This window comes from Cucurbita pepo, chromosome 6 (assembly GCF_057944985.1).
Source record: "Cucurbita pepo subsp. pepo isolate OVF chromosome 6, ASM5794498v1, whole genome shotgun sequence".
Lineage (NCBI taxonomy): Eukaryota > Viridiplantae > Streptophyta > Magnoliopsida > Cucurbitales > Cucurbitaceae > Cucurbita > Cucurbita pepo.
The window spans coordinates 15,716,829-15,779,141 of NC_141803.1; the positions used below are offsets into that span (position 1 = coordinate 15,716,829).

The following is a 62,313-nucleotide window of genomic DNA, read 5'->3' on the forward strand; positions in this document are numbered from 1 at the left end:
AGAAAACCCTTGATTTTGGAAGCGTATCAAATACGCTTTGGCCGAGCTTAAAGAAAGTATGAGATAACTTATTCTCGTATCCCAATGTGTATTAAACTAAATATTTGATTTCTCTTTTTCGTTCTTATCTTCATTGTGATCTTCGTTCCCTTGGTCAAAACGTCTTATTAGGTGAAAAAATTAAAGTTGCAGTTAGTCAAAATGTCTTCATAATTAAAGAAACGTAAGATTAACTTATTTTCATGACCATGTTTGACACGTGTTGAACATGGGTGTATTAGACACTTATGGTACAAAGTGAATATAAATCCAACATTTGTTAGACACGTATCAAACACTTGACTTCTAATAAAATATTTTAATTAATATGTTATTGTCAGATTCGTGTCTTGAGTTTTTAGAAAATTGATATGTTAATATAATTTTCAAGACTCGAAATCTAGATTTGGCACTTACGAACCCAAGTCTTTTTAACATGCTTTGTAGTTTGTTCTCACTTAAAAAAATTTCAAAAGGTCGTCCAGTATAGAATTGGTTCAAGCAAAAATACGCTTAATTTTGAAGTTCATATGATTGAGCCATGGAAAAGAAATGTACACCTTCTACTTTCAGTTCTTTTAAATCTTTCTTTGTCATATTATCCTCAGATTCGATTTTATTCAAATATTGTTTCGGTTCATTCATGTACTACTCTTTTACTCGAGTGTCATGTCTTTCGTAACTAACAAAGTGTTTGTATAATAAATGTTTCGTACTTATGCTCATAATAGCTTAAGCAATGGTTTGAACGAGAGTTCCAAAGCTCGATGATCTTAACATTTAATAACTTAATAAAAATTAGTATAAGTAAATTAACCATCGGAGATGAAACAAAAGTTCAAAATTTCTTAGAAATATTATTTTGGAAAGGAGTGCTCTCTCGAGTGTCATTAATTACAAAGCTTTTAGAATCTTAATAAATATGTTTAATGCCCATATTAACGTGAATAATTCATCTTGTTGAGAGTGATGATCGAACATTATTTTGTGCTATCGAGTTAATAGATTATATTAAAATTTTGGAAGATAATAAATGAGATATCCCACATTGGTTAGGGAGGAGAACGAACCACTCTTTATAAGGGTGTAGAAACCTTTCACTAGCAGACGCGTTTTAAGGCCTTGAGGAGAAGCCCGAAAAGGAAAGCCCAAAAAGGACAATATTTGTTAGTTGTGGGCTTGGGTCGTTAGCCAGCGATAAGGCTGTTCCCCGAAGGGGGGTAGACACAAGGTGGTGTGCCAGCGAGGAGGCTGTTCCCCGAAGGGGGGTAGACACGAGGTGGTGTGCCAGCGAGGAGGCTATTCCCCGAAGGGGGGTAGATACGAGGTGGTGTGCCAGCGAGGAGGCTGTTCCCCGAAGGGGGGTAGACACGAGGTGGTGTGCCAGCGAGGAGGCTATTCCCCGAAGGGGGGTAGATACGAGGTGGTGTGCCAGCGAGGAGGCTATTCCCCGAAGGGGGGTAGATACGAGGTGGTGTGCCAGTAAGGACGCTCGGCCCCAAAGGGAGGTGAATTTGGTGGGGTCCCTATTAATTGGAGAAAAGAACGAATGCCAGCGAGGACACTGGGCCCTGAATGGGGGTTGATTGTGATATCCCATATTGGTTGGGGAGGAGAACGAAACACCCTTTATAAGGGTGTGAAAATCTTTTCCTAATAGACATGTTTTAAAACCTTGAGCAAAAACCCGAAAGGAAAAAATCCAAAGATGACAATATCTACTACTCGTGTGATTGGACCGTTACAATAAACATATCCAATTAAAGAATTTATATAACGTTTACTTATAATCGACAAAATTTGAGGGAAAAAAATAAAAAGAGATAAATATATATATATATATATATATAGATAACTATGTGATTATTTTATTGTGGTCTATGCCATTTTCATAGTTTAGAGACAGTAACGCCCCCACATATATAGAGAGAGGGCTTAGTGTAAGGAGGGAGAGCAGTCTAAGACTTGTTGTAATCCTTGAGGACATCTTCAAAGGATATGAGAGTGGACCATTTCCGGTGACCCAAAAATTTGACCTTTGCAATATATGACCAAGGAATACCATTATCATCTATAGCTTCTATCACAATAATAAATAATTTTGGGCCACCGTCTATATTGGAATCGAGCAGAGCATACAGACCATTCACCACACGCTTGTAAATTAACCAACTTGGACGATTCTCGTCGATCGCTTTCATCACAAACCTTGCAACTCTTTGCACTTCTTCATTGACATCCTTAATCGGAACAAAATTTAAATTCAACATTTCTCCACAACTCATTTTGGAACACCTTTGATAGTTAATTTCCACAAACTTACTTTGCTTACGAATACTTTGGAGTTTGATATTTATAGTTGTTGTTGAACGCTATTCAAATTGATATAGCTGAATCTTACAACAAAGATTAATTGAACATTTCTCTATTAGGAGATAGCTTGGAATCAAATTCTTTAGTTTGGATAATGGTTGCATTGTTTTAGTCAAACTACCGAGACTAGTGTATTACTGGAACAAACTTTTTGTAGGTATATTTTCAGTTTTAGTAATAAATTACATATTAGCCTAGTAGATATCCACATGTTTTACTCTAGATTCTAAAACGTTCGGGCCTAGCCTCTACTGTTACCTAAGTATCTACGATGCTTTGAAGTTCCTAACCGCTCATAGTCACTCTGTGTTTAAAGATGGTTCACAATTTTCTTGAGTCTCGTTCACTTTAAAAGAAAAAATAATGTTTATAGACTAATTTTTAATTTACTAATATTATTTTTATTTATCCAAAATTGATTTATTTTCAATTTTTAAAATATATTTAATAATATTCTAAAGTAAGTTTGGAGTGAAATGCATAGGCTATACATATTTATTGTTGAAATTAATAGACTCAAATAAATGGTTGGGATAATAAATATTTACTGAATTTAAATAAATTAAATATTTTTTTATATGATGAAAAATAAATACACAAAATTATTGTAGTGGACCATTTTTAAAACTTTGAATGCAAACAAATTTATTAATTATTTTGTACCATTAGGTTTACAATTTTTTTAAATATTATTTCTGACTTATAATTATTCAAATTATCTAAATCCTAGAGTCAGGTCGAGTCAGGTCGAGTCAAGTTCGGTTAGATAGTTAAAAAAAAAATTTAATGGGAGAGACAAAAATACTATCAAACTCAAATCTTCGAGTTACGATGTTGAGAATGAAAAACGCGTGTAAGGATTGAAAAACAAACTTATTCACAAGTCATTGGGAAAACGTGAGATTTCTGATGAACCATCAGAAATCTCGCGTTTCCATCTGACTCCATGAGGCCACACTCCCCTTAACGCCCCTCAATGCTCCAAAACGACTCCGTACTCCTACCATTCGAGAGAAACCTGATCACAAAAGAGAAAACACCCGATCAAAACAATATTGTAAACATAATGGTATTAACGATTAAAAGTCAGGTTTTTATTTATTAAGCTATTAACGAGAAAATAATATGACGAAAATAATTACATTTTAAAGTATACGGACAAAATAAATGATTTAGTAAGTTGAAGATTGAACCACGACCTTACCCTTACCTTAAAACCATAAGTAAGAAACTCCTATATCGGGTTAGAGGTCACCCATCGTGACTTGCCTCGGATCACCTCTTTTGATGACCATGGTGATTAATTACCCGAGTGTAATTTTTTTAAAAGAAATCTTTTTGAATCACCACCTTCGTGGTTCATAAATTCTTATACAAAACTAGAACTCAATTCGCGATGGGTATTCCCATGACTTGTAGACTGTCTAGTCAACGATGGAATCAACTTGGAGGTTCGTCCAAAACGGCCATTGTTCAATTTTTGATCGTCGGTCGGAAGGAGAAGGAGAGAACGTGTGGTCGCCAAAGGCCAGTTGTTGTTGTGGAGTCGACAGAAGCATGGTCGTCGATTGTCGTTTCGTGCTGCTGACAAAAGTGTCACCATCGTCACAAGCTTGCTGAAGCAGCCGTCACATCCTACCATTGTTTGTTGTTCGATAGATCAACAGAGACGAAACAAGATGCATGGATTTTTTTTTCTATAGTTATTGAATTTTGACGTAGTTGATTCGTTCCTCAATAATTTTTTAATTTAATTATGAAATTTGAGACCTACCCGCTAGCCAACTACGCCACCATCCTAGTTTATTTTATGATTTTTATTTAATAAAATAATTTAAATATACCATAACAACCGAGTAATATAAACTTTATTAGATTATAATATGATGGTATTGTATTATACATATAAACAATAGAATTATTGGTTATTGGATATAGTAGTGACACAAATATTCATCAAAAGCTACCTATCCATGCCTTCAATTTCAAAAGCTATTCATTGTACCTTGAGATTGAGGCTAAGATATACCTACATGACACCAATTGCACTCATCCTTGTTCCTACATGTTTAGAGGAAGATTGCCCATAATTTTCTAGAAGGACTCGAGGTCTGAAAGTGGTTGGAACTCGAGTTTCCTTAAACTGTTGGGATGAGAGTTTAAATTTTAATTCAAGCATGGGAGGAAAAATTGTCTACTAAGACTTGCTCCGTTGTTTTTCTAGAAACTTAAGGACGATACTGGTGAAGGACGTGAAAGTTAACAAGCTCGAGGTTGGGAGAGTTTTGAGAAATACGATTACATCTAAGAATTTAGTACTTTTCTATAAATAAATTTTTTTTCCCTCCGTAGATAATCTCTTTGGATGAGACAAATTGCTTGAGTTTTACGAAGATAATTGAAACAGAACTAGTGAAGGAAGTTAATGGTGAGGAGATTAGAATTGACCCACCAATAAATTGATTTTTCTAGTTAAAAGAACCAGAAAACACGTGAATTTTAACTAAAAGTTGGTGTGTCACCGGAATAGTCATCCCTCGAGGCCTATACCTACCGTGTTAGGGTGAAGCGAGGAATAAGTTTGAAGAAGAGCTCGAGGGGGTGAAAAGCGCTTCAAGAGGAGAAGGGGAAGATCAAACGTCATTGAATTCCAAGTTTGTGAGCACGTCTTCTTCCCTAAGCGATATCATCGTGTACGGTTGAAAGTAGGGTTAATAGGTCTAAAGAAGGAACCATCATGAGATATATCCTATATCAAGCTAACCGATCGAGATTTCAGAATTTCTTATCAAAGTTACATATGCAAATATACATATAACAATACCAAGCGAAATCAAGGGACCAATTTCATTTCAAATAGTGGGCTTACTTACTTGTAATCAACTATCCTATGCATGTGTCATGATCTCGAGTTGTGCGTGTCATCCTTGCGCAGGGGCCATCCTAATCTTCTCTGTATCGTTTCAATTTTATTGGATGTTCCCAACCATGTCAATAGAATCCTCAAATATCGAACAAAGAATTGTGAGTCTCGAAGGTGTAATCAAAAGTGACTAAAGTGTCGAACAAAGGGTGTACTTTGTTCGAGAGCTCCAGAGAAAGGAGTCGAGCCTCGATTAAGGGGAGACTATTCGAGAGCTCCATAAGCCTCAGGGGAGGCTTATAGTATATTTTGTTCGAGAGGAGGATTGTTGAGAATTATTGGGAGTGAGTCCCACATTGGTTAATTTAGTGGAAGATCATGAGTTTATAAATGAGGAGTACTATCTCCATTGGTATAAGGCCGTTTGGGGAAGCCCAAAGCAAAGTCATCACACCATTGTGGAGAGTCGTGAATCCTAACATGGTATTAGAGAAGATTAGCATGGCCCCTGTGCAAGAATGACATGCACAACTCGAGACCATGACACAGACACATGCATAGGATAGTGGTATTGGTATCTTTTGTTGTGTCGTTTTAAAAATGTTTTCAAAATACGTAAGCCCTAAGCCCATGGCTGTGTTTTAAGATAAATGTTATGTTTTATAGAATTTAAATGAAGTTTTCCGCATTCAATATTTATGGTACGTATTAAGTAGCTACAAATGGTATCAGAGCCAGACACCAGACTATGTGCCAACAAGGAAGCTATTCCCCAAAAGGGGTAGACATGAGACGGTGTGTCAGTAAGGACACTGGGCCCCAAATCAGAGCCAGACACCAGATTATGTGCCAACAAGGAAGCTATTCTCCAAAGGGGGGTAGACATGAGACGGTGTGTCAGTAAGGACACTGGGCCCCAAATGGGGGATTTGGCAGGCGGGGTTCCACATCAATTGGAGAAAGGAAAAAGTGTCAGCGAAGACACTAGACCCCGGATTGTGATGTCCCACATTGGTTGGGGAGGAGAACAAAACACCCTTTATAAGGGTGTGGGAACCTTCCCCTAGCAGACGCGTTTTAAGACCTTGAGGGGAAGCCCGAAAGGAAAAGCCAAAGAGAACAATATTTGCTAGGGGTGGGCCTCGGTCGTTACAGGGTATCCCCTCATGCATGAACACACAATAATGAATGAGGTCCCAACATTTTTCCATTTTCATTATCAAACATTTAAATTAAAGATAATCATTATGGGAACTTATATGAAAATATCATGATATGCTGAAACCACTGTCATGATTGTATTAATGATAATTAAATGGAAATGGAAAAATATTGGGATCTCATGCATTATTGTGTGCTAATGCACCGCGAGATACCTCTATTCCTTCATGATAGTACGAACGCGTATGCTACTAGGCAGGAGAACGATCATTATGTTTGACATAGTGTTGCCGTGACGGTTGCTACCCCTAACAGGTGTCCGACATCAATAGCTCCTAGAGAATGCTCCCCCAACCAAAAAGGGGCCCAAGAGGTGTGCGAACCGATTAGTGGGTCCATACTCACACGTGTAGGCCGTGTCTAGAAAAATTAATTACACATCCAAATTGCCTGTTAGGATAGCCGCCATAGGTAAATAGACTATTATAATAGGTCTCATGCATGCAACTATGTGTCTTTGCATTTTAACCCCGATAGGGGGTCGCTTACTGAGTATTTCTTAAAATACTCAAGCCACATTCTACTATATTTTTTAGGTAAAGGCAAGGTGCCCTGTAAAGCTAATGGTGGCATCGCAATCACGAGACTGTAGCACATGCTTATGATAGATTCGTATTTAATTTATAGTAGACTATAGGTTAAAATAGGTTAATTGCATTTCTATTTAGTAGCATGTAAGTTAGTAGAGGGCATTTCATTTTGTATTGTCTTTAGTTTTATTTATCTTTGTATTAGTTTATTCAGGATATGTGTACGGTAGCGACCTTAGGTCAAGTAGAAAAATTAGGATCGTTATAGTAGAAGTTGGGGGAGCGTGTGTCCGAGTGAGGTGCGAGAATTATTCTCGTGCATTTTTCGACTATTAAGTTTCTTTTTTTGTGGCGGTTACACGATATCCATTCACGAAAACCCAATTTGTAAGAACTCAAAGAATATCAATGCCATTTCTTAAAAAAAACTTACACATAAATACGATAAAACACACTTATTTTCTTTTTCTTTTATTTTTCCTTCTTAATTTATTCATTCTCACGAACTTTTTTTTTAAAAAAAAAAAAAAAAAAAAATAAACGTCGAAAGGGAGAAAGGAAAAAGAAGGGGAAGAAGGAGAAAGGAGACCCTTAATTTATCGAATACTCTTTGACCGATGTAAAAAAAGCATGAAAATAACTTATTCTCACGTCACATCTTCAAAACCATGTACTAAAGTTTAAAGCTTTTATCTCCCTTTCTCATTTCTGTGTCCATTCCCATATTTGTTCCTTCGGTCTAACCGACCCCTTAAATGACAAAATTAAAGTTGTAGTTAGTCAATATTTCATGTGCTAGTTTTCAAACTACTTTAAATAAATGTAAAGAAAGTATCAGAATAACTTATTCTCGTGTCCGTATTCGACACATATAGAATATATATTGAATACACTTGTTAGTACAGTAGATATGTTAAACATTTCTAATTCAACGTTTCGTATCGGACACTTTACTTTGAATATATTTTGAAAGTGAAACATACATTAAACTATTTTGCATACAAATACATAAACTCGTTTATTTTGAATTTCTTTCTAATATAAAATTAATAGTTTTTTTTAATATATAATCTTTTTAATAAATGTGTCATTGTTGTATTGGTATCATATTTACTTATGGTATCCATTTCTCGGCTCTTAGATATTTGGCTTCTATAAATAAATATCTTCACAAAAAGAAGTTTATTTCATGTCGAGATGGAGAATAAAAATTGACACTTATCCACATTGATTCTTGGGGCTTCGATTCTTCTTAATGTGAAGCTTACCGCTTGGAATTACTTAGATAGAGAAGGTATTCACTTAAAATTCACTCAAGAGAGAATAATCAATACCGTACCATACTCGAGACAGAATAATTTTTTTCTTATCTTTGAAAAATAAGAAATAATAAAAATTAAAACATGGCACGAACAACATTTTCTTGACTCTTTGTTTTGCTCGTGTGAATGTATAAAAAATAAAATCTTATATATTTTTAGATATAATTTATGACTACGTGTTCAACGAGCTCAGTCCAAACTTTTACTCACAAATTCAAATAACCTTAATTGTATCAAACTATTGGTAATACACTAGTCCCAAATGTTTGACTAAAACAATGCAACCATTATCCAAACCAAAAAAAATTTGATTCGAAGCTATCTCCAAATAGAGGAATGCTCAATTAGTCTTTATGGTAAGAACCGACTATATTAATTTTAATAGCGTTCAACAACAACTATAAATATCGAGCTCCAAGGTATTCATGAGCAATGTAAGTCTGTTGAAACTATCTATCAAAGGTGTTCCAAAATGAGTTGCGGAGAAGTGTTGCTTATCTAGTTCCAATTAAGGATGTCAATGAATACGATGTGGAAGGTGCCGGAAGGTTCACAGTTTTAGAGAATAACAAGAATGGTGGACATCGTTTCATTTACAAGCGTGTGGTGAACGGTCTGTCTGGTCTGATCAATGAAGGTAGAAACAAACTTTTTATTCTTGTGATAGAAGCTATAGATGACGATGGTATTTCTTGGTTATATATTGCAAAGGTGAAGAGCTCTGTGGTATCTTTTTTTTACCCATTTTGATATCGTTTGATGATGTTCTCAAAGGATTTCAACCAGCATTAGACTCCTCTCTCTCTCTACACGGAAGCTTTATTGTCTCTTGACTATGAACATGGCATAGACCATAATAAAATAATCACATAGTTATCTATATATATAATTATAGCGGAGTGAATACGGGACTAATTTATTATAAAAATTCTCTCATTTTATTTTTTATATGCTTATTGTCTTACACCATTCACTTTCTCATGTTTTAGTATAAATATTAAAATGATTAATTATTAAATATTGTTTAAATTAAAATACCTATAATTTCAATCATCTTCGGAACTTAATTCATAAAAAGTAATTAAAATAATTAAACTGCATGTATTTACTAGATCAAAATAAGATGTATCAAAAGAACTTGTAATTATTTCATCGAGTGTCCTTTAATCTTAAAAATAACTTAAAAGATCACAATATTGTGATTTAATCCTCTATTATGAAATTAGGCCAAAACTAAAAAATAATTTTAAAAAAATGGATAAAAATCTTAATTCTCGGGTTCTCTTCTCCAAGAATGCTTCATTCTCCTCCATAATCAATGTGAGATCTCACAATCCACTGTCCCCCCCTTGAGGCCAAGCATCCTTGCTAGCACACCGTCTTGTGTCCACCTACATTTGGGGCTCAGTCTCCTCGCTGACACATCGCCTAGTGTTGACTCTGATACTATTTGAAATGACCCAAGTCCACTATTATCAGATATTGTCCTCTTTCGTCTTTTCCTTTTTTTGGCTTCCCCTAAAGAGTTTTAATACACATCTGCTAGGGAGAGGTTTCCGCACTGTTATAAAGTGAACGAGTGTCAGTGAGGATGTTGAGCCTCGAAGGAGATGGATTGTGAGATCCTACATTGGTTGGGGAGGAGAACGAATCATTCTTTGTAAGGGTGTGGAAACCTCTCCCTAACAAATGCGTGTTAAAACCATTAAAAAAAAATCCGAACTAGAAAGCTCAAAAAGAACAATATCGGTTAGCAGTGGACTTGAGCTGTTACAAGACCTGGACAGTTATATTCTAATGTTCTTTTGGAATAAATTTGTTTGCACTCAATCTTTTCTTGCCACTACTCTCACTAACAAACGCACCTCAGAGTGATCATCTTCACTAGGGGTTGCAAATTAAGATGCCATAACGACCCTAGATTTCTATTAACCTAAAGGTTCTACCGGCATCATACTCTATGTTCTTACGGGGAAATAAACCTTTCAAACTTCATCTTAAAAACATAACTACGATTTAAAACATTTTCATGGTCTCACGTATTTGAGAACATATTCAAAGTAAGATAAGAACAATAATAAACAAATAAAGTAAAACATAAAATACAAGACACCCTATACTAACCTAAGTCTAAGATATTAAAATGCTACTAGCCTATGCACTAACATGGTCTTTGATTACGATGTCGTCGTCAGTCATATATGGGTGTCTTGCCTTTACTTTTAATAGAAGTAGCTCACGTGTGACACCCTAGAAATAAAGGAAATTAGCTCCAATAAGAATAAGCCGTCCATGTATGACCCTAAGGATCCAAGAAAAGAAATTAAGAGTATAAAGCGAGGACAAGGGTCTTAAGAAAGTCATTCGTATACCGTAAGAAGTAATTTTAAGGAGTTAAGACCTTCGGAAAAGGATTGGAAAGGAAAAAGTGAGTGAAAAAAAAAATTATTTTTCCAATTATCAATAATCTTTCTCGATTGTTAGTTCGTTATCTAGAAAGAATTTCAAGATACTTGAGAAGTGAAAAATGACCACCATGTAACCAAAGACCGTTTAAAAAAGTGACAAATTACCAAAAAACCCTGAATATATGGATGGTTGCGGATATGTCATTCTGCTCAAAATCAAAACCTCCACAATGACCTCCTACGAAAAAAAAAAACCTTCAAATCTTGAATTTGAGCAGAATTCAATTGCGAGGATTCAAATTGGAAGTCGGTAGCTCGCTGATCGGAGAGGATATTTCCGACGAATTATTCAGAAAATTCAATATCCAAATCATGAAGATTTTGAAAGTTTCAAGTTCGGTGGAAGCTTTCTCTATAAAGTTTGAAGTTGGAGCAATAGTTTGGAACAAGAATCGAACAAGGTCGAAATCTCAATTGTAGGCTATAAACATTTAGATTTCCGGTTTCCTACACTCACATTTCTTCCAAATTCGAGTTAAATTTTCCACCATTTCTTTTCAAACTTGTTCCTACATTTTCTAAACAAGATTACCCACAAGTTCTACGAAGAAATCAAATGATGAAAGTGCCTAGAAATAATTCGCCAAATTCAATCTGCCATTAAAGAGCTTCAAGGAAAACTTGAAAATCCAATCCGAAGATACACGATAATTCATCGAGTAAGGATGATCCAATCAGTTTCTGCACCTCCAATGAATGTTTCCATAAAAGACCACGAAGAGAAATAACCCCGGGAGTGTACCCAATTGAAGGAAATCAATTTCAGGCTTAAATTGGGGGTAAGTTTCGAATTCCTATCTACTATTGTCTTTTCCCTTCAAATTGAGGATTCCTTTAGCTTCAGAGGAAGAAATTGTATCAAACAACGTGTAATTTTTGACGAAGGCTCAACCTGTAAGATGAACTTGGTGGTTAATTACTCGAGAAAACGTGTAATCTATCACAAAATCATATTTATCACATAATCATATTGTTGAATATCATGGATTTATAATACTCTCTTAATTGGTACGAGTCATTTTCAGAAAGCCCAAAACAAATCAATCATAACTTATAAATTTAAGCAGCAGAAAAAATCAACTAAAATTGGTTTTCATAACGCAACCAAAATTAAGTTCTAATTTCATTTGGAGACTCTCTTGTCAAAAGATGGCATAAACTTGGAGGTTCATCGGAGATGCTCACTGTTCGACGGTCCGATCTCCAATCAGAAGGATGAGGAGAGAACGAGCAGTCGCATAACGTGGCCTGCCTGCTGTAGCAGGGTCGACAGTCCGATCGCCAATCGGAAGTTGAAGGAGAGAACGAGCAGTCGCCAAACATGGCCAGCTGCTGCCTGCTGTAGCGGGGTCGACGGTCCGATGCTTGCTGGATGGGCAGTCGAATGTCGCTTGGAGCTGTTGTCGAAACGTGTCGCTGTCGTCACATGCTTGCTGAAGCAGTCGTCGCATCCCACCATCGTTCCATGGTTCCACTGATCGTTGGAGAGAAGGAATAAGGGAGATGAAACAAGATGGCCAGAGAGATTGATAGAAAAAGGAAGAGAATCTAAAATATTTAAAAAGAAAAAGACAAAAATAAATAAAAAAAGAAATGGGGTGAGAGAGGCTCGAACTCTCGACCTCAGGATAACTCTTTAGCTATGAGACCTACGCGCTAGCCAACTGCGCCACCACCCCTTTTTGTTTCTAACAACCCGAATATAAATAATATATTCTATTAAAATATTACTGATTTTGAAATTATATAAAAATTAATTATTGGTTGTATATTCATTTGTAAAAAATATATATTGTTTAAATTCAAATTTAAATTTAAAACTGATCTAAAATCAAATTATCTTAATATTGTTATTTGAATTTGAAATTTTATTAGATTACGATCAAATATGAGTTTTAATTTATTTGGGTCTAAACATGGTCCTATGATATATATAGATATAAATTCATAGTTTTCAAACATAGGATAATTAGGGTGGTGCAACAAGTCGATCCGATGGTCCTATTTCTTTGAAGATGCCTGAGTTAGTAGATTATCAAGCTCCAAAAATGTGTCATTCTAATCGATTTTGAGAGAACAGTTCGTGAAGATTGTAGATGGCTTGAAGTAGGTGGAGGGTCTTAAAATACCACCGCACAGAACGTGGCTGGAAGTTAGAGGATCCATACTACCTGCCTAATCCCTCGCTCTACCTACTAAGACTTACTCCATTGTATTTCTAGAAGCTTAAGGAACAATATTGGTGGACACAAAAGTAACAAGCTCAAGGTACTTTTCTATCAAATGAAAAATTCTCCGACCCCGTTAGGTTGACTTTTATGGTTAAAGGAACCTAGAAACGTCTATAATTTGTCTAAAAGTTTGGAGCTACATATGAATAGTCATCCATTGTGGCCTACATCAACAACTTTAGGGTGAAGAGAGGAACATCTTGAACTCAAGGTGATAAAAAAACTCTTGAACATCTTGAACAGAGGAGGAAAATCAAACGTTTTAGAATTTCAAGTTGGTGAGTTCCCCTTCTTCCCCAAGTGATATCTCGAGCGAAACTAAATTTTGGAAATTCTTTGATAACAGGGCTAAAGGTTTAAAGGAGGAATCAAGTTTCAAAGCTTTAAAGTAACGGTCATATGCATCTTCTTCCTTCCAGAGGTAGGAGATGATGATATGACCAGTTTAACTGAACCGACTATCCCTTTAGTTCTAATTGGATTAGCCACAATTCTAAAAAAAATTGAGGAATTTTGAGTTTCTGACGAACACAAATCGAGCTTTCATACACGATCGAACATGTAAGTAGCCATCTAGACTTTTCTCAAAGTATACTTACAGGAATCACTTAGCTCGACTCTATAATAGTAAATATGAATGAATTATGACTTAAACCACCAAGAAAGAGCCTAAAATGAACGTTTTACTCAATAAGACCTAATACGAACAATAAATTCAATAATTGATTAAATTGATCTACAAAAGTGATTGGTTGACCATGAAATTTTAGAGTATGGTTTTAGACTCTGATTTTATGATGTATGTTGAATTTGAAAGGAATAGGAAGATGTTTCGGGCTTGAACTATTGTAAAGAGTAAAAATGACGAAAATGTCCATGTCAAGTATTTTATAATGATTTATTACCTAAATGAATTCTGAATGACATGAAATTTAACGTATGGTCTTATTGTGTTAATTTGACTAATTTAATTAGGATTTTTGCACATTTAAGTATGAGATTGATATGCATTCTTTCAATAGAGTAATTACGAATAAGTTAAACGTTGTATGACAAACTTATGCATTCAGCTCTTATGATGAACTCCTTAGAGATTGAACCATGAACGTAAGGTCGATCATTTTCAATATGTCATGAGCTTACAACTCCTCACCTCAGTTGGAGTGATGTCTTGCCTCGATTAGCAGGATTTCTTATCTCCATTGATAGGATGACACATATGCTAGACTAATCAAGGATTCATGACTTAGGTTTTTGGGAATGAACCTTTATGAATGAACAAGCCTAATTATCACGTTGAGAGTGTGGTTCCGTAGCTGCATTCATAGACACGATCAAGAGCTTATAATTAAGCTATCTATTGAGTATTTTATACTCACCCTAGTTGAAATGGATGAAACTACTAATCTCATGCTCCCCACAGTTGGTAGTTATCAATGAATAAGTTGCTCAAGTGCATTAGAAGGAGAATTATCGTCCTCAACATGCCATGTGTCACTCGCAAATGAGTCGATTTGTCACCTGTGTGGCAAGATTGAGCTTTATGCTCCTTTGATTTTTTTCGAATTACTAGGTGACACACATGGCGCATTCTCTATCACACGTGTTTCTCCTTTGTTACTCGATATGTGTCCCAATTGGTGCTAGACACATTCCTCCACCCGATAGTTGATCAGCACATGTTGTCTGTGTTTTCGAATTCCATGAACTCGATTCAACTTAGTTTTTTCACCAAAGTTGAAGAGTTTTAATCCAACTTTCCAACCAAAGTAATTTCATTCTATTCCATAAACTATGGAGGTAAATAAATTCGTTTAAATTTGGTTCAAAACTAGAAAACTAACAGTTCATGATGATTGTTGAAACTCGTATTTCTGTCTAATTTGTATCTCTAGTTTTTTTTTTTTAACAAATTTGTATGAAATTACTTCTTAAACTATTTTGATATAATTTTAGAACATAAAACATCAAGAAACTTTATGTCTAAAAGAAAACATAGTAAAAAATCTTGGAATCTTTACCTCTTAATCTTCTTCGTTTCTCGACGGATTTAAACAATTATTCTCAAACTTCTAAGAGAGTTTTGTGAAAGAAATACTTCTAAATGGTCAGGAGTAAGGGTGCCTAGCAATTTGAGAATTTAGAAGTAAGGAACAACGGAGGATTCCAATACTCGAAGTCACCAGTAGTTGTGACCTTGTCTTCTAAGGTCTCGACCCAAACCATTAATTCACGAGGAGACATTGCCTTAAGGGGGCCTATCATTTCGTCAATCATCTTGGATTTAGCGACAATCTCATTTATATGAGACTCTAAAAGCTAAATTCCATCAAGAACTTCACTTATATACAACATCTGATCTTTTATCCCAACCAATCGGTAAGCCTGGGACATGTTCAATTGTTTTGCAGTGAGTATGTTTGATTACTGTGATTAAAGGAGCCGACTCGGCTCTGACACCACTTATCACAATCACACTCTTGAGGCAGTTGAACAATAATTGTGTTACACTTGTTCTAATCTAGCAAACAAATTAGCCATATAGAAATCATTAGTCACGTAAAGTTCTAATGTATGATCGAGCATTGATTACATTTGAGAGAAAGTGTTTTTCTAAGTGTTTAAGAAAATGTAAATGAGGAAATGTGTTGGAAACATTTTGTAAGAAAGCATTGCTATATGCTAAAAGAAAATAAGCAAGAACATCATCTTTGATAACATATAACCCACCTATGATGAATTGGCAAGTATTCACATCCCTCTATAATTTATTTTTGGGCATTTTAGCCTTGGCGGGTGTAGACATGATTGTAGTTAACAATCATACACCCCATATTAACACGATGGGAATAGTAGATATCTAACTAAAGGGGTTCGAAACAAGCATGCGGTCATGGACAACATGTCCAGGACAAGCATGGCCAGGACATCCAACACGTGATCATATGCAACATGCCTTGTACAAGCATGACCGTGACACTAAGCACTATCAAGAAGTACTCAAAAGTTATAGGCTAACTCCTGGCCATGCTTGTCCAAGACATGTTGCCTTTAATATTGTCGAAGTACTCCAAAACCTGCCGTTAATATTTTAATTGAGAAAGTAAACATTGAACTCAATACAAATCCTAAAATTATACAAATATATTACTTTAATAAACTTACATCGTACGAAAATAATGAATACAACCCATACATAAAAAAAAATATATAGACAAATTATTTACAGATCAAGTTTTGTTCCACAGGTAAAGTAACAGTTTGTAGCTCAGATTCAAAAGCACGGTTTCGATAGATCCTGTCAATGTAATTTTTAGATTTTCTATCAATGCCAGGTTCAGCAACCCAACGATGCATTTTGTCCTCATCGCTCGGCCATACCTTGTTCGATCTTAGCATCTCGTCCCAACAACCACTATGGTTGCAGTGATCTTCCTTTCTACCTCTTCTGAATTTGAAAAAGTTAAAGATCGAGAAAGATGAGTGAGCTTTCTTCGATCGATTGTTGCCTCCCATCGGTAGAGAATGTGATTAAATGGACAAATGAATTGGGAAATGAGTGTTGGTTTAAAGAGGGAGGGATGAAGATGATGCTTTTATAGTGAATTAAAAGGGCATCATTCGTTAAAGAACAAAGAATCTTAGGATTCAAAGCTATGAGAAACATAAAAGTTAGTCTGCAGGCAAATTATTCAAACACTTTTTATTTCCTCCATTGCTTTAAGAAATTTGTTGACTAAAAGAATCCTTTCCAAAGACTTCGAATAATTCCCCAACTTTTTCTCCCTTCGTATACATGTTCATGTTGTTGGTAATTCAACTATCTTATGAACAATAAAAAAATATAAAAAACAAAATTAAAAGCATTATAATGTTAGTTTTTGATCTAGTAACATGTTTAAATTTATAAATATAAAATTGTTACGGATCATGACCTCTTTATAATAACTATCTCGTACACACATTCTAAATAAGATTACTCACAACTTCAGTGAAAAAAAACAAGAGTTGAAAATATCCCAAATTGAAATAATTTCAGAGGTTTTTCTTGACGTTCTCCCTATTCATCAGCTGTTAACTATTTGAAATTTATGTCTACATGCATATTCATTGTGTCTAACCTATCTCAATCAATTTTTGAGAGTCCAATGAACATTTATTGTGAAGACCTCGAAGACCAACGAGCTTAGGAACATCACGAGTTTGAAGAAATCATTTTGGGTATGCTATGGAGGTAAAGTTGAATTTTCTAATTACGGTTCTAGAGTTTTTAATTGATCATTCTATTAGCTTTAGAAGGCTAAGATGAAAATTTTTCATTTGAGAATCATGACCTGAGAAAGTCAAGATCGAGTTACCCAAAAGAAGAAACATTTTACTTTTAGTTGACTTGAAAATTAAGGTCACAGGCAAATTCATCCCTCCCAAACAAATTTTTTTGCATTAGGAGGGAGGAAAGAAGAACTTTGCTCAAGAAATTTGGGGTTGAAAAGGTCTAGAATGAGATAACCAATAAGGAGTGGTTCTATGTAAGCTCCGACCAAGGAAAAGAGTTTCAACCAACTTTGAAAATTTATAACTCAAGCTACACTTCACTAAAAGGTATGAAATTGGTCCATACTCTTTCTTTGCAACCTGATCTTTAATTTTCATGGAGAAACCGAAGTAAAAAAACCACTATAGAAAGTTGGGGAAGATGAATTTCATGCGGAGCAGCAAAGGGTTTTGCATCTTCTTCCTTTGTCTTGAGGAAGAAGATGCTAACGTGGTAGGTTCAATTGAACAATGTTTGATTTTCTTTAAATTAAGATCATTCTAGATCGGTTCTTATAAAATTCTTTTGGTTCATGAAACTAGATTCTTTGATGGATCAACCAAAGAAAAGTTGGAGAAATTCATATATTGAAAACTCCAAAATCGAGACCCGAAACATTACCTAAGAGGTAAATAGTCCATTTGAAATTTTATTAGAAAATACTGGTAGGAATCACTCGGATTTAAAAATGAACTTTTAAGTTTTAAATATAAACTTAGTAAGATTTAAATAATCATGGATGAATTAGGAAGAAGGGTGAGATAAGGACCTAAACTAGATATTTTCCTAAGTAATGTTAAAATAACTTAATAAATGGACTCTACTACTCATAAAAATTTAATATAAAGCTTAATATGAAACATAAACACTATATATGTATTTTTGTGATCATAAGGACAATGTAAATTGACCCTAATGAACATATGGTAGCTTACCTTCGGTCCATGACTAAAATGAGTATAATGCGCATATGGTAGCTTACCTTCGGTTCATGACTAAAATGACCTCCAAATATTATAAAACTTTATAAAAGCTGTTATGGATATTTAGTACTAAATTATAGTTTACCATATATATCATATTTGATATTTTATTATGAGGATATTTGCCTCCTTATCCTAGTTATATTTCCATATCTTGTTCTTTTTATTTATTACTATTTTCATATTTTTGTAATTTATTTGAGTATAAATAGAGAAGTTTCACACACCATTTAGTGGTTTAGTGGGGTGAATTAAGCAAACATTTTCATGGTATTAGAGCCCTTTTAGTTTAGCAACCCCGATCCTTTATTTTCAATGGCTTATGAATCGCCGACTCATCTTCTTCTCCACCACCCTTGGCTGACTTTGACGCTGCAGGGGCAGTCTCCATGGCTGCCACATGTGGAGCTGATTAATTACTCTTCGGTTCCACCCTATTGACCTCTAAATCACCCTTCACCATACTCTGTACATACAACCTCATCTTTTCCAACACAATCAATTTTCCCTCAACCAACATAGTCTCTTTCATTTTCTTCCCAATCTTCCCTTCATCCTCACAAAAACCTTAACCTAAATCTATCGACCTTTTGCAGAGATTTACCTTTGGAATCTGGGCGCCACACTGGCCTCTTCGCCAACCAAGTCGTCGCCGCCCTTCTCGCCAAAATTTGCTCCTTCGCCCAACGTGGTGACTCTTCCGATTGCCCTTCTCGCCAAAATTGGCTTCTTCGCCCACCGTGGCGACTCTACCGGCTTCAACATTGTCTTTGTCCCTTGCTCTAGGTTTCCCCCTTTTACTTCTTGGGTTAGAAATATTATCACTAGAGCCAAGGTAGCATCGTCACGAGCGGCGATCCCTCTTCATGGGATAGACATATTCTCGCTGAAGCCAAGGCAGCATCGCCGCTGAGCGGCGAACCCTTTGTAGTTTTCGATGGCAAGAAAGTGTTTCTCTACGCTTCCTCCGTACCAGGTTGTCAACATCTTCACGGAAAGTGTTTCTCGACCTCTTTTTGAATTTTTCAGATCCAAGTTTCACGTTCGTTCAAATCCGACACTCAGCTTGCGATGGGGTGTTACGGATATTTAGTATTAAATTGTAGTTTACCATATATATCATATTTGATATTTTAGTATAAGGAAAATATCTCTTACCATAGTTATATTTCCAAATCTTGTTCTTTCCATTTATTACTATTTCCATATCCTTGTAATTTATTTGATTATAAATAGAGAACTTTCTAATCCGTTATATTTCCATATCCTTGTAATTTCTTACCATAGTTATATTTCCAAGTCTGTGTAGGTTGATACTTCTCTTGCAGGTTCCACTTTGCCACCTTCGACTTCTAATTCGACCTCTATTGAACCTCCTATTGATTTCTCTTCTTTGGGCACTCATCCTATGATCACACGAGCCAAAGCTGGTATATTCAAGACTCGTCATCCAGCAAATCTTGGTATTTTGGGCTCATCTGGACTTCTTTCTGCTCTTCTTGCATCCACTGAGCCAAAAGGATTCAAATCTGGAGCTAAGAATCCTGCTTGGGTGGCTGCCATGGATGAAGAAATTCGAGCGTTACAACAAAATGATACTTGGACTTTGGTTCCTCGCCCTGCCAACACCAACATTGTGGGCTCTAAATGGGTGTTTCGTATTAAATATTTGTCTGATGGATCCGTCGAGCGTTTCAAGGCTCGTCTTGTTGTCAAAGGTTATACTCAGGTTCCTGGTCTTGACTACACTGACACTTTCAGTCCGGTTGTCAAAGCTACCACTGTCCGTGTTGTGCTTTCTATTGCAGTCACAAATAAATGGCCTCTTCGACAACTTGATGTCAAGAATGCTTTTCTCAATGGAACTCTTATTGAACGTGTTCGTATGGAACAACCTCCTGGGTACATTGATCCTCGATTTCCCACTCATGTTTGTCTATTAAAGAAAGCTCTCTATGGCTTAAAGAAAGCTCCTCGTGCTTGGTTTCAGCGTTTTAGCTCATTTCTTCTCACACTTGGGTTTTCTTGCAGTCGCGCTGACACGTCCCTTTTTGTCTTTCATCAGCAATTTAACCTTATCTATTTGCTTCTTTATGTTGATGACATTATTGTTACCGGCAACAACTCATCTCTTATTGAAAGCTTTACTCGCAAGCTTCATTCTGAGTTTGCTACCAAAGATTTGGGTTCTCTCAGTTACTTTCTTAGTCTTGAAGCTTCACCCACTCCTGATGGTCTCTTTATTGGTCAATTAAAATATGCTCGAGATATTCTTACTCGTGCTCAGTTGCTCGATAGCAAACCAGTTCACACTCCCATGGTTGTTTCTCAACACCTAACTGTTGATGGTTCTCCTTTCTCTGATCCTACTCTCTACAGATCTCTTGTTGGCGCCCTTCAGTACTTGACTATTACCCGTCCAGATATTGCCTATGCTGTCAATTCTGTCAGTCAATTCTTGCATGCCCCTACTGCAGATCGCTTTCTTGCTGTCAAACGTATTCTTCGCTATGTCAAAGGAACACTCCACTTTGGTCTTACCTTTCGTCCATCCACTGTTCCTAGTACGCTAGTCGCTTATTCGGATGCTGACTGGGCTGGTTGTCCCGATACTCGTCGTTCTACATCCGGCTATTCTATTTACCTTGGTAACAATCTCGTTTCTTGGAGTGCCAAAAAGCAACCTACTGTCTCACGCTCCAGCTGTGAATCTGAGTATCGTGCTCTTGCCACAACTGCTGCTGAACTTCTTTGGGTTACGCATCTTTTGCATGACCTCAAGGTCCCTATTTCACAGCAGCCCTTACTCTTATGTGACAACAAAAGTGCTATTTTTTTTAGCTCTAATCCCGTTTCTCACAAGCGGGCCAAACATGTTGAACTAGATTATCATTTCCTTCGAGAACTCGTTATCGCTGGCAAACTTCGGACACAATATGTACCCTCTCATCTCCAAGTTGCTGACATCTTCACAAAGAGTATTTCTCGACCTCTCTTTGAATTTTTCAGATCCAAGCTTCACGTTCGTTCAAATCTGACGCTCAGCTTGCGGGGGGGTGTTAAGGATAGTTAACCGTTCATTATAAGGCAAATAGTTAACCGTTCACTAGATATTTGTCTTACATTACGGGTTACCATATTTGTCATTTTATTAAAGGCAAATATATTGTATTCATTTATTATTATTTCTTTTTATCGCTATTTCCATATTATTTGTATTTTACCCTATTTTTGTATTCTGTAAATGATTATAAATAAGAGAACTCACACCACTATTTAGGTGTGGTGGATTCAGCAAACATACACAGGAGTGGAGGTAACGATTGACCAACCCACTTTAAAATCAAGTCGAAAGAGTTGCGAGTGAAAATTGCAAATCCTTAAAAACTATTTTTTTTTCCTTTTTTTATTTTTTTTTATTTTTTTTATTTTGGAGTGTACAAAGAGGAAGGAGAAATGGAAAGAAATTAGAGGGAACTGGTTCATGAAACTACCTTTTTTATTTTTTATTATTAATATATATAGATATATAGATATATATTTTTATACAATTTTAAAAAATGTATCACATTGGTGTCTTGAATTTTTAAAAAATTGACAGGATAAGAAATCTGGATTTTACACTTGATTTCTCCGACATTTTTTTACGACATTGTCATGTTACGTCTCGTTTCTAAGAGTGAAAACTATCCATACAGACGAACATAAGACATTTCAATATGTTTTGTTATCACTCACATATTTATTTTAAAAAAGAATGAAGAGGTCACCCAATATAGAATTGGTCCAAGCAAGTCACGCTTAACTTTAAAGTTTTTAGGATTCAGCACTCAAAAGAAAGGTGCACTTGTACTTTCAATTATCTAAGTATTTCTTTATCATTTTATTCTCAAAATCCATTCTATTCAGACGTTGTTATGGTTCATTCATATGATCCTCTTTACTCAAGTATCGTATTCAGATGTTATTAGCGGTTCGAGATGGAACAAAAATCCAGAGTTTGTTAAAAATAATATTATTTTCTTAAACTGCAATTAACTACAAAGTTTATATAATCTTAATAGATACTTTTAACGCTCATATTAATGTGAATATACTCTTGCCTTGTTAAGGAAGGTTGGTATTACGTGCATAATTAAGAACCGATTTTGATAAAATTTGAGAAAAAAAAAAGAAAGAAAAAGAGTTATATATATATAAACTATGTTATTATTTTATTGAGGCCTATGCCATTTTCATAGTTTAGAGACAGTAACGTCCACATATATAGAGAGGGAGGGCTTAATGGAAGGAGGGAGAGCTAAGGCTTGTTGTAATCCTTGAGGACATCTTCAAAGGATAAGAGATCGAGCATTTTAAGGTTAAACCCACAACTCTCCACCTTAGCAATATAGGACCAAGAAATGACATCTTCATTTAAAACTTTTAAAACTTCTATCACAAAAATAAAAATTATGTTCCTACCTGCATTGATAACCCGACCATTCACCACATGCTTGTAAATTAACTGACGTCCACTAATTTTGTTAAACTCGTCCACTGCAAACCTTCCAACTATTCGCCATTCTTCTTCATTGACATCCATAATTTGAACTAAATTTGAAGGCAATTCTCCGCCGCTCAATCAGGAATTTCTTTGATAGATAGTTTCAACAGACTTACTTGTTCATGAATACTTTGAAGTTCGATAATTATAGTTGTGGCTTAACGCTATTTAAATTGATATAGTCGAATCTTACAACAATGACTAATTGAGCATTCCTTCATGATAGCGTCGAATCAAATTCTTTAGTTTGAATAATGTTTACATTGTTTTAGTCAAACAAACGAGAGTAGTGTACAGCCAATAGTACAAACAATTTATACGTGTATTTTTTCTTACATATCAAAATATATGTCCAATGGGAAATGTTGGATTACAAATGTTTAACATATATTCCATTGTACTAACAAGTTTTTAATACATATCCAATGCGTGTCGAATACGGACACAAGAATAAGATATTTTGATGCTTTTACCACCATTCAAAGTAGTTTGAAAGCTAGCACGTCAAATTTTACGATTGACTAACTACAACTTTAATATTCTCTTTAAAGGGGTCGTTTAGACCAAAGGAACGAAGATGAGAATGAAAATAGAAATTAAAAAAGGAAATAAAAGTATTTTCATGCTTTCTTTAAATCGGTCAAAAAGTATTTTATTCGCTTCCAGAATTAAGGGTTTTCTTTCTCCTTCTCACTTTTCACGTTTAACTTTTTTTTTTAAGTTGTTCGTATGAAGAAATTAGGAAAGAGAAAGAAAAGAAGAAAAAAAATTGTGTTTGGCCATACTTATGTCTTAGATTTTTTTTAAAAATGGCATGAAATCTTGTTCATGTGGCGTCATAATTTTGTCTCATGTCTATATATCATTATCTTGGAGCTCATATATCAATAACAATATACGCAATAAACAACATTTCATTTTCTTATCTTACGCATGACATACCTGACGGTGACGGGCATCAACAATTGGATCGTGGAATATGTCAACATTAGATTTTCCTATTTAATCTCAGGCCATTACTATACTTTTAACCGTACATTTAATGCGGAATTACTTTAAATGAGCTCTTATTATTCACTCGTTGATTGTCATTTTCAATTAGAATGTCCATCTTGTTTCCTTAATAACTCAAATTACATAATTCAATTTAACTTAAATCGAGAATTTAGACCGATCTTATACTGACCTTAATTGCCATAAACAAGGTCAATTAAAGCTTTAGGATGGTCAGAACGCGGTGGAATTTGGGCAAAATACCCTTTACTAAGCTGAATTTGGGCTGAGGCTTGATTTTTGGTCGTGGATTGAGAGGTTGTGCATAGGATAAGCAGTTGGGTGAGATAAGGGTATGAAGCATGAAAGACTCACCTCCTGTATACACGCAGTTGTCGGTTGTCGTTTTAGAGCATGGGTTGTTCGTTTTAACGTTGTATCTCTTCAATTTGTCTCACCGGTAACCCTCAGACTCTCTCTCTTTCTCGTTCTCTCTTTGTATTATGTCCTATTTCCTTCTAGGTGGTGTTTTGGAGGATGGTTGAGAGTCGTGAAGCTGTTTGGCATGTCGTGGGGGTCATGGGAGAGCGTGTGTGAGAGGGGAGCGAGAATTCCGGCGCCTCACCGAAATTCTCGAGCCTTTTTCAACGATTGAGTTATTACTATTTTTTTGTAGTCGTTACATTATATACCCCTAAAAAGAACTTTTGTCCTCAAAAGTCTCGAACTCAAGTATTAACTCGGGGTATTTTTCTCTTATCTCATCCTCCCACTCCCACGTGGCTACCTCTGTTTGGTAGTTTCGTTAAAGTATTTTGACAAAGACATATTCCTATTGTGTAAGGACTTCACTTCCCAAACCAGAATTCTTTCCAGTTTTCTTCGTAATTCAAGTCTTCTTCAATCCAAAGAGGTTTGTAGTTTATCAAGTGAGTGTGGTCCGTTAAGTATTTTCTAAGTATGGACACATGGAATACATCATGTACGCTTGAGAGGGGGAGTGGTAGGGCCAACTTATATGCTACCAGATCGATTCGCTTTAAGATTTCAAAAGGCCCGATGAAGCAAGGACGTTAGCTTGCCTTTACGCCGAAACCTCAGGACACCCTTCATAGGAGCCACTTTCAAATTCTAGGTTCCTACACCTTACATCTGCGTAGCTTATTTGTTTGCTTTGCGCGGTGCGCATCCTTGCTTTAATTTTCTGTATAGTCTCGTTGGTAATATGGACCAACTCGAGTCCAACTAATTCTCGTTCGCCTACTTCATCCCAGCATAACGGGGATCTACACCATTATCCATACAACGCTTTGTACGATGTCATCTCGATAGTTGCTTAGAAACTATTATAGTAGAGAATTCCATTAGATTTAGCTTGGTGCCCTAACTTCCAGTGAAGTCGATTACACATTTTCGTAGCATGCCTTTCTAAAATATGGTTCAAACACTCCGTCTGACCATCCGTATGAGGGTGGAAGGCAGTGCTAAAGTCGAGACGAGTACCCAACGCTTTTTGGAGTCTACGCCAAAATACCGACGTGAAGCGTGGGTCCCAATCCAATACTATCGATACTGGAACTCCATACAACCTCAAAATTTCCTTCACAAGCGTTCTATGGAACTCCATGCAACCCCACTAGCGTTTTGCTTCATATCATAACATTTTTATTATAGCTTTCTATGCATATATCGGGGTTGTACATTATACCAATTTTTCATTTGCATGTCAATCATATCACATATCGTTCATGTTGCACATATGTCATATGATAAACTTATCATGCCTTTTTACGTATCAATTCACATCATGCACATACCATAACAATCACATAATATAACCCAAACATGTCTTCAAACATATCATATCTTAACATATCAATTCATCACATACAACATAATATTCACGTATCATCTCATACACATCATTTCATAATAATTTCATATACGAGTATATGACACATGTGAACCACGAGCACGTGTCATCATTTAGCATACAATTATAACCAAACTGATGGTAGAATCACTTACTTGGTTGGCTTAGGCCGAAGCTACTACGACCCCTTGATACTAACTTAACATTGGTCTCTGAAATTTAATTTTAAGGAGTTCCACAATTATAAAATAGCATTCTACGAAATTGACTTACCTAATTTGGCATAAAATAATTTAAACTTACTCTTAATAAATTAATATAAGGATCGGGTTGACTCGATGACTCCAAAAAGACAAGCAAATTTTTCGCGGAATAAAACAAAGAGAATTTAAAACATAATATACATTATATGTCAAAACAATGTTCATACATAAGTAGTTAAAACACAACATAATAGTTAAAACACAAAATAAGAAACGGACACAAAACATTTTTAAACAAAAGACGATGGGTGAGGCTTATGTATGATACATACTCTAGAGTCCGCTCCTGACCTCGACTAGCTCCTTATTACCTAAAAAAATATGGAAAATATGGAATGAGTACAAAGGCTAGTAGCCTACTTGTAGGCTCTTAATCGTGTCCTTGATATGGTTGGGTACCACACCCTTTCTTTTATTGTTCTGGTTGTTGTTGTAAGTATTTAGACCCTCTTGTTCTTGTTCTTGACTTTGTGGATTCTTATCAAGATCTATCCTCAGGATTTTGTGTTAAAATATCATCACCCAATAGTGTTAAGAAAATAATTTATAACTTTAGGAATAAATTTAGGAAAATTATTGAGGGATTTTAAGAATAAATTTAGGAAAATGATTTAGGTATTTTAGAAAAAAAACTTTTAGAAATTTTAGGAATAGATTGACTCGATAGTATAAATATCCCTCCACCCTACCTAGTTATCGTCCCAAGAAATCCTGAGCAATACAAAATATTCTACAAAGTGTCTTGTATTCTCTTCTCGATTGGTCTTAATAAAGTGTGTGAGTGTTTCCCACAAAGAGTCGTGTTCAACAATCTAGTATTAGAGCGAGGTTAGTGTAGGTTATCTGATCTCTCGGAATTCTTAGTATGCTTTGTGGTTGCAGCTTTGTCTGATCTTCCACATCAGAAATGATTTCCTGAGATTAGTAGTGAGTGAGTTTCTTTTGTGTCGTGAGTAGTCTGTGACTCTGCAATTCTTCTTTTGTGTAATAATGATTTGGCCTATTTGGAAGGATCTTGGACTAAAACTGTTAGCTCTACGTGGTACTTTACTTATAGTTATTGTTTAAGTTTAAGCGGTAAGCTACTGTATTGCTTTATATATTTTTATTCTTTTTGCATAGATAACATTGTCCATGCCTTTATATGAAACAAGTATCTTTTCAAAATTTTGGATATAAATTTCTCTACTTGTCTCAAACAAATCATCAGATGTCTTTGGTGCAGTACAAAGATGAAATCTCGCTTTTCACCTTAACATTTTTAGTTGATTTCATATAATTTAATTGTTTCATAATTCTTTGTGGTTCATGGTGTAACTCCACCTCCGTTTCAACGAAATATAATTTTCTTAGACAATTATATGATTCTATCTCTTAAGTTCTCTAGACATTTAGCATTGATTATACTATAACATGTTAAAATTGAAAGTTTTCTTTTTCTTAACCTAAAAGTAATAGGTTACCTTCAATTTGGTTCTCTTACCAAAAAAAAAAATATATTATGCATTATCAATTTGTTTTCGTACTCTTTAAAATAATAGTGTTGTTAGTTTTTAACTTTCTACTTATTCATGTGAAACTATGTACCTTACCAACACTTCCACGACACAGAAAACCAGCCTCTACTTATTCAGGTGAAAACATACATTCTAGCAGACTTAGTTATTTACTCTTAGATATAACTTTGATTTGCAGATCGAATACGAAGGGTTTAAAATTTAATTTGGAAGGGTTTAAATGTATCCTGGAGGGACTTCAACGGGAAAATGTCAAAATAAGGAGACTTTAAATTAAAGTAATTTTGAAGTAGTTATCACAGTGAAGATACTTGAACTCTTATGGTTGTTGTTTGTTGTTTGTTGTTGATAACCTCTTCCCGTGAAAATGAATCGAACTTGAAGATTGATCACAACTAAGTCTGAGCCCAGCACTTCTTTAATTTACTAAGATATCCAGTCGCAAATTACAAGGTGTGGACCAGGAAATGCTCCCTCAATCAAAAAAGAAGTTTGGGATCAATGCAGTGAATGGTGATGAGTCTGGTTGTTCCGGGGACAGCTTTCACTTTTTCTTTTCGATGCATCTTAGAAAGAGTTAGGAAGGGGTAGAAAGAAGTAGACTGTTTTGGTTCGTGGATTGTTGATCTCATTTATGAATTTTTTTATATTTTCAACTATGTGTATTGGAAATATATTTTAGATTTATTTCATTATCTAGTTATCCCGGTAATATTGATTTTTTCCTTAGTTATTCAACTAATAATGTACGTTTGATGTAGGTGTGTGACTAAAGATGAGGTCATGACCTACCCATATTGGTACAAATGCTATACTTATATATATATATTTGTGTATAAAGCTAAGATGGTTGGTTATTTATAGGAAATTAAAGATGATAGATGACTTGCACTACCTTTCTTTTGATTTGACTGACCGAGTGTTTAAAGGTTCAGGTTGAGTCTTTCTTACAGTGAAAGAAAAGAGAAGAGACCGTAAGTCAAGGCCAGGACAGGACGGAAGGGAAGATGCTAAGACCTATTTACCTAGAGAAAGAAGGAAAAGGTTTGTTTGAGCTTTCTTCTTTGACAGTTCAATCCGGAAGAGAGAGTCAATTCATTAGCGGCTTTCCTTGATCTTTGTCTTTTACCGAGCGAGTGAAAGAGTGAAAGAAAGAAGGTGGTTCCCTCAGTAGTTCAGGAATCTTGAGTTTCGGCTTTCCATTACTGTGAAAGACGAGAGTAGTCAGGAGTGAAGGATAATTCTACAAAGGAGTAGAGATTGATCTTTTACAGTGAATAAATAAATAGGGACAGACAAGTGATTGAGTGATTGAGCCGGAGTGAAGGAGCGAAAGCAACTCGACCAAGAGGGAGAGGCAATGGAATTGTGAGACCGAGTTTACGAGGCGAATAAGCTCAGCAGCTTGACCGACAGGGAAAGGAGTTCAACAGCTCGACCAAAGGGAGAGGAGCGAAAGCGGTGAGCCCGAGGTGTAGAGGCTCACTCGTTCAACAGCGAGACCAAGAGGGAGAGGAGCGATGCAATGAAACCGACAGGGGATAGGACAGAAGATGTTACAAAGTCTGGATGGGATAGCTGCTCGTTTAAGAACATTGCAAATAGTAGATAATAATTTATCTTGTGTGGTTTGAATAGCTTCTTTATTTCAAGAAATGATTGAATACTACTATTGTAATGAAATTTCAATTATGAATGGAAGTCAACTAGTATTTCCTCTGTGTTTATTTAGTTAAAATAATATCATTCTTAAAATAAATTAAAAATAAATGCTATTAAAAGGTTATTATTATAATTAGAAACAACTTTATTATAGCATTAAAAATGTTATTATAAGTTAATGATAACACAATATTTTAGTTATATTAAATATATTATAGCTTTAATAAAACGCTATAATATGTTTTCGTAGCAATGTATGTAAGCTATAATTTAAATTCTATTATAGCCTCTATTATAGTTATACAAAAACGTTATAAAAAGTCCCAGACTTTTAATGACATGGGTTGTCACGACGTACGAAAAACGCTATAAAAAGTCTATGATAGCATTTTTCGTAAGATATCGTATCAATTATTCTTGTAGTGGGAGCAGGCAATGGAGGAAGAAATTGTAGCATTGGAGCAAAATCAAACTTGGGAATTAGTGTCAAGACCAAGAGATATCAAACTCATCTCTTGCAAGTGGGTTTAGGAAATAATGTGTCTCTCGGATGGATCAAGTGAAAGATACAAGACTCAATAGGTAGCTTGAGGGTTCTCTCAAGAATATGGGCTAGACTATGATGAAACGTTTAGTCCAGTGGCGAAGATAACTATCATACAGGTTCCTCCAATACTTGTGGTAAATAAAGATTGGAAATTATGGCAGATCGATATGAAGAATGTTTTCCTGAATGGTGAGTTAAACAGAGAGTTCTACGTGGACCAATTGAAGAAATTCGAAAATGAAGTTGGAGTCATTAGTCAATATATGCAAAGTCCGAAGAAGTCTCATTTGGATGCGGCTCGACGGACCTTGAGATATGTCAAAGGTACAATCAATTACGATCGTTTGTACAAAAGAAGCGAAGACTACAAGCTAGCTGGATATAGTGATGTCGGCTATGCAGGAGACCACTATACTCGAAGATCAATCACTGGGTATGTGTTCAAGCTCGGTTCGAGAACAATTTCTTGGTGTCACAAAAGACAACCAACTGCATCTTTGTCAACTAGAGAAGCAGAGTATAGAGTAGGGGCAGGAGCAACTGAGGAATGTACATGGCTGAAACTTCTGATGAGAGATTGGCACCAGAAAGTTGACTATTCGATACTACTTCAATGCGACAACCGATTTATGATTCGTCTAGTAGAAAATTCGACGTTTCATGGCTAAACAAAGCATATAGAGGTGCACTGCCATTTTATTAGAGACAAAGTCTTGAAGGAAGAATACGGATGACCAAGTGGCAGATTTGTCTGCAAAAGAGCTAAATACTAGCACACATGAAAGCTTTCGCTAGTGCAGCGAATGAGGACTAGTGTTGAGGGGAGTGTTAAAATATCATCACTAGTCCAGTAGGTTTAAGCCCAACCATTGTATGAGTGACTATATTTATGATAAGAAAATGATTTAGGATTTTAGAAATAAATTTAGGAAAATGATTCAGATATTTTAGGAAAAACGTTGAGAAATTTTAGGAATAAATTGACTACCATCTAGTATAAATACCCCTCCACCCTACCTAGTTCATCATCCCAAGAAATCCCAAGAGTTGTGAAGCAATACAAAGTAGTAGTATTCTACAAAGTGTCTTGTATTCTCGTCTCAATTGATCTTAATAAAATGTGCTTGTGTTTCTCACATAGAGTTGTGTTCAACACTTTGGTCCTTGGATTCTGAAACTTTGGTTCAGATCTAAGGACCTTAGTACTATGGTTCTTGGTTCTTGTCCTTAGAACTTGGATATTGATATATGTTCTGTTCTAGTCTTTGATCGTTGTCTTGTTCTTGCTACTTTCTAGGTTATTATATTCTTGGTTTGTTTTCCAAGATAATCCCCCTATGATTTAGGGTACGAGTCATGAACCTGAAAACATGTGTCTAAGGCTTCTTACGTTCCAAGCGACATAGTCTTAACCTACGTTCAAGGCTTCCTACGTTCCAAGCGACATTAAGGCTTCTTACGTTTCAAGTGACATAGTCTTAACCTGCGTTCAAAGCTTCCTACGTTCCAAGCGACGTAGTCTGAACCCGCATCTTACCATCCTAGTAGGTAGAGTCAATAGGTTTGAAGGGTTGGGATGGGATTTGAGATGGAAAATGACATGGATTTGTGAAGGGGGGATTTAATTTATTGCCGGAAAAAACTCTTTTTCCCGACATAAAAAAAGTTACTTTCTTTTCTTTTATTTTTTTTTTTTTTTTTTTTTTTTTGTTCCTTTTTTTTTTTCTTTTTTTCCCTTTTGTATTATTTCTTCCTCCACTCATTTATTTATTTATTCTTTTCTTTTATTTACTTTTTTCTTTTTCTTTTCTTTTATTTGTCCTTTATTAAATATGTTTTTTTTTGTTATTTTTTTCGATTATTTATATTTACTGTTGTTTCTTTCTTTTATAACTCTATTATCTTTTTTCAATTAATGTATAATTAATTGATTTAAATTATAATTATAATTAATAAAAATTAAATAAGTATTCTATTGTAATAATTATAATTAATTGTTTTTATTATTTTATTAATAAATTATTATAACGGTATATATCTCATTCAATATAATTCGCTAAATATTTACAAATAAAATTTACATAAATTTATTTAAATTATTTATTTTAGAATAATTATTAAAATTTATTATAAAATAAACTTAAAAAAATATATGCATAAATTAAAATTTAATTAATTAAAATTATTTTAATAATCTAACTTAATAAAAATAAGTGAACTATCTCAAATTAAATAATAATAAAATTATTGAATATTCCCAGACATTTTCCAGACATCCTAAATAAACTTTGAACCAAACGATCTCTATAAAAATCAAGACTTGGGATTGTTGGATGAAAGTCATGATCATGGGTTTATAATCAATGAATACTATCTCTATTAGTGTGAGGCCTTTTGGGAAAGCACAAAACAAAGCCACGAGAGCTTATGTTTAAAGTGGACAATATCATACCATTATGGAGAATGTGTTCATCTAACATGGTAACAGAACCATGCCCTAAACTTAGTCATGTCAATAGAATCCTCAAATGTCGAACAAAAGTACTACAAAAGTATTGTGAGACTCGAAGGCATAGTAAAAAATGACTAAGACTCCAAAAGTAAAGGAGCCGAGCCTCGATTAAGGGGAGGTGTTGGATGAAAGTCCCACATCAGCTAATTTAAGGAATGATCATGGGTTTATAATCAAGGAATACTATCTCCGAGACCTTTTGGGAAGCCCAAAGCAAAACATGTTCATCTAACATGATATCAGAGTGATGCCCTAAACATAGCCATGTTAATAGAATCTTCAAATGTCGAACAAAAGTACTACAAAAGTATTGTGAGCCTCGAAGGCATAGTAAAAAATGACTAAGACTCCAAAAATAAAGGAGTCGACCCTCGATTAAGGGGAGGTGTTGGATGAAAGTCCCACATCGGCTAATTGAGGGAATGATCATGGGTTTATAATCAAGAAATACTATCTCCAAGACCTCTTGGGAAGCCCAAAGCAAAGCATGTTCATCTAACATGATATCAGAGTCATGCCCTAAACATAGCCATGTCAATAGAATCTTCAAATGTCGAACAAAAATACTACAAAAGTATTGTGAGACTCGAAGGCATAGTAAAAAATGACTAAGACTCCAAAAGTAAAGGAGCTGAGCCTCGATTAAGGGGAGGTGTTGGATGAAAGTCCCACATCGGCTAATTTAGGGAATGATCATGGGTTTATAATCAAGAAATACTATCTCTAAGGCCTTTTGGGAAGCCCAAAGCAAAGCGTGTTCATCTAACATGATATCAAAGTCATGCCCTAAACATAGTCATGTCAATAGAATCTTCAAATGTCGAACAAAAATACTACAAAAGTATTGTGAGACTCGAAGGCATAGTAAAAAATGACTAAGACTCCAAAAGTAAAGGAGCTGAGCCTCGATTAAGGGGAGGTGTTGGATGAAAGTCCCACATCGGCTAATTTAGGGAATGATCATGGGTTTATAATCAAGAAATACTATCTCTAAGGCCTTTTGGGAAGCCCAAAGCAAAGCGTGTTCATCTAACATGATATCAAAGTCATGCCTTAAACATAGCCATGTCAATAGAATCTTCAAATGTCGAACAAAAGTACTACAAAAGTATTGTGAGACTCGAAGGCAAAGTAAAAAATGACTAAGACTCCAAAAAGAAAGGAGTCGAGCCTCGAATTCCTCTGAATTCACCCAATTTTTTGTTTTTTAAAAAAAAAAATTTACTTTACACAAGCAAATCAATGTAATTTTATGAGTGTTTGTTTTTTTCTTCCCCCTTTCAGATTGAACAAATAATAACTTACTACTGAATAGGGAAAGCAACAGTGTAAGAGAAGAAACTTACATATACAATGATGAGGTTTTTATATAAGCTGCTGCTTCCTAAGAGCAACATCCACCACTTCGTTGACCTTGACTTTCCTGCTTTTGCCTTAACATGTTCCTCTTTACCACACTGGATCTTTCCTCCAAGAAACTCGGAACCTCCATTATCTGCACAATATTTACAAACAACATTTAAATATGCAAAGTTTCCAAACAATAATGTCATGTTTCCTAGATTCTTGGGAGCTTCCTTTATATGATGATAATTCTATAAGTGTTGTTGTTTGCCAAATTCTCTATAGATCAAGGGCCGGAAATCGCCCTCTCGGCTTGTTGAAATCGAGAAGATTATATAAAGATGTTAATACGTTTATGTTTTTTTTTCACGTATTTGTCCTCCTAAACGTTCATGGTTGAAAAATCATATATAAAAGTTAAAATAGAGAATCTTTTCCGCTCCCTATGCCCTGTCTCTAGAACTGATTGTGAGATGGGGAGAGGAACGAAGCATTCCTTATAAGTGTGTGAAAATCTCTCCCTAGTAGACGCATTACAAAGAAGACTATATCTACTAGCAGTGGGCTTGGGCCGTTACAATGGTATCAGAGTTTGGTTCCGGGTGGTGTGCTAGAGAGGACGCTGGATTGTGAGATCCCAAATCGATTGGAAAGAGGAGTGAGTGCTAGCGAGGACGCTGGGCCTCGAAGGGGGGTGGATTATGAGATCCCACATCGATGAGAGAGAAATGAGTGTCAGCGAGAACGCTGGCCCCAAAAGGAGGTAGATTGTGTGATCAACAACGATTGGAAAGAGAAACGAGTGTCAACGAGAACGTTGGACCCCGAAGGGAGGTGGATTATGAGATCTCAAATCGGTTGGAGAGGGGAACGAAGTATTTTTTTATAAGGATGTGGAAACCTCTCCCTAGCAGACACGTTTTAAGAATCTTGAGGGAAGCCCAAAATGGACAATATTGGCTAGCGGTGGACAAAGGGCTGTTACACTGATCGCTATTACTGTTGGCTACAAGTTTCGGTATTTAAAAGGAAACGACCATTTTTACACTCAACTTCTTAAACTATTTACTGTGTCCACCAACAGCTAATCTGCTATGTTTTTGCATATCATAGTCACATGTAAAATATCATATTAGATGATAACTGTTGTGTTAAAAAGTACCTTAATTGCAAGTTCTTCAAAACATTTCGCTACATTTTCTCTGGTTTTAGCGCTGCATTCAAGAAACAAAGATCCAAGCTTGTTGGCAAGTGCAATTCCATCTTCTCTGCTTACAGCCCTTTCAGATTCCTGAGATTATTGCAACACATTAATAAATTGCACAGATATTGTCTAATTTGGCTCGTTACGTATCTCCATTAGCTTTATGGTTTTATAACGTGTCTATTAGGAAGATGTTTCCACACCCTTATAAGAAATGTTTTGTTTCCCTCTCCAACTAACGTGGGATCTCACAATCCACCCCTCTTGGGGGCCAGTGTCCTTGTTGGCACACCGCCTGGCTCTGATATCATTTGTAACCGTCCAAACCCACTAGTAGCAAATATTGTCTGCTTTGACCCATTACGTATCACCCCCAGCCTCACAGTTTTGAAACGCGTCTGCTAAGGAGAGGTTTCTACACCCTTAAAAGGAATGCTTCGTTCCCCTCTCCAACCGTGAGGTTGACGGCGATACATAAAGGGCCAAAGCAGACAATATCTACTAGCGGTGGTTTTGAGCTGTTACAAATGGTATCAGAGCAAGACACCAAGCGGTGTGCCAGTGAGAACGTTGGGCTCCCAAGGAGAGTGGATTATGAGATCCCACATCAATTGAAGAGGGGAACGAAGTATTCCTTATAAGGGTGTGGAAACCTCCCTCTAGTATAGAGTAATACGACTAAGCATCCTCAAATACTTAAGGGTCTGAGGTCATTTCAGATCAGATTATCATGCCATTTTCGATAAAGTCATTAGTGTCTAATCCTTCCATTTTACACATAGACATCCTAGTTTATACATTTATAAACTGTATTGACCATGACTGTCGTAAGAGATACAAAGAACTTACCCTATCAACTTTGTTTCCAACGAGCATCTTGACACAGTCCTGATTTGTCAAATAAAGCTCAACTTCATTTGCCCATACATCCAATAGGTTTGTAAAGGTTTCTCTCCGAGTCACATCATATACTAAGACAAACAAAAATTACAACAATATCAATACACCAAAAGTAATGTAATCATAGATTTGGTAACAAAACTATGAAATCATAGATTTGTGGCAAATATGAAATCATAGATTTGATAACAAACCAGTAAATCATAGATTTGGTAACAAACTAGTAAATCACTGAATTATCTTACTATATACAGATATGATCTATTCCATGTTTAACAAGTGTCACTTTAGAATTCTCCATGAATTCTTACTTTAGGATCTAAAGAGTTTGATGAGAACTAACACATTTCACAACTTTAGGATCAACACATTTCACAACGAACGTGCACTTCTTTTAAAAGAGGAAATAGAAAAGAATGAAACATAAACAATAAAGTTCTATCCAAAAATACCCATCAATCAGATGGGTGCTATCAAATATTCACCCAATGACTGAAATAACTAGTCCCATCTTGACCGTAATTTGAGTTCAGAGGGAATTCAACAAAATGAATCTATAAATAATTCCCAATTCGTTAATTGTAAAAGAGGTTTAGAGAATAAGAAGAAAAATAACGAACGATCTTCTGCATATCCTTCTCCTAATTCAGTGGCATGATCAAGCTCAATCAATACTCTATCAGAACATACCAAAAATGCTGAGATTCATTGTAATAACATCGTTTGATATGTTTTAGCACATTCAATGGACTCTGAAAGCTGACAATAAATGACTGAATGCATCTAATTCGAAGCACAAGATTACCATTTGATAGCTTACCAAGAATGATCCCTTGAGCACCTCTGTAGTATGAACTAGTTAGTGATCTGAACCTCTCTTGCCCAGCTGCGCCATGTTAAATCTTCAATAAGTCAGCCACCTTTTCTTTAAGTAACATTAAATTATTAATTTTGAATGGATAATTCAATGATTCAGAAAGCCATCCACCTTTTGACGAGTGAATTGTTTTTTAGTTTATACTTATAAGCAAGCAAGCGTGACCATCTTGCATGGAGAACTTAAATATCTTCAGTCATTAATGGAAAAGAAAGTGTAATTGCAACATAAATTAACAGAACAGAGACCAAAAAACGGTTCCAAATAAGAGTTATCTTTTCCTCCCTGCCCACAATCTATAAAATACAAGTCCTTCAAAAAAAATATCGCAATGAAATCTTCGACTTATTAATTCTTTTTTTCATTGACAAGTAACTTATGGATGAAATATGGGTAATTGAATCAAGCATCCCAAATTAAAAAGTGATTCAATTAACTATCTATTAATATGCCTCGATCACAGAAATAAATTTAACCCTAGATGTTAGATCGTAATACTTGCCAAATATAGAGGCAAAATAATTAAAAAGACAGACAAAAAATCTTACATCATTTTGAAAATTTAAATATAGGTTAAAAAATCTTACTAAAAATATATTTTAACCTATATTTAAATTTTCAAAACGATCCAAAGTTCAGTGTTAAACTCCAAAATTGAAATCATAAAAAACGTGAAACAGAGATCCATTTGATTCAGTTCATTACCGGTATCCCAAATAGTCAGCTTCAATCTCTTACCACCAATCGTAAGTTGCTTGATCTTGAAATCCACACCTATAGACGACAGTGAACACAAATTCTCCCTTAGAACAACTAATCAGAATAAATTCAATTCCACAAATCACCTATACTTTCCTCAATCTAAAATCTCCAACTCCTCTACTTTCTCCATTTAAATTCAAATGAACGAATCGAAACCTACTAGAAGAAGCACAATGCAACACAAATAATCAACTCAATCACGTAATTTTCGAAGCAACCGAACAAATTAAGAGTAGATAAAGAAAAGGAACATAATCGATTGAGTTAGAAAAAGGAAGTACCAATTGTAGGAGTGAGATTGTCGACAGAGGCGGAAATGAAAGTGTGTAGAAGGCTACTTTTACCGACGCCGGAATCGCCGATAAGAAGCACCTTAAATGAGAGATCGTAGCCACTGATCTGACCGGACGGCGATCCCATTCTCAGTTCTGTAGCTCTCAGCTAATGAACCAATGCTTCTTCGTTTCTCTCTCTAGAAAAACATGGAGTTCACAAAGCAAACCAGGAGAGAGAGAGAGAGAGAGAGAGAGGTATTTATAGATGGCAATGGCGACGTGGTTTCCTTCACTACGCATTTTTGGATTGAAAAAAAAGAATAAAGCGGCAGAGGACCTCACAAGAAAACGGCCGAAATTACCTTTTTAAAACTTTAAATTTCATCGAACCGAACCGAACCGAACCGAACCCAACCCAACCCAACCCAACCCAACCCAACCCAACCCAACCCAACCGAATCAAACCTTAAATGTCGGGTTATATTTTTAATATTTTTTTAAAATATATTATTTATCGATAATATATATTATATTGATCATTAAAATTTCATAAAATTCAAATATTAAATATTTACCAGTTAAATGCATCCCTAATATGGATTACAAATATTTTGTTAAAAATAGAAAATATCACGTTTTTTTTTTTTAATCCTTATAACGACCGTCCACGTTGTTGGAAATGAACACGATATTCATAATAGAAGTCGTGAAATTGACTTGCAAACTTAAGTTGAAGAAATATGGAGAAATTTTATGTCGGGATTTTTCTTTACATTTGGCAAATGAAATATTTTCCTTGAAGTCTTCCACGTCGTGACTTGAAACATGAACAAGGCTTGTGGGAGCTCTCGAGAAAAAAAAAAATCTTCAAGGGATTGGAGAGAATTATTCGCTCGGAGAAGAGATTTGTAGAATACTTATAAACGTGTATGAATAAGCTAGTATTGAGCTCGACTGATAATTCCGGTACAATGGTTGCGACCTCGATAAGTTAGTTAGCTCACTTAGCCTCATGGTTGTATGATACAGTTCCATCCCCGAATTTTCTAAGTTGAGATATGTATAACGAATCATAATTCTCGAGTTTTAGTAATGAGTATGATGTGATAGATCGTTCTATGCATGATAGACAATGAGACTGAGTTTTCCATTAGAACCTAAACTAAAATAGCGTACGATGTTTATAAGTTTTTCCCTGACCTCAGAATTATGCTCGGGAGATGTAGCTAATGATGAACAATTATGATCTTATGTGTTGCTTATAGTGATATTAGTGCTTATACGATTATCGAGTTCACATGAATTGTATTTCATAAGTAGAATGTAGCGAAATTTGCATGAATGACGATCTTTGAACTGCATTGGTAGGGATTATTCATGATCAATTAGAACGTGGTGTATGAGAAATTACTGTAGAGGATTGTTGGAGTGAGTCCCACATTGGCTAATTTAGGAGATGATCATGGGTTTACAAGGAAAGGAATATATCTCCATTGGTACGAGGCCTTTGGGGAAGTCCAAAGTAAGCTCAAGATAGCTTATGCTCAAAATGGACAATATCGCCTATAGTATCAGACAGACTCATATACGCACCCCTAGGCCTCACCTTCAACTAGCACATGCTCCTTCTCTCGGAGCTTGACATAGATATCGTAATGTATGCATTGATGATGGGAGCATAACAGAGCTATGTCAAAATGAAAAATTATTCGATTAGAAACAAAAAAAAATATATAAAATGTTATTTTGTAAAAAAAAAAAATGAATTGTTTAATGATTCGTAATAAACGAATTTAATACAAAGAAGTCTTATTTTACTGGATCCACTTGTAGACTGGCTTTTGTATGATTGATACCAAAATTAAATAGTGTTTTTCGTCTAATTATTCCTTCCCGCTCTATAGCGGGAAATTTTTGTAGTAGCTCAGTGGTAGAGCGGTCGGCTGTTAACCGATTGGTCGTAGGTTCGAATCCTACTTGGGGAGATTTGATTCATTCCGAATTAAAGAATTCGGAATGAAAGGGTTCGCTTTGACCGTTAAGAGTAGGTAACCCTATCTCACATTATGATCCCTAACTTGCATGCTTAGTGTCATAGTCATACTTTTTCATCTGTGCGGTGTTGTGATCTTGACATTCTCATGACCATTCTTGAGGGGACCCCAAGTCCCATATATATTTTCACCTGATTTTGTAGCTTCGTTAGACCTTAAGCAATGTTTGTCTTAGCTAATTGAAATCAAACCAATTTAATTAGCTTCTGAGAATAATGAAAGGTTTTCACGAGGGATGGAAGGTCGAGGAGGTTTTATTTGGCCTGACCAATAGGTTTATTTTCTCCGATTGAAGAAGCCCACAAACTCGAGAGTTTTGACCACCAAATCGGGAGGTTAGAATGAAATTCGTCCAACAAGTCCTATACATTTACATTTAGATTTTGCTCCAGAGATCGAAAAAAGTTGAGATCTCGAGAAGATTTTTCTGGAAATCGAATTAGGTGAGTAGCCTCATTCCCGATTCAATATCTCACTCTACTAATATATTAAATATTAGTTTGAACACTTAAAAATTTTCTTTTTAGTGTTACTATGAACTAGCACCGGTAAGTCGATACAGTTGGGTCAAAAGACTATTTTACCCCTGTGTCTCTCACGAGCCAATGAAAGAGTGTGCCCCATTACCCAAATCCCGTAATCAGCATTCAAAGAACCTATTCATCTACTTTCTCGATATGGGAATGAGTAGATTTCATCTCATATGGATAACGAAACAAAACCCACAAACGGTTCGAGGAGATGAGAGCATAGCCAAAAAAATCCTACTTGAAAACAACGTAGTTTCTAATTAACTTATCAAACAAGACAATCAAAAACCACACCATCATTCATTACACTCTACAATAAACTAACCAAGAATATCAGTTTTTCCCTATTCTTTGGCGGAGGGAGCAGTCCGAGCAGTCCGATACCAATACAAAACTCACATTGGATAACCAGTGTTCGTGTTCGTGAAACCGTGGAACGTGTCATCACTACGAGTAAATTTATCCATCACTTGTCCATGTGAACGCTAGAAGAACGATAACAAACGCAGCAAATATCGTTGCACACGCAAAGAACCATAATACTCCGCTCTGGCTTTGGTTGTCTCCTTTGTTGCTCTCTTGACTGGTTAGCTCTATTTCTTTTAGAAGTTCTCTAACTTCATCAATGTCTGCATCTTTTGCAGCTTGTACCAGTTTACTTTGAATTTTCTCCAACTTCGCTAGCCTCTTTCGTTTCACGACGTCTTTAGCTGACCAAATGAAACCAGTCATTTTCCATAAGAGGATGCCAACGTATATAGCAACGACACAATCGACAGAGTAATGGTGGCGTTCTCGTATTTCACGTTGAGCGCTGTGTATTACAAAAAACCATACAACTGCTGAGCTAAGACCTCCATAAGCCTCCTGTTTCAGTGCATGTATTAGCCAAGAAAACAAACAATATCTCACATCAACACATTGCACGCTAGAGTCTATACCGTCCAGGCCATGGCCGTGAGCACGGCAACGAGCATGTGGCCGCTGTATACAAGGTCGTTGCAGCCACCCCCGGCCTTCTTAAGTACATTGTACCAAGAAGATCCTTCAGAGGGTGTTGGTCGTAGGAAATCTATTAAGAAGCTCATTTTACCCCAATCAGGTCTGAAGTCGCCAAGAATCCGTCCCGGATCAGCTGGGAAAACATTTTACACGTTAACAACTCAGAAAATAGAGAAATTTGAATTCATTATGTGCAAACTATCTTCTACAAAGCTATACATCTCAATAACAAATCATCATCGAATCTTGATGTTTGGTTCTACATTGAGTACTATGAATGTAACAGGCAAGGCCCACCGTTAGCAGATATTGTCCTCTTTGAGCTTTCCCTTAAGGTTTTAAAACACGTCTGCTAGGGAGAGGTTTTCACACTCTTATAAGGAATGTTTCATTCCCCTCTCCAACCAATCTGAGATCTCACAATCCACCTTCCTTGGGGGCTCAGTTTCACAATCAGTGGGGCGAATGCGCCCCAAGAAAGTCATCGAGGACGATCACTAAATTAAGAGGGGGATACAACTAGTTGTCAACTTCTCCCTACCCAAGGTTATATACTGTGAGCTGTTGTTATTTCTCTCTTGCTTGCTTATATAACGTCTCTTTAAAAAATCTCTCTTTCGAAAATCTCTCTCTCCCCTTGTTTTCTAAAACATTCTCTTAAAACCGAGGCCAGAGGCTCGAGCATACGTCGCTTGGCCATAGGCGACGCAAGAACGAATTGGCTTAGCTCACTTGTCGTTGGAAAGTGAGTGCCGCACAATCGCAAGTCCGCTGCCATTAAAAGTGCGATTGTGACACTCAGCATCCTCGCTGGCACACTGTCCGGCTCTAATACCATTTGTAATAGCCTAGCCCACTACTAGCAGATATTGTCCTCTTTGGGCTTTCCCTTCCGGGCTTTCCCTTAAGGTTTTAAAACGCGTCTGCTAAGGAGAGGTTTCCACACCCTTATAAGGAATGTTTCATTCTCCTCTCCAACCAACGTGGGATCTCACAATGAAAGTGACAAGTATTTTCTTACAAAGCAGTTCGAATGCTTTTTAAACATTTTAAAAAATGCAGCATTAAATTGCTCTTAAATATGATGGTTTTCAGTGAGTCACTTACCAAAAGCTATGTCCTGATTTATTAACTGGCGAATTGTATCAGCATCTTCAGCATAAGGAACATAGTACTTCTGTGCCCAACGATGAGGATATGCTGGGACTCGGAATCGAGTATAGGCACACCATGGCCGTGCAGATGGCAGAATTGTAGATACAAAAGTTATGGCTCTAAGAAGTCGGCCAATTGCCATGGTGAACATATACCTCGCACCTAATCCGAGTCCAGGAGCTTTTACTGAGCCAAACAGCACAGAGAACGCAAGCATAATGAACAACATCAGGAAGTGATGCAATCCAATAATCCGAGCTCTCAATATCTCCACAACAGTATGAGGAAGTTTCTCGTTCAACGCCAGGAGAAGCCATTGGCCCGTATCAGGAAGAGGAGATGTGTCACTGTCAAATGTCAAGAAAGTCACAATCTTAGAAATTTAACTGAAAATAAAACCATCAGGGGAATGAAACTGCATATATTGTTAAGGAACAACCGAAAACAGATCTTTTGAAAGGAAATTTGTATGTAACGGCCCAAACCCACCGCTAGCAAATATTGTCCTCCTTAGGCTTTCCCTTTCAAGCTTCCTCTAAAGGTTTTTAAAACGTGTTTGCTACGGAAAGGTTTCCACACCCTTACAAAGAATGTTTCGTTCTCTTCCCCAATTGATGTGGGATCTCACAATCCACCTTCTTTCGGGACCCAGCGTCCTCGCTGACACTCGTTCCCTTCTCAAATCGATGTGGGACCCCCCAATCCCTCCCTCCCCCCCCCCCCCCCCCCCCCCTTGGCATCCTTGCTAGCACACCATCTCGTGTCACCCCCTTTGGGGCTCAACCTCCTTGCTGACACATCGCTTAATGTCTCACTCTGATATCATTTGTAACGGCCCAAGCCCACCACTAGCAAATATTGTCCTCTTTAGGCTTTCCCTTTTGGACTTCTTCTAAAGGTTTCTAGAACGTGTCTACTAGGGAGAGGTTTCCACACCCTTATAAAGAATGTTTTGTTCTCCTCCCCAACCAATGTGGGATCTCACACGGTATATCATAACAACAGATTGATCTACTAATACGATCTAAATTACTGAATTGCTACAGAACAAGAACAAAACTGGGTATCAAAAGGACTACTAAACACATCAAATATGTTTGTTGGCAAGATCGAAATTACTCTGATTAATCAAAATCTTGCTAGTTCTTGCAAGAATCAATCCTCAAAACTAACTAGCAAGGACTTTGTAGACTTCTTTAAACATAATGGCTGCATAAACGTTCATCCACATTCAATGCATCTCGTTAATTTCATAATATATTATAAATAACATAGGAACTAGATTAATTAAATGGATGAAAAGCCATTAGTCCACCAATAACGGATGCAACAGGAAGCATTATGAGCAGCATTAATTTAAGATCCAGAAAAAGAAACAAAGTGAGACCCATCTTTACAAAATGAAAATAAGAACACCAATTGGCTGACGCTCTGCAACTTCTAAACTTGGTTCTGACAGGAATAGGAAAATGTCAATATACAGGGAGCCAAAAATGAATTTATTAGCCAGATCTCTTTCCATTTGTGATAGAAACCAAATCTAATGAGCTTTGAAACGATTATGGATCTAAAATCAGAAATCCTTTACAAAGAATGGGTAAGCCATTTCTGTCTCATAATTACACTAACAATCAGGTTATAAATGCTTTTAGAAAGATTCAGTCAACGCCTTCGTGAAGTTTGAAATCTGGTAAATCAAGCTAAACTACTCTCCGAAAATGTCAGATCCATCCCCAATCTCTTGATTCACACAAGAAAATGAAAAATATTCCAAATCTGGCAAGTTAATTAACGCAGATACGCAGAATCGCACCTAAACATAAACATCTAATATGATGAGGAATTAATTTTAGGTTTTCGCAGCTCAAAAATCAGAAATCGATCTGATACCTCCAAGTCGAAATCAAACTTGATCATTCAAAAAATCCACAACTATTTTTTATCTGCTAAAAGAGAGAAATCCAAATCCTAGAGTCACCTGTGCCAATCAAGACCGAGGACGGCGGTGACGAAACGAACGGAAAGAGCTTCGAAGAGCAGAGTGGCGAGCATGAAGAGCATGGAGGAGAGAAATGGAATGGCGGAACGGAACTCGGAGGACCAGTGCTTGTAGAAGGGAACACGAACGACGGCGGCAAGGGCAAGAAGGGACCAAAGAGCTGGCTGGAGACGGGCATGCCATGCCGGCGAGAGGTGGCTGAGGTAGTCAATGGAGATGTATGATATGGCAATGAGGCCAAGCCCGCCGGTCTTCGAGGCCGGCCACCGCATTTGGTGGTGGCGGTGGCGGTGGCGGTGGCGGACAAAGACGCGCAGTGTAGTTGCTTGTTGGAGAGCAAATGGGTTAGTTGAGGAGGAAGGATCTCCAGATAAGTGTCCTTCTCAACCAACCTATATTTATGTCTTACAAAACTTACTTTTAGTCTCTTTTTTCTCGAGCAGTGTTCATATGATCCAAAAATCCGATCAATTTAGATTATCTAATCCAAATTATAAAATTTAGGGTCGGTTGAATATTTTTTTTGTAATGAACGGAAAAAAAAAATAGCAGAGTAGTTCAGCTTCGCCAGAAATCTCGCAGTTTCCGACAGAGGCAACCATGAGATATCCGCACCCAGCCCACGTCACCCTCTTCTTCAAAAACGCTCTCAACCCCACTCTGCCACTCAACACACCCTTATTGTCTGAGAGCGTGAAAGATCCAAAAAAGGCGATGAAGAAGGAATTAGTTTGGCACGATACAAAGGACGAGATACCAGAGTAGAAACAGCAACGACATCGAGCATACTCGCACGTGTGGGTCATGTGTAGGGAAGTACTGCACATCCAATTTTTCCGAACTACAGGTCACCTAAGAGACTATGGTTTTACATTCCCTAACCCTAATACCTAGTAAGCAAGCTACTTATAGGCTTTGCGTTTTATCTCGGCTTTAGGGTTAGTCAGTTTCATAATTTGGTTATCTAGCCTTATCAGGTTAATTCTTTTACTGAACCTCGTCACTCGTACTCTAGGGCCACCTATCGTGGATATTTGCAGTTCTAGGTGCACTTAGCCAATCTCTTTGGTCTATTTAAGTCAATGCCTGTTCGACATACGAGTAAGGGTTCCCTCATCAAATCTTGTGCTCTAAGCTAAATCAAGAAGTATGGATCAAGTCTACCTATTAGCAAACTCTATACGGTTTCCCTAATAGGTTCCGTTCGTGTCTACTACTGAACATTAACTAGAAGCTCCCTAAACCCTAATAGGTTCTATATTATACGTTATTCCACGCTCTAAATAGTACAAGGTAGATGTCGTATTTCTTTTTACTAAGTACTAGACCTCATAAGTTGAGACAAATTCGAGTTGTGCCCTAATCATCCCGAGGCAACCTATACCATCAAAATCAACCCTAAATATGACTCTCGGACCAATCATAGGCTAAGATTCATTAAACACGTGTTCATTACTCTAATTTGATTCCTTCATCAAACTTGTAGTCTTGATATCCATGAAGCTCTTAGTTCCTTTACCTAGAATCGACCCATAATGGCTCTAACATTCTCCTTTTGTCTCCTACAACATAGGAGTCTAACATCCCGAGTCTGAGCTAGACATCCCACCTAGGTTAGAAAATATATGAGATCATAACGAAAAGTTTTATAAAGTGGTGTCTAGCTAACTGGGCATCGTATTAGGCTTAGGGTCAGAAAACTCGTAATTCTTCTTACTCTAGGGATCTGTCATAAAAGGCTAAGGCATAACCGAAGCATACGACGGTTTATGAGGTTCATAAAGCCATACTTCAAAGCATATATATCATACTCATCCTTAAACATCGTAAAATTATGCATAATTAATTCATAAGATCATAAATAAGTGCTATATAACGTGTCATCCAAAGTTCATTAAAGCCTTAAAACAATATAGTAGACATTGTAGGGGCATTTTCGTCATTTTTATCCTTCCGGTTGTTTTATGCCCTAAACATACTCTTACGAGCTTCAAATTCATAGTATTAGGTCATACTTTAAAATTTCATATGTGACGGGTCATTTAGTGGGTCGATTTCTTGATTATGCTAGTTTTATGTCCTATTCGATATTATCAAGTAAAACGTCCCATTGATGTCCTTAACGTGTGATTCTTGGTCTAATCCTTCCACGTTCACTTAATAATAAGTAAACTTAACTTCTTAGGGCATTTTCACGTGATCCCTCCAAGTACGTCTTAAGAAAAGTTTGGGATGACTATTACTTGCTCGATCGCATTTAGGGACTCGGTTCAAGTCTTTTCCAAGCTCAAAATCCTCTAAATGTGTAACTTGACTTAAAATTAAGGGCGGGTCAGAAAACCGAGGTGTGAGCAGTTCAATAGACAAGATATCAATGGGCGAAAATGGGTCACTCGTTAAATAATGGGGTTGGGTTGGATTGAATTAGGACATATTTTAGACCCGACCCAATTATTCGGATTGTAAATTTGTTAACTTAAATAACCTTTAAGTTGGCTCGAGTTCGAATCATTTATTCAAATTTTTATTTTTAATAAAAATAAAATATTAATTTGTAAAATATCTATTTATTTATTTTCTAACCTCAATTTAAAAAATTACTTACAAATAGTTGAATTTTATTTTTAATAGTGGCTAGAAAATAAATTATTAAAATAATAATGGAATTAAATAAACTAAAAAGTATTTTAAAGGTTCGATTTAACCCAATCTATTGTCACGATAACTCGTAAACCAACCAATTTATAAAGTTTTTCATTAATTTGAAATCAACCCGATTCAAATAAGTTCATAACACAACCTAAATAGCACGAATTGAGTTGAACTGATCAAATTTTTTAAGTATTTTTTAAACACGTTTAATTAAATTATTTTTAGTAAGGTTGTTGGTTTTAGTTCACTCTACCTATCGAACACAATCAACCTAGGGGCAAAATGGTCATTTTGCCACAAGCCCGGACAAAATGAAAGGAGAGAGAGAGAGGAAGAAGGAGGTTAGGGTTTTGGAAGGGAAAAGACGGTGAATACCAAGAACCGCCCCTAATCCGCCATTGGATATCGAGAAATCCAGTCAAGAACGGTAAACATGAGTTTTTCATTACTTTAAACGTTTTTATATCGTCCTGAGGTCGATTAAAATTTTTAAGAAAAATATGTCGTTGTAGGTGGACTAAAAGTCTACGATTAAGTGAACCAACTAATCTATAAAGTTTTTCATTAATTTGAAATCAACCCGATTCAAACAAGTTCATAACCCAACCTAAATAGCACGGATTGAGTCGAACTGATCAAATTTTTTAAACACGTTTAATTAAATTATTTTTAATAAGGTGGTTGGTTTTAGTTCACTCACCCTACTGAACACAATCAACCTAGGGGCAAAATGGTCATTTTGCCCCAAGCCCGAACAAAATGAAAAGAGAGAGAGAGGAAGAAGGAGGTTAGGGTTTTGGAAGGGAAAAGAAGGAGAATACCAAGAACCGTCCCAAATCCGCCATTGAAGATCGAAAAATCCAACCAAGAACAGTAAACATGAGTTTTCGTTACTTTGAACGTCTTTATATCGTCCTGAGGTCAAGTAAAAATTTAAGAAAAATATGTCGTTTTAGGTGGACTAAAACGTACGATTAAGTGAACCAACTAATCTATAAAGTTTTTCATTAATTTGAAGTCAACCCGATTCAAATAAGTTCATAACACAACCTAAATAGCACGGACTGGATTGAACTGATCAAAATTCTCAAGTATTTTTTAAACCCGTTCAATTAAATTATTTTTAATAAGGTTGTTGGTTTTAGTTCACTCTACCTACCCAACACAACCAACCTAGGGGCAAAATGGTCATTTTGCCCCAAGCCCGGACAAAATGAAAAAGAAAAGAAGGAGAATACCAAGAAGGAGAACCGCCCCTAACAGCCATTGGATATCGAGAAATCCAGTCAAGAACGGCAAACATGAGTTTTTCATTACTTTGAACGTCTTTATATCGTCCTGAGGTCGAGTAAAAATTTTAAGAAGAACATGTTGTTTTAGGTGGAGCCGATAACTTTTTTCATATATTTGAACTCAACTCAATTCAAATAAGTTCTTAATACAACTTAAATAGCACGAATTGAATTGAGCTGAACGGTTTTTTTCGAGTATTTTTTAAAAGCTATTGATCAAATTACTTTTAATAAGAACTCTTCCATGATCTCGCAAGCAAAAAAGTTTCAAAATCAGGGCTGCTTATGATTGTGACTCGCTGCCGGAGCCTCCTTTTCTTCCGCCGTCTCTGCCACTCAAGTCTCCAACTACCGGTACCTCCTCGGCCTATTGATTCTGAATCATGCACCAACTACATCAAAAATTGCAGTACAATCAAATCCTTGAAATGTGTCCACGCTTCAATTCTCAAAGCCAACCTCCACCTCAACTTGTTCTTTTGCACCACTCTCATTTCGCAGTATGCGTCGCTTGGCTCTGTTTCTTACGCCTATTCTCTCTTCTCTTTGTTGCAATCTCTTGACGTTTTTCTCTGGAATGTGATGCTTCGTGGTTTTGTTGATGCTGGGTTTTATCGTAAGGCCATGTTTCTCTATGCCCAAATGCTGGATTTGGGTATTCGACCTGATAATTTCACGTTTCCATTTGTTTTCAAGGCGTGTGGGTGTGTGCAGGATTTGGATTTTGGGGTTAGGGTTCATTATGATGCTGTGAATTTTGGGTATGAGTTGGATGTTTTTGTTGCGAATTCACTCATTGCGATGTATGGTAAATGTGGGCGTTCAGAGCTTGCACGAGAGGTGTTTGATAAAATGCCTGAAAGAAATGTGGTGTCCTGGAGTTCAATCATTGGTGCTTATGCACAAAATGGTCAATATAGTTTAGGAGTGTCGTTGTTTTCGCTGATGTTGGCTGAAGGATTTCAATTAAACAGGTCTGTGCTGTTGAATGTCATGGCGTGCATACACTCAGAGAAGGAAGCTGATGATGTTTGTCGAATGGCCATGGATCATGAGCTTGGTTTAAATCAATCAGTCCAAAACGCAGCAGTTGGTATGTATGCACGATGTGGAAGAATTGACAAGGCTCAAGAGATCTTTAATGGAATTCAAAACAAGGACTTGGTGTCGTGGGCGTCGATGATTGAAGCTTACGTGCAGGCTGAACTTCCTCTGAAAGCTTTGGAGATTTTCAGAGAACTGATACTCAAAGGTATTCTGCCTGATTCTATCACCCTTTTGGGTGTAATTCGTGCTTGTTTAGCTTTAGGATCTTTTAGCCAGGCGTGTTTCGTACATGGTTTTGTTATCCGAAGGCTTTTCGGAAACCAAATAGTGGTTGAAACTGCCATTGTTGATCTCTATGTCAAATGTGGAAGTTTAATATATGCCAGAAAAGTTTTTGATAACATGAAGGAAAGAAATGTTATCTCATGGAGCACCATGATTTCAGGGTATGGATTACACGGCCATGGTAGGAAGGCAATATGTCTCTTCAATGAAATGAAGAACTCAACCAAGCCTGACCACATAACATTTGTATCAATATTAGCAGCTTGTAGTCATGCTGGTTTGGTTGCAGAAGGATGGGATTGCTTCAATGCCATGTCTAGAGATTTTGAGCTGAAACCAGGACCCGAACATTACGCTTGCATGGTCGATCTCTTAGGTCGAGTTGGGCAGCTTAAAGAAGCTCGTGATTTTATCTCGAAAATGCCAATTAGACCCAATGCTGGGGTTTGGGGTGCATTACTTGGGGCATGTAGAATACATTCAAATGTAGAAATGGCTGAAGTTGCTGCAACGAATTTACTCGAGTTGGACCCGGAGAATCCTGGGAGATATGTTCTTCTGTACAATATATACCTGTCATCTGGAAAAAGAAAAGAAGCAGACCAGATTAGGGCTCTTATGAAACAAAGAGGTCTGAGAAAAATTGCAGGCCACACGATTATTCAGATGAAAAACAAGGTTCATACGTTTGTGGCCGGGGATCGATCTCATCCACAAACTGAAATGATTTACTCCGAGTTGGATAAAGTGATTTATAGGATTCAAGAAGAAGGGTATACCCCTGATTTGAATTTTGTATTACATGATGTGGAGGAAGAGACGAAGGAAAAGCTTCTATATGTGCATAGTGAAAAGCTTGCTATTGTTTTTGGGCTCTTGAATTCTGGATCAGGTAGCATCGTTAGACTTCAGAAGAATCTCCGAGTTTGTGGTGATTGTCATACTTTTACGAAGTTTGTATCGAAGGTTGCAAGGAGAGAAATTATAGTAAGAGATGCTCGTCGGTTTCACCAATTTAAGGACGGTACTTGCTCGTGTGGGGATTATTGGTGAGTTTCATATATTGATGTGAGATCCCACATCGGTTCGGGAGGAGAACAAAACATTTTTATAAGAGTATGACAATCTCTCCCTAGCAGACACGTTTTAAAAACCTTAAGGGGAAGCCCGAAAGGGAAACCCTAAAGAGGATTGGGCTTGAGATGTTACAATTGATACACGAAGAATGAAATGCACGTGCACCACAGAGCTTGATCAACTCCTAAAAACGACGGTACTTATGATTCTAAACGCTTGCTTATCATGGAGTCTATCTAGTCTTTTACTGAATTTACTCATATTGCAGCCTTAAGAATTTCGCTTTGCTGGCCAGAAATGCAAACCATTTGTTCAATACTACTTTAAAGATAACCATGGGTCGCTCATGTCATGTTCTTGTTCAATTTATGTGCTTAAATTTAGATTGATCATTGCCCTTTCTAGCATTAGCCTTCTATTCTTCAGGTATCAATCTCCTGAGTCAAGTTGAGTACGCTACTATTTTGCTTAATACAGTATACAAAATCCCAAGGATTTGGCTCTTGAGATTAGTAGAAGAGCCTAACTCTTAGCAATCCTCTGCCATTAGTCTAAGAACACCTCAAGAACCTTTCCAAGTTAGTCCTCCCAATCTGTTTAGTTTATGCTTATAGCGTTCGGACTCATGTGCCTTCTAGAACTAGGGGTTTTCGAGCTTGCTGCGTATGATTAGCTAGCATTGCAGCGGCAAGGATTAGACGTCCTCCCATACTACGGTTCCCTGCGACCCAAACCTAGTGCCACTTTAGGTTAGGGAGTTGGGGCAATGATAGCTCCTCCGCATCCCAAAGCACGCTGCCCTCCTAGGCATGCAACACTAAGTAATCCAAGCCAATCCACATGATCGACTAATGGTGAATAATCAAAAAAGGGAGTCTTCATTTTTTTTTTTTTTTGTTTTTGGAGGAATATTAGTATGTTCTTTTGTAGTTTGGTTATTGTATGCCCTGCTCCCTAGTGATGGCTAATGAGTATATAATTCCTTGATAAAGAATCCATTAGATACTAAAACAACTGATTGGAAGTGGGGATTTATAAAGTTGAAGAAAACCCATTCGAGAACAATGAACGAGGTTAAAAACTATCTAGCGTGACTTTATTTCATGGTCAACTCAACTGGCACCGCATCAATATATAGGGCCTTTATCTTTATCTGAAAAATGATAAACATAAGATGAATATTTAAAAATATTCAATAAGTGACAACGAAAAAGCTTCATTTCTTCAAGCCAGTAGCATCCTTAACCGAATCAACCGCGTCCTGGGCTTTAACCATCATCTGTTGTCCTGCCTCTTGTATTGTCTCCTTAGTTGATTGAGCTGCATCACTTGCCTTGTCCATCAAATTACTCGCCTTCTCCTACATATTCACATAAATCAATAGGTTACCAATTTGAGTATGAGATCAAATATGAACTGTTCAAGGCAAAGTGAACCTGTGCTTGGCCTTTGGCTTCTCCAATTTGATAGCTCAGGTTCTGAGACTTGTCTGCCATTTATTTTTACAGAGGAATTCAAAAAATACACTTCTGGTGATTAATCTTTTGTTTTTGTTGATTAAGAACACTTCTGGTTGTGATTTTATAGTGTAGTTTGGATCCAAACATTGCTTGATTAGAGTTTTAAGAAGGTGACACTTGTCATGATGTGGTTGGAGCTGTTCTACTTCAGGGCCAATTGACCAGGTCAGGTTTTGGAGTTGGAGAATGTTTCAAATCAACTATGTACCTGTATAGTTTCTAAACAACTTACAAACTTGAATTAACTTTAAAAGTATAAAAACCTTGGAGAACAATGAAACGTTCACATTGTTAGGAATCACGGATCTCCACAAAATGGTACGATATTGTCCACTTTGAGTATAAACTCTCGTGACTTTGCTTTGGGCTTCACCCAAAAGGCCTCGTACCAATGGAGGGGCTTCACCCAAAAGGCCTCGTACCAATGGAGGGGCTTCACCCAAAAGGCCTCGTACCAATGGAGGGGCTTCACCCAAAAGGCCTCGTAACAATGGAGATAGTATTCCTTGATTATAAATTCATGATCATAATCTAAATTAGTCGATGTTGGACTTTCATCCAACACCTTCCCTCGAACAAAGTACGCCTCCCCTTAATCGAGGCTCGACTCCTTTTTCTTTTTGGAGTCTTAGTCTTTTTTTACTATGCCTTCGAGGCTCCTAATACTTTTGTTCGACATTTGAGGATTCTATTGACATGACTAAGTTTAGGGCATGACTCTGATCCCATGTTAGAAATCACAGATCTCCACGATGGTATGATATTGTCTACTTTGAGCATAAACTTTCATGGCTTTGTTCGAGTCGAGCCTCGATTAAGAGGAAGCATACTTTGTTCGAAGGGGGGTGTTGGATGAAAGTCCCACATCGGCTAATTTAGGGAATGATCATGGGTTTATAATCGAACAATATTATCTCCATTGGTGCGAGGCCTTTTGGGAAAGCCCAAAGCAAAGCTATGAGAGCTTATGCTCAAAGTGGACAATATCATACCATTGTAGAGAGTCGTGTTCATCTAACACACATATCTCCGTCAACTATATGATATTGTACACTTTCGGTTTAGGCTCTTTAAACCTTATCTAAGTCGGGTCAACTAGAAGCTGACTAAAGATTCAAATGTGAATTAATAAGACAATGAGTTATCTTATTTGACACGGTATTAGAAGTATCAGTTTATGATGTACTTGTTATCGTCCGACAATCATAATTCTTAATTCATTTAGTTATAATTTACTTGACTAAAAAAGTAGACCACTTGAAATGCCTTCATTTGTCTTGTTGTTATCTTAAAAAATGATGTCAGTTTTGTAGCGGGTGAAACTATTTTATATGTGACTACATTTTATGACTCGAGGAGTCATTTATTAAGTAGTTTTAAATACTCAATTCACGTTTAATAATTTTTTCAATATAAGAAAGGACCTCATGTACGGATGACGGCGTTAACCGAGGAGGCCATGGAACCCATACTAGATGGATTTAAGTTGTAGACTCCATGTTAGATTAAGATACGAGCATTTTATTTTGAAATTTTGATAAGAGACACTATTTTTCTGTTTCCATCTATGTTGTTATTAATTTCTATGGATTATGTTCGAAATGAATTTATGCACGTATAAGCCTACTTTCGGTTATGTAACCCTCAAACATTATATTCACACTCTCATTTTACCGAAAATCAATGTAAAGAGATGAGCTCATACATGATGTACGCGTCCCTACAGAACATACATAGGAAGTAGCCTGTGCTCGTGACGTACATGGATAGATCCCACATTTTAAATCACGGTACGTGATTATGATGTGCATTATATACATATATGTGTATAATATATAAGATGCCCGTTCTTGCCCCCTTTTTCATTCCTCACCCGTACAAAAATTTTCATTTATTTTTACAAGGATCATGATGAGGATCCCTCGTGGGGAACGCATCAGGATTGGGTTCCTCACAGGAAAATTTTTCCTTTTTTTTTTTTTTTTAATAGTTCTTCTCAAGAAACTATTCTCGTGCGTAATTTCTATTTTACAATATAATTTTTATTAAAAAAAATGTAAAGAAAAATCTAATATAACGTTGTACTAATATAATTTATAAAAAATATTATAATATAATTTTTCACAAAAAAAAAAAAAAAAAAAAAACGGAATTGGAAAAGAACAATCCCTGTTCGTATTTCGTAACTCAGTTTATTTAACGGAAAAAAAATGTCTCCATGTTCCCTCCCCATTCCTCGTTTAAACGAGAATAACCCACCTCATTTGAAGCAGATTACCCAGGGCCCAAACTCACGGGATAAATGAACATCTCTAATTATACATGGCTTATCAAATATGAAGGATTTATAGTCAATCACGACCACTCATGTGACTGGGCAAGACTAATTCTTCGAAGATTTTCAAAGTTGTACCAAAAGTGGAGTCGTAAACTCATTCACCGAGTTGAATTAGGTCAGATATTTCTCTAAGTAAACAGGTATCAATCTCATTAAAATAAGCCAATTTCATAATAATCAGATCGAGAACAAGAAAGCCGTAACACCTACCAACTGATTGCAATTATTCCCTGAAGAATCCGAAAAAAGAAAAAAAAAAACGCTACGTTTTCCCCTTTAAGAATCTTTAATGAAGCTCAAAGCCTTTGACAATTACACACAAAACACTCAAATTGAATAATTATTTTGAAAGATGAGACATTTTCAAGTAAGAACACAACGTAAAAGTGCAACCATTTAATGTGAAAAGGCATACTTTTAGAAGTGGATGATGCATTCATATGGTTCAACTTTAGAATCATTCATTCATTTTTAAATTTCAAAAATTAAAAAATTTCCCCTTTTTAATTTATGGGAGTAGGTTTAATTTGGTGAGTCTCTTTCCCGCCCCGCTTTACACCGAACAATAATTTTATTTTTAAGTCAAACAACGAGGGAGTCCTTCATAAATACCCTTATTTTGAAAAGATATAAAAAATTGCGATAAGACCCTTAACGTTCATAAACATTTCAAAACTGCCCTTAAAGTAAAATCGTTTAAGACCCTTAACGTTCACAAACATTTTAAGACTGCCCTTAGAGTAAAATCGTTTATGACCCTTAACGTTTAAAAACATCTCAAGACTGCTCTTAAGTAAAATCGTTTAAGACCCTTAACGTTCACAAACATTTCAAGACTGCCCTTAAAGTAAAATCGTTTAAGACCCTTACGTTCATAAACATTTCAAGACAAATTTCAAGACTGCCCTTAAAGTAAAATTGTTTAAGACCCTTAACGTTCAAAAACATTTCAAGACTGCCCTTAAAGTAAAATCGTTTAAGACCGTTAACGTTTACAAACATTTCAAGACTGCCCTTAAAGTAAAATCGTTTAAGACCCTTAACGTTCAAAAACATTTCAAGACTGCCCTTAAAGTAAAAACGTTTAAGACCCTTAATGTTCACAAACATTTCAAGACTGCCCTTGAAGTAAAATTGTTTAAGACCCTTAAAGTTCACGAACATTTCGAGACTGCCCTTAAAGTAAAGTCGTTTAAGACCCTTAACGTTCACAAACATTTCAAGACTGCCCTTAAAGTAAAATCATTTAAGACCCTTAACGTTACAAACATTTCAAGATTGCCCTTAAAGTAAAATCGTTTAAGCCCCTTAACGTTCAAAAACATTTCAAGACTGCCCTTAAAGTAAAATCGTTTAAGGCCCTTAACGTTCAAAAACATTTCAAGACTACCCTTAAAGTAAAATCGTTTAAGACCCTTAACGTTCAAAAACATTTCAAGACTGCCCTTAAAGTAAAATCGTTTAAGATCCTTAACATTCACAAACATTTCAAGACTGCCCTTAAAGTAAAATCGTTTAAGATCCTTAACATTCACAAACATTTCAAGACTGCCCTTAAAGTAAAATCGTTTAAGATCCTTAACATTCACAAACATTTCAAGACTGCCCTTAAAGTAAAAACGTTTAAGACCCTTAACGTTCACAAACATTTCAAGACTGCCCTTAAAGTAAAATTGTTTAAGACCCTTAAAGTTCACGAACATTTTGAGACTGCCCTTAAAGTAAAGTCGTTTAATACCCTTAACGTTCACAAACATTTCAAGACTGCCCTTAAAGTAAAATCATTTAAGACCCTTAACGTTACAAACATTTCAAGATTGCCCTTAAAGTAAAATCGTTTAAGGCCCTTAACGTTCAAAAACATTTCAAGACTACCCTTAAAGTAAAATCGTTTAAGACCCGTAAAGTTCAAAAACATTTCAAGACTGCCCTTAAAGTAAAATCGTTTAAGACCCTTAACGTTCACAAACATTTCAAGACTGCCCTTAAAGTAAAATCGTTTAAGACCCTTACGTTCACAAACATTTCAAGATTGCCCTTAAAGTAAAATCGTTTAAGACCCTTAACGTTCTTGAAATGTAAAATCGTTTAAGATCCTTAACATTCACAAACATTTCAAGACTGCCCTTAAAGTAAAATCGTTTAAGATCCTTAACATTCACAAACATTTCAAGACTGCCCTTAAAGTAAAATCGTTTAAGATCCTTAACATTCACAAACATTTCAAGACTGCCCTTAAAGTAAAATCGTTTAAGATCCTTAACATTCACAAACATTTCAAGACTGCCCTTAAAGTAAAATCGTTTAAGACCCTTAATGTTCACAAACATTTCAAGACTGCCCTTAAAATAACATTCCTTAGAATTTCGGACATAAATTTGAATTTGGAATAGGGTGATGGCGACCCAAAACGAAACGTTTGAATCATCAAACTGTTTAGGTCATCGCTTCACGGTTCCAAGTTTCAATTCTAATCGAAAATTCTAAAGAATTACTATAAGGGTAGTTTTGGTTTTGGAATATTTATGAAAAGTTAAGGGTAATATTGTAATTTTGAGAAATAAGAGTTTGTTTTTTAAATGATAACATTTTAGTAGTAATGGAATAATGAAGTGTAGTTAGGTGGAAGTTTGAAAATTTAAAGTTATTTAAAAATGTTTCTAAATTATCATTTTTAACTAAATAAAAATTTAAAATTTCATTAATAAAAAAAAAGAAATTATTAAATTTTCATTAAAATTATTTTATTCATTGTCATTAAATTTTCTCTAAACAAAATTAAAAAAAAAAAAAAAAAAAAAAAAACTATAATTTTAATTTTAAAATCTTAAATTTTACTTGCAACACGTTGCTTTGAAAAAAACATTTATTTTTTATCTGTGCTAAATTAATAAAATATATCTGTATTTTTTAAATTTTAAATGGTATATTTTATCTTTCAAAAATACTCTTGAACTTTTAACAGTGTTTCAAAAATACTCTAAAATATTAAATTTTTTTTTATTAATATCCTTTAATTAAAAATATATTTACTATTAGTATCAATTTTACAAAAATATCCTTGAAAATTTAAACATAACATCAACACCATTTATCTTTATAAAAAAAAAATTAAAATTTTTGGACCGTCTATCTACACCTCATAGATTATGTCAAACGTTTTAATATTATTTATGGTAAGAATATCTTTAAAAAAAAAAGTTTAAATATATTTTTAAAATTAAAAAGAAAATTAAAAAGTATTTTTAAATTTTGTAGTGGAATTTTGCGAATAAGGACAAAAAAATGGTCACTTTCATAAAATAATTAATCAAATGTGAAAGCGTTTGGACCTCGTTTTTTAGTTTTTTACTTTCAGACCCAGTTAAGGTTTTTAGAACGTGTATGCTAAGGAGATGTTTCCACGTCCTTATAAAAAACGTTTGGTTCTCCTCTTGAATCGATGTGGGATCTTACAACCTACTCTCGAGGTTTTCATACCTTTGTAAAGATATTTCGTTCAATTCTCGAGCTGATGTGGGATCTGACAACATTACATATATATTAGAAATTGTCTTATTTAGATTTTTACTTTGAGACCCTATTAAGGTTTTTAGAACGTGTATGCTAAGGAGATGTTTTCATGTCCTTATAAAAAACGTTTGGTTCTCCTCCCGAATCGATGTGGGATCTTACAACCTACTCCCGAGGTTTTCATACCTTTGTAAAGATATTTCGTTCAATTCTCGAGCTGATGTGGGATCTGACAACATTACATATATATTAGAAATTGTCTTATTTGAGGTTTTCCTTCCAGATTTCCTCTCGAGTTTTTTAGAACACGTATGCTAAGGAGATGTTTCCACACCCTTATAAAAAAAAATGTTTCGTTCTCGTCCCCAATCGATGTGAGATCTCACAATCCACGCCGAGATTTTCGTACCCTTATAAAAATATATTTCGTTCAATTCTCGAGCTGATGTGGGTCTAACAACATTGCATATATATTAGAAATTGTCTTATTTGGGTTTTTCCTTTCGAACTTTCCCTCGAGATTTTTAGAACGTGTCTATTAAGAACATGTTTCCACACCCTTATAAAAAAAAACGTTTCGTTCTCCTACCCAATCGATATGGGATCTCATAATCCACCCCCGAAGTTTTCATACCCTTATAAAAAATATTTCATTCAATTCTCCCGCTGATGTGGGATCGAACAACATTACATATATATATATTAGAAATTGTCTTATTTGGGTTTTGCTTTCCGACTTCCCCTCAAGATTTTTAGAACACGTCTCCTAAGGAGATGTTTCCACACCCTTATAAAAAAAATATTTCGTTATTCTCCCACCCATTTGGAATCTGACAACGTTTTATATATATATATATATATATATATATATATATATATATATATATATATATATATGTATGTATGTATATATATGTATGTATGTATGTATAAATTACGACCATCGAGATTTAAAATTGGATCATCGAGATATAAATTACGATCGAATTGACTTTATTTATGAAATTTGAGTTTTCTATTTAATTCTTAAATTTAAAAATATTCAATTTATATAGGTAGAGGCGTGGAGACGTGCAAAATTAACTTGGAAGTGCCCTCGACATCCTATTTGAACTTGGAAGTGTGCTTTTTCTTGGGGTCTTCTTTACCTTCAACGCCACGATTCTTCTCGAGCTTGCTTCAAACTTCGTCATGTCATGGTCATCTCAAACATCTTTGCCCTTGATTCATTCATTTTCCTCTCATTTCTTCCACTCGGTTTGAAGCTTAGTTGCAATGTTGCAAGTGACCGCTGACGAGACATGAGAGAATGAAAGGCAGGAGCTCACCTAAGGCACGAGAGATGAATTTGTGTACCGAGCCTAGTGTGATTCAAATTTTGATTTGTGTATACTAAATTGTACCATCAACAAAAATTCTTGAATTTACTGAAACATACGAGATTTTGAGTTGAGCTGAACGGGTGCTCTCTTGGCAAAACTTGAAAAGAGAGACTAAAAAAGGTAGGTTAAAGTAGGTCGAGATGAAAAAAGAGAGCTCACTTGACTCCCTAAACTTAATCAACACCTAGGAGATATATCCTTCGTCTAGTCCCTCAAGACAAAGAACACGAGAGATAGAACTACCAGGCCACTTTTAGCACATGATTGACCATGTGAATAGCAAAAATTTGGTTGATCGTCAACTTCTCCCCTCTCGTACGGATCTTAGAGGACGATGCAAAAGTCGATAGCCCCCTAGTCATTTGAGGAAAGTTGAATAGGAGCCAATTCGATCTGGCTCATGAAGAACTGAGAAAACGATGACAAGGGAAGCCTTAACCCCATTCCGAACATTTTAGGGTACATTCCAACGTCCCCCACCTGTAGATTCTCGATCGACTCATTCGCCCAAGACAACTAAAACTGAATGCTAGGGGGTACGCCAAGCCAATCCCACGTAAGGATAACTTGATCGCAGTGATGGTGGAAGAACCAACCTGTGACACCCGAGTAAAAGAGGGATACATGAATGAACCGAGACCACATCTGAATGAGAACGATGTTGATGATAAGATGGCATATGAATTTCATGGTTAAGCGTGCTTTACTTAGCAATTCTATGTTGGATGACCTTTTAAGAATTTTATTAGGATGCATGTGAGTGATGAAAAAACATGCGGAAAAGACTTGTATTGGTCTATGGGAATAGTTTTCACTCTTAGAGACAGGAAGTAGGTGACACGATCATGTCGTAAAGGATGAAGGGGAATGTTGACGTCATCAAGTGTTGAATCCAAATTCTAGGCATGGGTCGCTATAAATGGTATCAGAGCGGTACCTCTCCCAATAAGATGTAGTTTGAGGACGGACCAATGCAGAAACTGGTGAGCATGTGACACCCGAGTAAAGAAGGGGTACATGAATGAACCGAGACCATATCTGAATGAAAACGATCTTGATAATAGGATGACTAAGAAAGATTTAAAAGAATTGAAAGTCATTATACAAATAAGGAAAGGTTTGTAGCCCCGTATGAAGGTGTTTCGTTCTCCTCCCCAACCAACATGGGATCTCACAATCCACTCCCTTCGAGGCCCAGCATCTTGGCTGGCACTCGTTCCTTTCTCCCATCAATGTGGGACCCCCACCAAATTCATCCCCTTCGGGGCCCAACGTCCTTGTTGGCACATCGCCTCATGTCCACCCCCCGTTCGGAGCTCAGCCTCCTCGCTAGCACATCGCCTCATGTCCACCCTTATTCGGGGTTAAGCCTCCTCGTTGACACATCACCCCGTCCGGTATCTAGCTCTGGTATGTTCGCTATCTAATATTATCCTCTTTGGGCTTTCCCTTTTAGGCTGCACCTCAAGGATTTTAAAACGTCTTTGCTAGGGAGAGGTTTCTACACCCTTATAAAGGGTGTTTCGTTCTCCTCCCCGATCGATGTGGGATCTCACAAAAAACCAAAAGAAAAGTCATCCGACCCTTTACTTCCAAAGAAAATATTTATGATGGAATTTATAAATTTTAAAATAAGTTGGAAGATGCTTATCCATTGGGCAAGGACTAGACTATATTGACTCAATTTTCCTCTCATATGTTACTCTATAAAAAGAAATCTTTGTATCTTATCTTTTAACTTCTTTTTTGGTGCAAAATTATTATTTATATATTAATATTTTTAATCATTTTATGATATTTTCTCGTTCTTATCAAATAAAAATATATTTTTTTTGCCAAAGTAAACACGAAGGGCGGAAATTAAATAATTAATTTTTTTTCTATCATGGACGATTGTAACGACCCTATTTAGCTTAAGACCGAACCGTTATTACATGCATATCAGGTAAGTTTGTCAAATGAACTCGAGCAAAAATAACTAAGCTTTAAAGTCGGTGTAAGAACCGTTAAAACAGCTAGAAGTCATCCCCGATCAGAGGATGTACTTTCATTACCGAGTATAATTGGATGCATAATAGTTCTCACTAAGTGACTCACGTGCATGCACATGGAGCATTAGGTGAGCCCATTAACGTATTTTTTAGGTATTACTATAAGTTTGTGCACGCTCACATAGTTGAAAACAGAAAACAAAAATGATAATGAAATATCGTAAATGGACACGCTCATACAATGCATGACTGAAGAAGTAATCCATGACTCGGATGTCCTTATTCAAATCTTCATTTAGTTCTACGGTGCAATAATAAAGATATACATACGTAGTATAATGCTAATATCTGATCAGACAAGTTATTCACTATATCATCGTCCATTTCAATGTTACGGTAGTACATGGTGTTACATAAGATGCTGATGATATGATATAATATGACACGATGCATGATATGAATGATCTACGGCAAAACGTGTCGACATAATGAACAACTCCAATTTATGTCTGGAAAGGTACGATGAAAATGATATGTTATGAAGGAAAAACGGAAGGGTTGTCTTACATGATAATAAATAAAAATGTTGGGACGTCATGCATCATTGTGTGTTCAACATTGGCGAATACTCCTCTTTTATGATGGTACGGACGTGTATACTACGTGGCAGGAAAATGATCATTATATTTATCATGATGGTGCGATGGTCGCTATACCTAACGGGTGTCCAACATCAACAACGCCAGAGAATGCTCGCCCAACCATGAAAAGGGCCAAGGAGGTGTGTGAACCGACTGGTGGGTATATACGTGCACGTGTGGACCGTGTGTAAAACAGTAAATACACATCCAATTAA

General features: G+C 36.1%; 4 protein-coding genes, 1 non-coding gene and 1 pseudogene across 7 annotated transcripts; 1 reads left to right on the plus strand and 5 right to left on the minus strand.

Annotated features, from left to right (window-relative positions):
- Nucleotides 1-5,302: 5,302 nt before the first annotated feature.
- Nucleotides 5,303-5,399, minus strand: LOC147792438 (U6 spliceosomal RNA; annotated as a pseudogene).
- A 7,011-nt stretch (nucleotides 5,400-12,410) lies between these two features.
- TRNAM-CAU (transfer RNA methionine (anticodon CAU)) lies at nucleotides 12,411-12,495 on the minus strand. Its single transcript is given in 2 exon segments — nucleotides 12,411-12,446; nucleotides 12,458-12,495. It is a non-coding gene; the product is annotated as a tRNA-Met (tRNA).
- Nucleotides 12,496-33,311: 20,816 nt separating this feature from the next.
- Nucleotides 33,312-37,867, minus strand: LOC111796708 (ras-related protein RABC2a). The gene is made up of 6 exons (XM_023679450.2): nucleotides 37,627-37,867; nucleotides 37,289-37,357; nucleotides 36,527-36,592; nucleotides 35,656-35,777; nucleotides 34,765-34,893; nucleotides 33,312-33,753 (listed from the first exon to the last, which is right to left on the minus strand). The coding sequence occupies exons 1-6, from the start codon at nucleotides 37,763-37,765 to the stop codon at nucleotides 33,643-33,645; spliced, it is 636 nt and encodes a 211-aa protein (XP_023535218.1). The 5' UTR covers nucleotides 37,766-37,867; the 3' UTR covers nucleotides 33,312-33,642.
- A 2,485-nt stretch (nucleotides 37,868-40,352) lies between these two features.
- Nucleotides 40,353-44,745, minus strand: LOC111797145 (Sphingomyelin synthetase family protein). The gene is made up of 4 exons (XM_023680067.2): nucleotides 44,340-44,745; nucleotides 42,314-42,708; nucleotides 41,146-41,339; nucleotides 40,353-41,071 (listed from the first exon to the last, which is right to left on the minus strand). Exons 1-4 carry the CDS (start codon nucleotides 44,630-44,632, stop codon nucleotides 40,664-40,666), a joined length of 1,290 nt encoding a protein of 429 aa, XP_023535835.1. The 5' UTR covers nucleotides 44,633-44,745; the 3' UTR covers nucleotides 40,353-40,663.
- Nucleotides 44,746-48,486: 3,741 nt separating this feature from the next.
- LOC111797146 (pentatricopeptide repeat-containing protein At1g11290, chloroplastic) lies at nucleotides 48,487-51,096 on the plus strand. 3 transcript variants are annotated; one of them, XM_023680070.2, is made up of 2 exons: nucleotides 48,487-48,804; nucleotides 49,279-51,096. In XM_023680070.2, exons 1-2 carry the CDS (start codon nucleotides 48,590-48,592, stop codon nucleotides 50,687-50,689), a joined length of 1,626 nt encoding a protein of 541 aa, XP_023535838.2. In that variant the 5' UTR covers nucleotides 48,487-48,589; the 3' UTR covers nucleotides 50,690-51,096. The 3 variants fall into 3 exon arrangements, with proteins under 3 accessions (XP_023535838.2, XP_023535837.2, XP_023535836.2); XM_023680069.2 differs by having other exon boundaries at nucleotides 48,488-49,556; nucleotides 49,797-51,096; XM_023680068.2 differs by having other exon boundaries at nucleotides 48,488-51,096.
- A 632-nt stretch (nucleotides 51,097-51,728) lies between these two features.
- On the minus strand, nucleotides 51,729-52,279 carry LOC147792439 (uncharacterized). The gene is made up of 2 exons (XM_087124505.1): nucleotides 52,150-52,279; nucleotides 51,729-52,073 (listed from the first exon to the last, which is right to left on the minus strand). Exons 1-2 carry the CDS (start codon nucleotides 52,207-52,209, stop codon nucleotides 51,930-51,932), a joined length of 204 nt encoding a protein of 67 aa, XP_086980631.1. The 5' UTR covers nucleotides 52,210-52,279; the 3' UTR covers nucleotides 51,729-51,929.
- Between the last annotated feature and the right edge of the window lie 10,034 nt (nucleotides 52,280-62,313).

What these genes read in the sequence shown, in the direction of transcription:
- LOC111797145 (XM_023680067.2), bottom strand. Translation starts at nt 44,632, where the DNA reads ATGCGGTGGCCGGCCTCGAAGACCGGCGGGCTTGGCCTCATTGCCATA. An exon ending in CTCGGTCTTGATTGGCACAG is followed by an intron (nt 42,709 to 44,339) that starts GTGACTCTAGGA and finishes GACATTTGACAG; the next exon opens with TGACACATCTCCTCTTCCTG. An exon ending in TCACGGCCATGGCCTGGACG is followed by an intron (nt 41,072 to 41,145) that starts GTATAGACTCTA and finishes GCACTGAAACAG; the next exon opens with GAGGCTTATGGAGGTCTTAG.
- LOC111796708 (XM_023679450.2), bottom strand. Translation starts at nt 37,765, where the DNA reads ATGGGATCGCCGTCCGGTCAGATCAGTGGCTACGATCTCTCATTTAAG. An exon ending in CAATCTCACTCCTACAATTG is followed by an intron (nt 37,358 to 37,626) that starts GTACTTCCTTTT and finishes TGTCGTCTATAG; the next exon opens with GTGTGGATTTCAAGATCAAG. An exon ending in TTGAAGAACTTGCAATTAAG is followed by an intron (nt 33,754 to 34,764) that starts GTACTTTTTAAC and finishes AATATTGTGCAG; the next exon opens with ATAATGGAGGTTCCGAGTTT.
- LOC111797146 (XM_023680068.2), top strand. Translation starts at nt 48,590, where the DNA reads ATGATTGTGACTCGCTGCCGGAGCCTCCTTTTCTTCCGCCGTCTCTGC.
- LOC147792439 (XM_087124505.1), bottom strand. Translation starts at nt 52,209, where the DNA reads ATGGCAGACAAGTCTCAGAACCTGAGCTATCAAATTGGAGAAGCCAAA. An exon ending in AAGCCAAAGGCCAAGCACAG is followed by an intron (nt 52,074 to 52,149) that starts GTTCACTTTGCC and finishes GTGAATATGTAG; the next exon opens with GAGAAGGCGAGTAATTTGAT.